This window comes from Dryas octopetala, chromosome 3, assembly GCF_963921425.1.
Source record: "Dryas octopetala chromosome 3, drDryOcto1.1, whole genome shotgun sequence".
In the NCBI taxonomy this organism is placed as follows: Eukaryota; Viridiplantae; Streptophyta; class Magnoliopsida; order Rosales; family Rosaceae; genus Dryas; species Dryas octopetala.
This window is the reverse complement of record NC_141368.1, coordinates 22,862,973-22,935,061: the sequence shown is the minus strand read 5'-3', so window position 1 is coordinate 22,935,061 and position 72,089 is coordinate 22,862,973. Positions and strand designations below refer to the sequence as shown.

General features: G+C 38.6%; 3 protein-coding genes and 1 long non-coding RNA gene across 4 annotated transcripts in view; 1 reads left to right on the top strand and 3 right to left on the bottom strand.

Annotated features, from left to right (window-relative positions):
• LOC147291854 (NADPH:quinone oxidoreductase-like) overlaps nucleotides 1–186 on the bottom strand; it is a 4,039-nt gene extending 3,853 nt beyond the window's left edge. The window contains exon 1 of the mRNA XM_086237440.1: nucleotides 124–186. The gene's annotated coding sequence lies outside the window, so the exon portion shown is untranslated. The remainder of the gene's footprint in view (nucleotides 1–123) is intronic.
• A 28,893-nt stretch (nucleotides 187–29,079) lies between these two features.
• LOC147291853 (NADPH:quinone oxidoreductase-like) lies at nucleotides 29,080–30,651 on the bottom strand. The gene is made up of 3 exons (XM_086236711.1): nucleotides 30,466–30,651; nucleotides 30,166–30,360; nucleotides 29,080–29,577 (listed from the first exon to the last, which is right to left on the bottom strand). Exons 1-3 carry the CDS (start codon nucleotides 30,575–30,577, stop codon nucleotides 29,276–29,278), a joined length of 609 nt encoding a protein of 202 aa, XP_086092837.1. The 5' UTR covers nucleotides 30,578–30,651; the 3' UTR covers nucleotides 29,080–29,275.
• An 18,406-nt stretch (nucleotides 30,652–49,057) lies between these two features.
• On the bottom strand, nucleotides 49,058–51,563 carry LOC147291852 (isoflavone reductase homolog). Its single transcript, XM_086235585.1, has 4 exons — nucleotides 51,163–51,563; nucleotides 49,880–50,120; nucleotides 49,545–49,748; nucleotides 49,058–49,345 (listed from the first exon to the last, which is right to left on the bottom strand). The coding sequence occupies exons 1-4, from the start codon at nucleotides 51,490–51,492 to the stop codon at nucleotides 49,182–49,184; spliced, it is 939 nt and encodes a 312-aa protein (XP_086091711.1). The 5' UTR covers nucleotides 51,493–51,563; the 3' UTR covers nucleotides 49,058–49,181.
• A 6,067-nt stretch (nucleotides 51,564–57,630) lies between these two features.
• Nucleotides 57,631–58,329, top strand: LOC147291851 (uncharacterized). The gene is made up of 2 exons (XR_015121008.1): nucleotides 57,631–57,843; nucleotides 58,073–58,329. It is a non-coding gene; the product is annotated as an uncharacterized LOC147291851 (long non-coding RNA).
• The last annotated feature ends 13,760 nt before the right edge of the window (nucleotides 58,330–72,089 follow it).

Here is a 72,089-nt window from a genome sequence, read left to right as displayed (position 1 = left end):
GTTAATGGGCTTTGGGTTTTGGAAGTGGGAAACTTTTTTTTAATGAAATAGATTCTTCCGCGGAGCGCGCATTAGTGGCCCACTCAAGCAATCAACAATGTACAATACATTGCACCTTCAAACCTTGGATTAATTAAAGTTTTCTTCTTTATTTTCCCTATGTCAAAAGGTTTTCTATTTAATTATATTATTATCAAGTGGACATTCCCAACTTCGGGCCGGCTCTAAATATAGGTGTGGCCATTCAATCAAACAAAAACAAAAAATACAGGTGTGGCCAACAAATGTGTCCCCACATTAAAAGGCCAATGCCTTACAGTTTTTCCTGTTGGCGTGAGTTGTCAATCACCCATAATTAGAGATAGCCTACCATACTTAGAATTAGAATATTGTATCATAATTAGAGAGGAGAAGATCTCGGCTATATCAATGTATTACTTAGAATAGATTGTTAGACTCCTATATATACTCTTGTAAACCACAGAGAAAGTAATCAATGAAAACTATTCTATTCCTCCCATATATTTCACATGGTATCAGAGCAGGGATCTTAGGGTTTATGCTCCGCTTGACACACCTCTAATACTTCCCAGCCAACCATGGAAGCTCAACTAGATCAGAACCCCCCAAAGCAGAATACCTTGAGTATCAACCAGAATCAATCAAACCTCGATGACCTAACCATGAGAATGGCAGAATTGTTATCCAAGGCCATGACCCAGACCCAGACCCAGACCCAAACACAGACTCAGAACCTGATTGTACCAATCGGCATCAAACTAGACAGCACAAATTATGCCGTTTGGTCTCAGGTTTTGGAGATGTTTATCTCCAGAAAAGACAAATTGGGCTATATCAACGGCGATCTCCCACGACCACCACAAACCGACCCGACATGGCAGAAGTGGCGAACAGAGAACTCGATTGTTAAGGGGTGGTTAATCACCTCAATGGAACCGAGTATGATCGGCAATTTCATCAGATTCCCAACGGCGAAAGCCGTATGGGATGCTGTGGCTACGACTTTCTTTGATGGCACTGATGCTTCACAAGTCTATGATCTTAAGAGATGGGTGACACAGATGCGACAAGGCTATGGTCAGATTGAGACGTATTACAACGGTCTTCAAGCTCTCTGGCGAGAAATCGATTTCCACAGACCTAATCCCATGGTTTGTGACTCTGACATTAACAAATTTAATTCGATTATACAGGAGGATAGGGTGTATACCTTTCTTGATGGACTGGATGACCGGCTGGACAACATTCGGAGCGATGTACTTCAGATGCAGCTGTTCCCCACCGTTGAACAAGCATATGCACATGTCCGATGAGAGGATTCACGGCAAGCCGTAATGCTGACCGGTGATGGCTCGCTCGGTGGATCGATTGGCGTAGCCATGGCTTCTCGAGGAGGAGGAGGAAAAATGAGGATGCCGACTGGAGGAGGAGCAAATTCGATGGGTGGGGGCGGATCTCACAGCACAGCCACCGCTGCACATCACAAATTGAATGGAGGAGAAGCAAACTCGGGTGGTTCTGCTTCTTTATCGATAGTATCACCTGGATATTTATCCTCAGGAACAAATCGGGTGGGTCATGGTTCTAACAGACCTGGGCCGCCCATGTCCAGTAATAATGTTCGGCCCAAACAAACAGCCCATTCAGGTACTGGAGGGTGTACTCACTGTGGGAAATTAAAACATACTCGTGAAGGGTGTTACAAGCTGATTGGGTATCCAGAATGGTGGGATGAGTTCAAAGCTCGCAAGCAACGCAAAGCTGATAACAGTAGTACTTCGGGACGAGCCGCTTTTGCACATGCTGAGCCAGAGTTATCCCTTATCTCGACGTCTTCTTTCATTAATGACTCTGCACCTTTCAATGGTTCAGGTAATTTTGGCTATGCTTTATTTAATTCGACCCAGGGTGTCTCGAATGGATGGATACTGGATTCAGGTGCCACCGATCACATGACGAACGACCCCAATGACCTCATTAGTACTACTCATCCAAAGCGAGTAAACATTTCCAATGCTAATGGGGTAACATATCCGGTTACAGGAGCTGGCACTGTCCCACTCTCTGAATCCCTCTCGCTATCAAATCCTTTACTTGTTCCGTCTCTTTCAAGTAAATTGTTATTTGTGGGACAGGCTACTGAGGATTTGAATTGCTGTGCACTAATATATCCCAAGTTTTGTCTCTTGCAGAATATTCTCACCAAGGAGATCATTGGTCGTGGTATTGAGAAGGGGGGGCTGTATTATATGGATGACTTCAGTGAAGGACGAGCTCATCATGTGCAACAAGTATCCGATAAGAAACATCAACAAATTTGGCAATGGCATTGTCGTCTGGCCATCCATCATTCAGTTACATGAAGTATTTGCTACTAGACTTATTCTCTAATGTTAATGAGTCAGATTTGAAATGTGAGACATGCATTTTGGCTAAGAGTCACCGGGTACCTTTTCCCTTGAGTTTGAATAAAACTGATGTTTCCTTTATTTTAGTACATTATGATGTATGGGGACCTTCCCCAGTTCCAACTTCTTTGGGTGTTTGCTGGTTTGTGAAATTTGTGGACGACTGTACCCGCATGACATGGGTGTATTTAATCAAACATAAGAGTGATGTGCCTAACCTCTTCCAGTATTTCCATACAATGATTCAAACTCAGTTCTCGGCCAAGCTTCGGATTCTCCGTTCTGATAATGGTGGAGAGTATGTTAACAGTGCACTGAAGAGCTATTTTTATGCTCATGGTCTCTTTCATGAGACGAGCTGTCCCAATACTCCTCAACAGAATGGTGTGGCAGAACGAAAGAATTGGCATATCTTGGAAACTGCTCGAGCCCTCCTGATTGGTGCTCATGCTCCCCGTCATTATTAGGCAGATGCGATAAGTACTGCGGTTTATCTGTTGAATCGCATGCCATCGAAAGTCTTGGACTTTCAAACTCCTCTCCAGGCTCTCTCTAAACGTGCTACTTTATCGTCTATTCTGATGCTTCCACCTCATACATTTGGATGTGTTGCCTTTGTACATCTCCCGAAGACTCAACGAACTAAGCTTGATCCTTGTGCGTTATGTTGTGTTTTTCTGGGGTATGCCACACACCAGAAAGGATATCGGTGTTATCATCCGCCCACCCGACGTATGTATGTTACTTGGATGTCACCTTCTTGGAATCCGAGCTCTTTTTTTCTACCCCTTCAACCAACTCTCCTCTTCAGGGGGAGACACGGAATGAAGAACAGAATTGGAATGAAGAACAGATTTGGGCTGACTTTGACTTCCTAACAAATGAACCGGAGACTACAGAGCCAACATCAGCAGCTACAATCTCTCCAACATGATCTGAAGTAGAAAGAGACATTGAAGTAGAGAGAACAATTCCCACGATAGCTTCTCTTGATGTATCAGGTGTGAATGAACTTGAAGAAGGACATGGGAAAGATTTTGAAGAAGAAGGCCCCTCTCATCAGCCCCTAGTACCCGATACCAATGAAACTCCTGAGAATATTCATGAGGTAATTACTCATACTCCTGATAATACTTGTGATAATCATGTTGGCTATCAATTACCTTTCAGGCACAACCGTGGGAAACCAGCAGAACGTTACTCTCCAGAACATGTGAGCAAGAAGTCCAGATATCCTATTGCTAATCATGTCTCATCTCAGAACTTATCAGACCCACTCAAGAAGTTTGTGCACAAGTTGTCTACAAATCGTGTTCCCGACCGAGTACAAACTGGACTCATGATATAAAAGAAGAAATGGATGCACTTCAGAAAAATCAGACATGGACACTTGTTTTACTACCAAAAGGGAAAAAGACGGTTGGATGCAGATGGGTGTTCTCTATTAAACACAAGGCTGATGGATCTATTGAAAGATACAAAGCGAGACTTGTTGCGAAGGGATACACACAAACTTATGGCATAGATTATGAGGAGACGTTCTCTCCAGTTGCGAAGCTGAACACAATTAGGGTTTTGTTGTCTCTTGCAGCTAACCTTGATTGGCCATTGCATCAGTTTGATCTAAAAAATGCTTTTCTCCATGGTGATCTCAAGGAGGAGGTGTACATGGATGTCCTACCAGGGTTTGCATCATCTCAAAAGGGAGTAGTTTGTAAACTTAAGAAAGCATTGTATGGCTTGAAGCAACTCCCCGTGCATGGTTTGGGAGGTTCTGAATGGCGATGAGACAGTATGCCTTCGAGCAGAGCAATTCAGATCATACATTGTTTTTGAAACACTGGAAGGGAAAGGTAACGGCTTTGATTATCTATGTTGATGATATGATTATTACAGGAAATGACGTCGAAGGAATTTCTAAACTAGAACAATATTTAGCAACTAAATTTGAGATGAAGAACCTGGGTGGATTGAAATACTTCTTGGGAATTGAGGTGGCCCAATCAAACAAAGGCATCTTCCTGTCTCAAAGGAAGTATGTGTTGGATTTACTTGCAGAGACTGGGATGCTTGATTGCAAGGGTGCTGATACTCCAATTGTTCAAAATCACCATCTAGGGGAATATCCAGATCAGATACCGGCTAATAAAGAAAGATATCAAAGGATAGTTGGGAGATTAATCTATTTGGCGCATACTCGACTAGATATCGCATATGCTGTGAGCGTTGTAAGTCAATTTATGCATAGCCCTAGTAGGGATCACATGGATGCAGCCATTCGAATCCTTCGATATTTGAAGACGGCTCCAGGGAGAGGACTTATGACATCAAAGAATAATCACCTGGACATTGGTGGTTATACAGATGCAGATTGGGCAGGAGATAACACTGATAGAAAATCTACGTCAGGATATTTCACCTTTGTGGGAGGTAACCTAGTCACTTGGAGAAGTAAGAAGCAAAATGTAGTAGCGCTCTCTAGTGCTGAAGCTGAATTCTGAGGAATGAATAAAGGACTTTGTGAACTTCTTTAGTTAAGGAAGTTACTCACAGAAATTGGTTTCCCACCCGTCTCATCAATGGAGTTGTTCTGTGATAACAAAGTGGCTATTAGTATCGCTCACAACCCAATCCAACATGATCGTACAAAACATGTGGAAGTGGATCGACACTTTATCAAGGAAAAACTTGAAGCTGGGATAGTCCGATTTCCATTTGTAAAATCAGAGGAACAATTGGCAGACATGTTGACCAAAGGCATATCAAGCAAAGCATTCTACAACTCACTTGACCAGTTGGGCATCGGCGACATCTTTGCACCAACTTGAGGAGGAGTGTTGGCGTGAGTTGTCAATCATGCATAATTAGAGACAGCCTACCATACTTAGAATTAGAATATTGTATCATAATTAGAGAGGAGAAGATCTCGGCTATATCAATGTATTACTTAGAATAGATTGTTAGACTCCTATATATACTCTTGTAAACCACAGAGAAAGTAATCAATGAAAACTATTCTATTCCTCCCATATATTTCACATTTCCTTACTGAAAATCATAGGTTCTTTTTTAGAACAGAAGAAATTACAAAACGAAATTCATTGGATATCGGTCACGCTCTAAAATTTTAGTACATAACAGCGCTACCTACCTTAAGGATCTCGAGAATATAATACATGTACTCCCCTCTCCTCTCCTTTTCTTTTTCTCTTCTCTCTTTCTTTCTTCCTCTCTCCCTTTCTTTGTCCCTGTGTGACGCGATTTTCGTCGCTTTTCCTCTCTCCCTCTCTTTCTTTCTCCTTGTGCGACGCCATTTTCACCACCTTCAACCCTTCTCGCATTGCCTCCCGAGGGTTATATAGTCTATGTGTTTTAGTTATATACCGAGCTCACGTACTCGCCGGCGACAGTAAGATGACGATGGTGAGCAAGTGGTGGGAGGTTTGGTTTGGTGTTTAATCTAGAACTGCAGTGAAGAGAGAGAGAGAGAGAGAGAGAGAGAGAGAGAGAGAGAGAGAGAGAGAGAGAGAAGGAGATAGAAGGAAAAGAGAAAAGAGGGGAGTTGAAGATAGTAATCAGAGGGGAGGGCTAGGTGGTGGTGAGGTGCAGTCAGGTGGGGGGAGGGGCTACTGGGTAGTTTTTTCTTTTTTAATTTTTTATTTGGTTAAACAATAAAATAATATTTTTATTAAAAAAAAATTAGTGGGGAAAAATAAAGTTTTCTAATTTCATATAAGGGCAAAATAGGGAGTTCAGAGAAAAAATTGTCTAATTTAACAGAAAATGTGACATAGGTGCCACATTGCTACACGGCCCAAATTCTAGATTGCATTTAGTAAAAAAATTTTGTTTGGGTGGTACTTGCATACACCCCTTATAGTCTGGATGGTAAATGTGCAAATTTCTCTTAAATCACACTTACACTAGTTTAGTGCTTAGTTAATCGCTCTAATTAACTTAATTACCTAGGGTCTCAAAATTTTATTGTTGGCTAATAATCCATGGAGTCCGACTTTGTTCAAGCGTGCTTAATGGTTAATAATCTGGTAGACCCCGAAGTCTATTGTTGGCTCTAGCCATTCTCTCATGTTTTTGTTATTTGTCAAGAGAGCGTAATAGATTGCTAGTCTTATGTTGAAAACGTGGTATGTTTTTTGGTTAGAGAATGATCTTGTATGGCTTATTGATTGTATTTAATCTATGTATCATGTTACCGATCTTGATGTCTAATAAAAGTTAAGTCTTTTTTTAATTTTTAAACTAGTACTATATGTAGAAAAGAGTGATATTTCCTCATTTTTTAATATGTAGTTTGGCTATTTAGACACTCATTTTTAGTATCATGATTAAAAATGAGTGCGGCTATTTGAGCACTCATTTTCCTCTCACTACACACCCCTCTCTCATCTCACAGCTCTTTTTGGAAAATTTTAGCAAAATGACTCCAATTATGCTGCTATTTTCTGTTGAGGATCCCGTTTTCACTTTGATTCAAACATGGACTATTATTAACGATTTGTTTCAATCAAGTAATTCCGTCAATTTTGTTATAATTTCTGTTAAAAATTGGTTATGTGTCAAACACAAGACCAATTTTTAGGAATAAAAAGGTCTATTCACTTAAAAATAATTAAAAAAATATAACTAAAATAATTAAACAAATATAACTAAAAATAATTATAAAAAATTAAAACTAAAATTTTAAAATGAAAAAAAAAACAGAGGGTGAAACCCCCCACCATTGACCCTCACTCTCTTTCCCTTGTTTGGCCACCAGCCGGCGCTCACTTCCTCGGTGGCGGCGGCGGCCATCCTCTCCCCATAATTGTCCCATCTTTATTTCTCTCTTTCTTTCTTTGTCTCATGTCTCCTTGTCAAAACCTTCTGTATTTTGCTAATATCTCTTTCTATTCCATTACCAACCAGTGCGACTCGATCTTTAGTTGTGACCCATTTTCAACCTTTTAATTTTTTAAGGGTAAATTACAATTATATACTTTAATTATACACCACTTTTCATCTTGGTACCTCAAGTTCAAAAAGTTGCATTAAGGTACCCTAACTACGAAACTGTGTCAATTAGGTACCTCTGTTAGTGTGGCCGTCAAAAAGACCGTTATCTGATGACGTGACACACCACTAAAAGACTTCATTTCAATTTAGTACCTCAACTTTACTATGTTTTTCACGTTCATACCTCAAATTAAAAAACTTACAAATAAATAAATGTTTTCCAGTTTTTTATCTCAACTTCACCTCAACTTTTGACCCATCAAATCTTCACAAAAATCAACAATCTTATATTCATTTTGAAGCTATGAATCTCCTCTTTATAACCATATAGACATAATTCAAAAAGGAGCTATGAAACGCAAGACAAGTAGTCACAAATTAAGCTACCTGAAATTGCCAATTTGTTTGAAAAATTTGGCAGTTTCGGGTAGCCTACTTTGTGACCAATTATCTCAGGTTTCATAACTTTTTTTTTGCATGATTTTTATATGGTTGTAAAAAAGAGATTCATAGCTTTAAATGAGTATAAAATTAATAATTTTGGTGGATATTTGATGGGTCAAAAGCTGGGGTGAAGTTGAGATAAAATTGAAAAAACATTTATTTATTTTCAAGTTTTTGAACTTGAGGTATGAACTTGAAAAACATGATAAAGTTGAAGTACTAAATTAAAATGAAGCTTTTTAGTGGTGTGTCACGTCATCAGATAATGGCTTTTTTGACGGCCAGACTAACGGAGGTACTGAACTGATACGGTTTCGTAGTTGGAGTACCTTAATGCAACTTTTTGAACTTGAGGTACCAAGTTGAAAAGTGGTGTATAGTTGAGGTAACTAATTGTAATTAACCATTTTTTTAATTTGCAGGCTTTCTTGGGTAAAAGAATTGCAGCATAATTCACATCATCACGAACATCACCAGCTCCCAACACAACAGTTTTTCTTGTTACTCTGCCATTTTGATCCACGAATTATCTGACGTTTGCCAATATGGTCCATTTCGTCAAAATATCATAAACAATCGTTAAATAGAGAGGCAAAATAGTAATTTCATGTCCTAATTTGATCCAACACTGCAAATCACCTTCAAAGACGATATAAATCTGAACCACATTCTCACAGCCTGCAAGCGCTTGTAATATCCTGAGCTCTTGCTTAACATCCTCAACAGCAAAAGGTAGAACCATCTGCAACCAAACCAAAGAGCATTCAAGTATTACTGAAACATTTTCCAAAGAGGAAAAGGGAAATAAATTCTGTTGCCATTGAATAAATTAATTTTTAACGTTCATACACATTATTTGTAGTTGTAACGACCCGACCCAAAGTTGACTTTTAAAACTAAGAGACTTTCGTCTTTGACCTTGGGTCCGTTTGATAGATCTCGAGCCTACGAGTTCGTAGACACGCGGCACGCGTCAATCGGAGCTACAGTTTGAAAGATACGAGCATTTGAAGGGAAGGGCAATTTTGTAATTTGGTAGGAGTGGGTTTTAAATACCCAAAATCCAGAAATTTCTGGACATTCTCTCTCCTCTCTCCCCGATCCTCTCCCTCTCCCGCATGTCTCTCCCTCTCTCACTCTCGCCGATCTGCCACCGGCGCGTGGCGGCGCGTCCGGCGGCGGATGGGCTGGGTTTTCGGCCTACCAGCATCGCCGCCCTCTCCTCTCTCTACCACTGGCCTCCGTTCAACCCAGAAAAGCCCCGAAAACCCGAAACCCAGCCTAGACCCGATTTGAGCCTCGCCGTCGATCTGACTGTTCCGGCGAGATTTGGGTGGCCGGACCCACTGGGTCTTGTTCGCCTCACCACGGCGAGTTCAGCCGTGGTGTCCTCCTGCTCCGATGATGCTCCACAACGGAGCAATGAGCTCGGGAAGCCAAGTCGGCCGCCAGCTTCCGCCGCCGTTTTCGGCCATTTCCGGTGAGATTTGGCCGTCGGTCAAGTTGTCAAAAATGATCCTCGAGGTATGGGCCTTCTTTCCCCCTTGTTATTGCATGTCAATTTTGAGAATCTAAAGATTTGAAATTTTAGGGTTTGTACCCATTTCGGGTTTGCCTTGAATTGAGCCTACTTGAATGATTTCTGAGTTGTTTTTCATCCAATTGAAGTGCCTAGGTTGAATTTGGGTTGATTTTTAGTTGAAAAATCAGTTTCTTAGATTGTGCCGCCGCAGCCACCGCTACCTCCGCCACTTGTGGCGGCGGGTCAGCGGCCGTATGTCTCTTTTTGCCCACATTGAACTTCTAGGAGATCCTTGGAGGTTGTTTGGTGAGTTCTGTGAAATTTCTGTGTTGTATAAGCCGGGCAGCCACCGTGTGTGGTGGCGGCCGCCCGTTTTGGACGATTAAACGACCAATTGTGCATTATGTATATATTTAAGTTGGTTGTCTGGTCTTAACAGGTACACGGGCTCGGGAAATCTCATTCCCGATGCCGTTATGCTGCCGGATTTGGTATCCGAGCAATGATACTGTGAATGGTATATCAGTTGTAAAGATAATTTCAGTTTAGATTGGTTATTTCTCCGCTTGGAAGTTTCATTGCTTTTTCAGTATATCGAGGTTCATTTGAGATGATTTTCGGAATGGATTTGTGAAAAGGTTTTTAAGCTGGGAGATTCCAAAGAGTGAGATTATGGGGATTTCAAAGAGCGACGTGAGTGAAATTAGGGGGATTTCAAAGAGCGACGTGAGTGAAACTTATCTGTTTATATTGTTGAGTACCGTGGTTTAATTGTCTGATTTATGGATTTGCTGCTTTACGTTAGAGAAGACTAGGTGTAGGATTTGATTTAGAAGAATGAATTGACGAGGATTTGAGGATAAGGACTTAATTGGGGAATTATAGAGTTGCTTTAAGAAGAGTCACCGAATTAGAGAAGGATTGTTTATTGTCGAGGTTAATGATTGATGATTAGGCAGTTATCATATACAAAACGATCAAATTAATTATTGAGGAAGTGTCGGTATGTTTCAAGTGACAGACAAGTGATGGTTTATGAGCGGGAATCAATTTCGGAAGGATTCGGCATAGTACAAAGTAAATTGTGGGTGGAATGTTGTGAGTTGGAAATGTGAGTACTGATCGGTCGAGCCTGCTTGTGTTAAATGCACGGGATTGTGGCCAGGATACGAGCCTGCTCGTGCGGAGCGACCCTCCGTACGAGATTGTGGCCAGGATACGAGCCTGCTCGTGCGGAGCGACCCTCCGTATGAGATTGTGGCCAGGATGTGAGCCTGCTTGGCGGAGCAACCCTCCGTACGAGATTGTGGCCAGGATACGAGCCTGCTCGTTCGGAGAGACCCCTCCGTACGAGATTGTGGCCAGGATACGAGCCTGCTCGTTCGGAGAGACCCCTCCGTACGAGATTGTGGCCAGGATACGAGTCTGCTCTTACAGAATGACCTCTATGTGCGAGATTATGGCTAGGATTTGAGCCTGCCCGAGTGCGGGATTGTGGACAGGACATTTTCTACAGTACAGGTACGAGAATGATGTGAGTTTTAAGAATAAGTGTTTTGAGATATCAGATTTCAAGGATAAATTCAGTTCAAAGTTTGATTTACGGTTGAGGGGATGTAAAAATGGTTTTGAAAGAAGAGATTTTTGAAAGTAGTTATAAAGCTGGAGGATTTCCATGAAACGAAGTGTGTGAAATTAGATAGATGGTTGTTTGGTTGCTTGTATTGTATTTGTTTGCTAGGACTTAGTGTCTAGGCTTGAATCGTGAGGACGGAAATGATAGTGTTTATGCGTTGAGGATATTAATTAGAATGTGAATGATTGAGGTTGAGGTTAATGGTTGATGATTAGGCAATTGATTGGTTGGAATGATTATTAATATTATTGGTGGGATTTTGATGTGAATTTGAGGAATTTGGTTCATCTTGTTGCTTGGATGATTGGTGATGGAAGTATTATGCAATTGAATAATTATGGATTTTATTGTGGATTATTTATTGAGTATGGAATTGAAGAAATTATTGAGGATAATTATTATTATGTAATTTCACTCATACGAGCTTTAGTGAGCTTACCGGGTTTGTTGTATAACTCGGTACACCATGGATGCGGTGTAGGATTTGTGTTTTACAGGTTAAGCAGGTTGAGGAAGCAGTGGGGAGAAGACGAGACAGTGGGACCCAGAGAGATTTATTTAATTGTTCTTACTCAGTGGTTTGTTAAAATGTTTTTGACAGAATTATATTTACTTATGTTGTTGTGTATGGCTCAAAAGTAAGAGAAAGCAGATTTAACAGATCGATGTTCAGTATTTTCATGGGCTCGAGGTTGTGGGGCATTTCAAGTGGTATCAGAGCAAGACCCGGCCGGAAGTGTGTGGATTGCAAGACCCAGGGACCAAGACCTTGAGTGGGCGGCTGCGCGAAGCAGTGGCGAGCCACCAGGTGAGGAGAAGTGAGTGATCCCACACTGCCCGGGTGAGGATTGGTAATGTTACAGAAGGTTTGAGAAGCCACTTTGAGAAATAAAATGATTTTCGAGTGATTTCAGAAATGTATTTTATTTGAGCCACGAAAATATTTGAGAAAGTTTTGAGAAATAGCCCCTGCACTGTCATTGTCTCTCTGCTCCTCAGCAAGTTCAGGAAAGTTGGAAGTTTGAGACTTAGTATGAGGTTTGAAGATAGAAAAGTTGGAAGGTTTAGTAAGTTTATTAATAAGAGGTCAGAGGGTCAATCAGAGTGGCGCAGCGGAAGCATGGTGAGACTTAAACAAATCACGTTGGCACGTGGTCAATAGAGGGATCAGCGAGGTTGATAGGAGGTACGAGTTTGGGCATCACTTGTCTGTTACGATATATGCTAAATTTCGAGGACGAAATTTTTGTAAGGGGGGAAGGTTGTAACGACCCGACCCAAAGTTGACTTTTAAAACTAAGAGACTTTCGTCTTTGACCTTGGGTCCGTTTGATAGATCTCGAGCCTACGAGTTCGTAGACACGCGGCACGCGTCAATCGTAGCTACAGTTTGAAAGATACGAGCATTTGAAGGGAAGGGCAATTTTGTAATTTGGTAGGAGTGGGTTTTAAATACCCAAAATCCAGAAATTTCTGGACATTCTCTCTCCTCTCTCCCCGATCCTCTCCCTCTCCCGCATGTCTCTCCTTCTCTCACTCTCGCCGATCTGCCACCGGCGCGTGGCGGCGCGTCCGGCGGCGGATGGGCTGGGTTTTCGGCCCACCAGCATCGCTGCCCTCTCCTCTCTCTACCACTGGCCTCCGTTCAACCCAGAAAAGCCCCGAAAACCCGAAACCCAGCCTAGACCCGATTTGAGCCTCGCCGTCGATCTGACTGTTCCGGCGAGATTTGGGTGGCCGGACCCACTGGGTCTTGTTCGCCTCACCACGGCGAGTTCAGCCGTGGTGTCCTCCTGCTCCGATGATGCTCCACAACGGAGCAATGAGCTCGGGAAGCCAAGTCGGCCGCCAGCTTCCGCCGCCGTTTTCGGCCATTTCCGGTGAGATTTGGCCGTCGGTCAAGTTGTCAAAAATGATCCTCGAGGTATGGGCCTTCTTTCCCCCTTGTTATTGCATGTCAATTTTGAGAATCTAAAGATTTGAAATTTTAGGGTTTGTACCCATTTCGGGTTTGCCTTGAATACTTGAATGATTTCTGAGTTGTTTTTCATCCAATTGAAGTGCCTAGGTTGAATTTGGGTTGATTTTTAGTTGAAAAATCAGTTTCTTAGATTGTGCCGCCGCAGCCACCGCTACCTCCGCCACTTGTGGCGGCGGGTCAGCGGCCGTATGTCTCTTTTTGCCCACATTGAACTTCTAGGAGATCCTTGGAGGTTGTTTGGTGAGTTCTGTGAAATTTCTGTGTTGTATAAGCCGGGCAGCCACCGTGTGTGGTGGCGGCCGCCCGTTTTGGACGATTAAACGACCAATTGTGCATTATGTATATATTTAAGTTGGTTGTCTGGTCTTAACAGGTACACGGGCTCGGGAAATCTCATTCCCGATGCCGTTATGCTGCCGGATTTGGTATCCGAGCAATGATACTGTGAATGGTATATCAGTTGTAAAGATAATTTCAGTTTAGATTGGTTATTTCTCCGCTTGGAAGTTTCATTGCTTTTTCAGTATATCGAGGTTCATTTGAGATGATTTTCGGAATGGATTTGTGAAAAGGTTTTTAAGCTGGGAGATTCCAAAGAGTGAGATTATGGGGATTTCAAAGAGCGACGTGAGTGAAATTAGGGGGATTTCAAAGAGCGACGTGAGTGAAACTTATCTGTTTATATTGTTGAGTACCGTGGTTTAATTGTCTGATTTATGGATTTGCTGCTTTACGTTAGAGAAGACTAGGTGTAGGATTTGAATTAGAAGAATGAATTGACGAGGATTTGAGGATAAGGACTTAATTGGGGAATTATAGAGTTGCTTTAAGAAGAGTCACCGAATTAGAGAAGGATTGTTTATTGTCGAGGTTAATGATTGATGATTAGGCAGTTATCATATACAAAACGATCAAATTAATTATTGAGGAAGTGTCGGTATGTTTCAAGTGACAGACAAGTGATGGTTTATGAGCGGGAATCAATTTCGGAAGGATTCGGCATAGTACAAAGTAAATTGTGGGTGGAATGTTGTGAGTTGGAAATGTGAGTACTGATCGGTCGAGCCTGCTTGTGTTAAATGCACGGGATTGTGGCCAGGATACGAGCCTGCTCGTGCGGAGCGACCCTCCGTACGAGATTGTGGCCAGGATACGAGCCTGCTCGTGCGGAGCGACCCTCCGTATGAGATTGTGGCCAGGATGTGAGCCTGCTTGGCGGAGCAACCCTCCGTACGAGATTGTGGCCAGGATACGAGCCTGCTCGTTCGGAGAGACCCCTCCGTACGAGATTGTGGCCAGGATACGAGCCTGCTCGTTCGGAGAGACCCCTCCGTACGAGATTGTGGCCAGGATACGAGCCTGCTTGTTCAGAGAGACCCCTCCGTACGAGATTGTGGCCAGGATACGAGTCTGCTCTTACAGAATGACCTCTATGTGCGAGATTATGGCTAGGATTTGAGCCTGCCCGAGTGCGGGATTGTGGCCAGGACATTTTCTACAGTACAGGTACGAGAATGATGTGAGTTTTAAGAATAAGTGTTTTGAGATATCAGATTTCAAGGATAAATTCAGTTCAAAGTTTGATTTACGGTTGAGGGGATGTAAAAATGGTTTTGAAAGAAGAGATTTTTGAAAGTAGTTATAAAGCTGGAGGATTTCCATGAAACGAAGTGTGTGAAATTAGATAGATGGTTGTTTGGTTGCTTGTATTGCATTTGTTTGCTAGGACTTAGTAAAGTCTAGGCTTGAATCGTGAGGACGGAAATGATAGTGTCTATGCGTTGAGGATATTAATTAGAATGTGAATGATTGAGGTTGAGGTTAATGGTTGATGATTAGGCAATTGATTGGTTGGAATGATTATTAATATTATTGGTGGGATTTTGATGTGAATTTGAGGAATTTGGTTCATCTTGTTGCTTGGATGATTGGTGATGGAAGTATTATGCAATTGAATAATTATGGATTTTATTGTGGATTATTTATTGAGTATGGAATTGAAGAAATTATTGAGGATAATTATTATTATGTAATTTCACTCATACAAGCTTTAGTGAGCTTACCGGGTTTGTTGTATAACTCGGTACACCATGGATGCGGTGTAGGATTTGTGTTTTACAGGTTAAGCAGGTTGAGGAAGCAGTGGGGAGAAGACGAGACAGTGGGACCCAGAGAGATTTATTTAATTGTTCTTACTCAGTGGTTTGTTAAAATGTTTTTGACAGAATTATATTTACTTATGTTGTTGTGTATGGCTCAAAAGTAAGAGAAAGCAGATTTAACAGATCGATGTTCAGTATTTTCATGGGCTCGAGGTTGTGGGGCGTTTCAGTAGTACTTATAGAACAACATGTTTCAACTGACAAGTAATTAAAGAGTGGTTAAAAGGAAACAAATCAACTGAATAACAGATTTTAAATACTTGCAGATAGGGATGAAATGCAATGGAGTACAATACTGCTCAATGCTCAAGAGGATTCAATTTTCAGAGGATCGGCAATGCTTGCCTAAGACCATGGTCTGAGGAAGTCCTCAGTCCCTATCTAGGTGGCACAATCACAGCCACTTATCTCCTATTTTTTTAAGCTAAATAAATTTTAACCCACTTTTTAATTGCTTGGTTAACTTTTATTATAGTTCAAGACAAAAGGAATTTCAGACAAAAAAAAAAAGTGGGTTGAAATTTCTATACGTGTTACTTTTTTTTTTTTTTTTTTTTTTTTTTTCATGTTGTTCTCTTCCTCCCTCTTCCCTTTCACGCCAAGACACTAGTTAAGACAAAGGCTTTTTGTGTTATTTTTTTTTTCTTCATGTTCTATTTCTCTTCCACTCCTCTCTCACAAACTTGCATAACAGTCAAGCTCCCCCACTATTGCTTGGAAACCCACTGTTCAATGCAACCACAACCTCTAAAATTTAATTTGTGAGATTTGAACCAATTAGATTAGGGCTTTCATCAATTAGCCTTAATTGACCCTAAACTAGTTGAAATCTAACCACAACCTCTAAAATTAGTTCTATCAATTTCAATTTCTCTCCTAAGCAAATAGAACAAATTACCCAAATAGTCATCAAACTCACCTGCTTTGTACCAACCATCCAATGCTAAATCAATGAAGCTCGCCGCTAGTCACACTGAAGCCGTCGTGTTGGAAACTGGTGTCTGGGCATGAAAATGGAAGAGAGAGGAAGAGAACAACGTGAAAAAGAAAGGAACACGACATAAATTTCAACCCACTTTTTTTTTTTTTTTTCAAAATTCCTTTTATCTTAACTATAGTAAAAGTTAACCCAACAATTAAAAAGTGGGTTAAAGATTATTTGGCTTAAAAAGAAAAGGAGATAAGTGGCTGTGATTGTGCCACCTATGTTAGATATATACCACAAGCATCAAGAAACCAATCTACAGTCAAGAAAAGACTAAACCAATACAGAAGGAAAAACACATACAGGAAGCCATCGATAAGCACAACTAGTCTTCTCCTCTCTAAAGTCTTCCTTAATTGCAGGTCAATATGAGATTGAGTTCTTGTGCAGAAGCGTGACTGTGAGAGCAGGGACTAGTTCCTTTTATATGTGATGGTTAGATAAGAGTCCTCCCATAAAGGTGCAACTCATGCCTCTTATCTAAACATACACAGCTGTCAAAGACCTTAACCATGTCCAATAAGGATTCAATTACCTTACTAATCAGGCCCTTTATGCTTATTTAGAATAAAAAACCAATAAGAATATCCGGATTGACTTAGTATTGTTCTTTCTTGGACTGTAAGTTATGGAGCCTTGTAGAATCCTAATCCATTAATGATAAGTTCATTAGGAAATCTTACATTCTCCCACTTGAACTTATCACCAATGTCTTACAATAACACCATAAAACACAGTCCAAAAATCCTTTGTGGTCACTTAAACAATACAAGTCAAAAACCTGCAATGTGATTTGATCAACTACTGATTTACAAGGAACCATAGAAAAGTCTTGCAGTACAGAAAAGGCAAGTATCCTATGACCACCAAGGAAAATTGAGTAATGTCACTAACCACCTGTATGAACATGAAACAATGTGTTGATCCTTAGTGATTCAATACTTGAAAACACATCAGTCCACTTTAACGATTCAGAAGAATCTTCTTGAAATGCTTCAATAAAGCCTGTTAGTCTCAAAAGAAACTATATTCCATAACCATTACTCAATAATAATAAGTTGTATTAAAACCACAATGTGAAAAACAGAGACAACAAGAATATTTGAAAAATAATCGAAACCAAAACAGTAAGTTGATTAATGATGTTGTATCTGTAAATGCACTTAACATCACTTCTATAAATTCCAACTAACCAATGATTTTATAAACCAAAGCTCGAAAATTATCAAAACAATGTTTGAAAATGACAAACTCCCACTAGTCTACAGCATCAAAAGATTCTAAGACTCTCATTCTAGAAACATGTTCTTTAAAAACTCCTATAGGCAAGGCTTTAGTAAACGAATCTACCAACATGTTGTGAGTGTCAATATTTTCCACATGAATCTCTCCATCTCTGACCTTATCTCTTAGCCAAAAAAACTTAGGATCAATATGTCTTGACTTAGTTGACCTTCTGTTATTCTTGGCAAAGAAAATTGCAGCTTCATTATCACAATAAAGTGTCATTGGGTTTGCTGCAGAATCCATCACTTGAGCTGCTTGGATAAAATTTCTTGGATAAAATTTCTCAACCAGATTGCTTGAATCCCAGCTTCATATAGTGCTACAAACTCTGCCTGCATAGTTGAGGTTGTTGTTAGAGTTTGTTTTCCACTCCTCCATGTTATAGCACCACTTGCTAACATAAACAAGTACCCAGAAGTTGATTTCCCCTCTTCTTTACTTCTAGCAAAATCAGAATCCGAGTAGCCAATCACTTCTAGCTGACTTGTTCTCTTATAAACTAGCATATAGTCTTTGGTTTTCTGCAGGTATCTCAGCACTTTCTTGCCTGCAATCCAATGTACTAAACCAGGATTTGTTTGATATTTGCCTAAGATTCCCACTGCATAACTAAGGTCTGGTCTAGTACAGACCATCGCATACATCAGACTGCCTACTAAGGAAGCATAAGGCTTATCTTTCATTTTGTCCTTCTCCAAATTGTTTCTAGGACATTGACCTTTATGAAACATGTCACCTTTCTGCATTGGTACTTCTCCGGGTGAGCAATCTGCCATAGAAAATCTTTTCAACACCCTGTCAATATAATTTCTTTGTGACAAGCCTAAAAGACCTTTTTCTCTATCTCTTCTAATTTCAATACCAAGTAGAAAACCAGCCTCTCCCAAATCTTTCATTTCAAATTCCTTAGACAGAAAACCTTTGGTTTCTATAAGTAAGTTCAAGTCACTGCTAGCCAACAAGATATCATCCACATATAAGACCAAGAAGATAAATCTGCTCCTACTTACCTTAAGATAGATACATTCATCATGTTTATTCTCTGTAAATCCAAAAGATGTAATAACAGCATCGAATTTGAGATACCATTGCCTAGAAGCCTGCTTCAGTCCATAAATGGACTTTTGGAATTTAAAAACTTGATTCTCATAGCCTAGAGTTATAAAACCCTCAGGTTGTGTCATGTAAATGTCTTCTTTCAGGTTTCCATTAAGGAAAGCAGTCATTACGTCCATTTGATGCAACTCAAGATTGAAATAGGCTACCAAAGCCATGATAACTCTAAAGGAGTCCTTAGTAGAGACTGGTGAGAATGTCTTGTTATAGTCAGTGCCATATTTTTGTGTGAACCCTTTTGCTACTAACCTAGCCTTATGTCTTTCGATTTTCCCATCTGCACCCCTTTTGGTTTTAAACACCCATTTGCAGCCTATAGGTTTCGAGCCTTCAGGTAGATCAACCAACTCCCAGACTGAATTGTTACTCATTGACTGAAGTTCTAACTGCATAGCTTCTCGCCAACTGCTTGCATTAACACTATTTACAGCTTCCTTGTAGGTTAGAGGGTCATTCTTATCTTCCCCAATGTTATAATCTGTTTCCTGCAAGTAAACAACATAGTCTTCAGAAATTGTAGGCTTCTTTTGTCTTTGAGATTGTCTCCTAGGTATAACATCTGCAGCTTGATCAATATGAGCATTGGCAAGTTGAGGTCCTTGGTCACCTTGGTTCTGAATGTTAGTTATTTCAAGAGTTTCAAGATTTTCAGCTTGAGCTTGAAATAGAAAGGATTGATCTGAGATAGTCAAGGGGTCAAATGCTGAACTAGTGACAATGTTTGGCTCTTTTACAGCTTCTTCTACCATTTCTTCAAGAAAAGAGTCCAGATTTTCCTCACTTTGCCGTGGCTCACCCTCCTCAATAAATTTAGCTTTGTTGGTTTCCAAAATTCTGATATGGTGATGAGGGCCGTAGAACTTATAACCTTTTGATTTGTCTGGAAAACCAATAAAATAACCACTGACAGTCTTAGGATCTAGCTTACCAAGTTGAGGATTATAAACCTTTGCCTCTGCTTGACAGCCCCAAAAGAGCAAATGCATTAAACTAGGTCTCTTGGTAGTCCAAAGTTCATATGGTGTCTTAGGGATAGATTTGCTAGGCACTCGATTGCATATATAGTTTGCAGTCTTCAATGCTTCCCCCCATAAAACTTTAGGCAAAGTGCAGCCACTCATCATGCTTCTCACCATGTTAAGTAAGGTTCGATTCTTCCTTTCAGCAACACCATTCTGCTGTGGGGTTCGAGAGGTGGTGTATGGGGCTATAATTCCACAAGATTCAAGATAAAGTGCAAATGGACCTTTGTTTTGACCCTTTTCATCATATCTGCCATAGAACTCCCCCCCCACGATCTGACCTCACTACCTTAATTGTCTTTTCTAGTTGGTGTTCTACCTCAGTTTTAAAATTTTAAAAAAATTCAAGTGCTTGTGATTTTTCTGAAATTAGGTAGATAAAGCAGTATCTTGAGTAATCATCAATGAAAGTGATGAAATACTTGTTTCCACAAATTGTTTGAATAGGGAAGGGGCCACAAATGTCAGTGTGAATGATTTCTAAGGTTTGTGCACTTCTAGTTGAGTCTTTCTTACTGGTGTTAGTCATTTTGCCTTTAATACACTCTACATAGGTTTAGAAATCGTTGAAGTCAAGGGTTGGCAGTAGGTTGTCTTGGACTAGTTTTTGCAATCTCACTTGTGAAATGTGGCCTAAACGTTTATGCCAGAGCATGGATGAATTAATATTGAACTTATTTCTCTTAGTTCCTACATTGTTTTTAACCAAGAAAGTTTCATTCAAGTAAGAACATTGCAATTTCCAATAATCATCCTCAAGCACAGCACAACCAATATAAATAGAATTTTTAAACAAGGAAAATTTATTAATATCAATACTTGAAGTCAAACGACACTTAATCAATTTCGAAAGTGAAACTAAATTCCTCCTTATAGAAGGCACAACTAAGACATTTTTTAATTCCAAAATGAAACCTACTTCCAACCTAAGCCTAATAGTTCCTATAGCTTGTACTTCTACTGGTGCTCCATTGCCAACGCAGAGCCTTGATTCGTCTTTACTTGGGATTCTCCTTCTTTCCAGCCCCTGCAAAGAATTGGCAATGTGCACAGGTGAGGCAGTGTCTATCCACCAAGAAAAAACAGGTATGTTAACTAAATTGGATTCTAGGATAGTGTAAATATCTATACCTTTCTTAGCTTTCCACTTCTTGTACTTGTTACAGTTCCTCTTCATGTGACCCTCTTGATTATAAAAATAGCATTTAAAAACTGTGGTTTTGTTGACTCTAAGGTTCTGTGGAGTAGGATTGTTAAAGTTGGAGACTTTGGCAGTATGATTGGTGTTTTGATCTTGCTTAGGTCCAAGTTTTGCACTTTTGTCTGAATTCCTTTTGGAATTTGGGTTCACCATTACATTAACAGTGTGCTCATTCTCCTTTTTCAGCCTTTCTTCCTCCATAACACAATAACCAATCAGCTCATTCACTGTCCACTTATCCCTTTGAGTATTATAAGTATGTTGGATCTGACCATACTTAGGAGGTAAGGCATTTAGTGCAGTCCACACCAAATAGCCATCAGAAATCGGCATGTCTAAACTTGTCAATCTAGCAGCCACATCAACCATCTTCATAATGAATTCCCTAACTCTTCCAGCACCATCAAACTTCATGTTAGTGAACATGTGCAAAAGGTTCCCAGTCTCTGCCTTGTCAGATTCCATAAACTTTTCAGTAATGGATTGCATAAAATCTTTAGCAATCTCAGATTTTGAAATACCTCCTCTAATAGTTTCACTCATGGTCCTTTTCATTATAAGTAAAGATATTCTATTCGATCTCTGCCATTTCTCAAATTTGACTTTCAGCTCTGGAGCACTATCTTCAGCTATCAAGGGGCAGTCTTCCCTTAAGGCTAAATCCATCTCAGAGAGGCCTAGGTAGATCTCAAGATCTTGTTTCCATTTCTTAAACTTTGTACCATTGACTGGTTCTATATTAGCAAAGTTAAAAACAGATGCTGCAGAAAAGTGAAAACCAAGTTTAATAACCTTGAAATCGAAAACCAATCAAAAATCCCATATTTTCCTTAAAACTGTCATTGAGTCTCACCTTTGGGCAGAGAACACAAAGAAAAGAAAGAAACCATATAACCAATCTCGACACAACATGTCTGTCATCATAAAACTTTCAACACCTTTAGGCAGTAGCAAAGATTTATAAAGTAAATACATGTTTTGCCTTAACTGCAATATGCTAATTATATTCTTTAATCAAGTAAATGTTTAAACCTCCTTTGAGAGAACCATTTATTTAATCAAGAATAAATTACAATCTGATCTTTATTCTTTAATCTAGAAATTTTAATAAAATTATTACTTTGGTAAAACAAATTATTAGATTTCTAGATTTGTTCTAAGATCACATTTATTTAATCCCATATTTTCCTTAAAACTGTCATTGAGTCTCACCTTTGGGCAGAGAACACAAAGAAAAGAAAGAAACCATATAACCAATCTCGACACAACATGTCTGTCATCATAAAACTTTCAACACCTTTAGGCAGTAGCAAAGATTTATAAAGTAAATACATGTTTTGCCTTAACTGCAATATGCTAATTATATTCTTTAATCAAGTAAATGTTTAAACCTCCTTTGAGAGAACCATTTATTTAATCAAGAATAAATTACAATCTGATCTTTATTCTTTAATCTAGAAATTTTAATAAAATTATTACTTTGGTAAAACAAATTATTAGATTTCTAGATTTGTTCTAAGATCACATAATTTGCCTTGAGTTACAAAAACTTTGTTTTGAACACCTAAAAACGTGTCTGATAGATTGCTGAAACTTAAAGACATTAATAAGCATATGAAAACTAGTCAACAATCAAAATATATTAGAGATTGTAAAGCAAGAATCACATATATTAATATTGCACATATAGAACTAAGGCAGCAAGATTCCCAGAATCGAAAAGTAATATCACAGTTCCAATATTATGCATATCAATTCCATATAATCAAAAGTTCTAGCAATTCAAGACTAATATAATATTAAGTTCAAATATTTCCTTTACACAGCAGTAAGACATTTTTCAAGTATATGCATGTTAGATTAATCATAAGGAATAACTAGATGATTTCAGAATGTTTGTGTGTTGCTCTAATACCAAATGTTAGATATATACCACAAGCATCAAGAAACCAATCTACAGTCAAGAAAAGACTAAACCAATACAGAAGGAAAAACACATACAGGAAGCCATCGATAAGCACAGCTAGTCTTCTCCTCTCTGAAGTCTTCCTTAATTGCAGCTCAATAGGGGACTGAGTTCTTGTGCAGAAGCGTGACTATGAGAGCAGGGACTAGTTCCTTTTATATGTGATGGTTAGATAAGAGTCCTCCCATAAAGGTGCAACTCATGCTTCTTATCTAAACATACACAGCTGTCAAAGACCTTAACCATGTCCAATAAGGATTCAATTACCTTACTAATCAAGCCCTTTATGCTCATTGAATTAGAATAAAAAACCAATAAGGATATCTGGATTGACTTAGTATTGTTCTTTCTTGGACTGTAAGTTATGGAGCCTTGTAGAATCCTAATCCATTAATGATAAGTTCATTAGGAAATCTTACACCCTAGACAGGGACTAAGGACTTTGGTCTGAGGCAAGCATTGTCCATTTTCAGAAACCTCAATAGAACCCCAAAAGGGAAACTTAATTAACTCTCCAATCCTCAAAAGCACTCACAAGACTGTTCAGTGCTCAACCACAACAACATGATTCTATATCTTAATATTCAAGCAAACAGAGGCTAATTCAGAAAGTAAAAACTCAACTGGGTAAAGTCGAAATCTACAAGAAAAAAAAAGTAGTCTTTACATAAATGTTGGAAAAGCACAAAACCAGAAATGCCAAACCATAACTAGAATCTTCAACAGCCAATCAGAAAAAGTTTTAAAATGACCCCAAAAACTCCAACTCACAAATTCCTCCATATCACATTAATAATCGAACACCGCAAATAAAATCCATATGAACCCAAATTGACTTACAATCAAATGAAATCACAAAGGGCAAGCATTTCAACAAATTGATCCAAACAACACAACACCCAATTCACAAATTGAGAGACCGATCAATACCTTATTCTTATCAATCTTCTTAACTGCAACTCGATCCCCATTAGCCTTGTTAGTGTCAACATAGGTGTACGCAAATTGACCATGACCAACAATTTCCCGATTGTGTAGCATCGGTCGAATTCTTGTCACAGGGGATAACGCCGGTCTGCCTCCTTGAACTAAGCTTCCCTTTGGGCTTGTTCGGAGATAGAAAAATGGGAAAAGAGAGAGAGAATGGGGGGGACAATGGAGAGGAATGGTTGAAGCATATAGGAGGAAGAAGAGAAGAAAGAGATGAAGAAGAAGAAGGGAGCGGTCAAAAGTGACTTCCTTTGACTAAGAGAAAAATGAAAACAAAAACAAACAAAAAATCTAAAACCAAATTAGGATATGAAATCACCATTTCGCCCCTCTATTCAATGGATGCTTATGATTTTTTGACCAAATGGACTATATTGATAAGCTTCAGATAGTTCGTGGATCAAAATGACAAAAAAAAATGGTAATTTCCTCTATACCCATTTGATGGATAAATTATAGGGTTCATTAAAAGGTGGTGTGGAGTCCAAAACCATGATAATTTCTCCAATTGATTTAGTTAAAAATTTTATTTATTTATCCAGTATTTATTATTTGCACTCTTAGTTTAATTTCCGTCCAAAAGAATCCAATTTCTCAATTAGGTTAATATTAGATTGATTTTGATTTTTTAACTTATTTTGTAAAAGAAAAATTTTTAGCAAAATGACTATTACTATACCCCTATTTTCAGTTGAGGATTCTGTTTTCACTTTACTTCAATCAAGTACTATTATTTTTCAAGTGTTCCAATCAAAGATTTCTGTCAATTCTGTTACAATTTCCGTCAAAAATTGGTCATGTGCAAAGCATGTGACCAATTTTTAGGGCTAAAATCATCATTTTAGCTAAAAATTAATTACAAAAAATAAAATTAAAATATTATAAAAAAAACTAAAATAATTATAAAAAATAAAACTAAAACTAAAATAATTATAAAAAAAATGTTATTACTATTAAAAAATAGTTATAAACAATTAAAAATAATAAAAGTGGAAGGGAGGATGCAGAACCCTCCCTACCACCGACCATCCCCACCCCACCTCCCTGCCCTCTCCAACCACCACTGGCGGCACCCTTCTCTCCCCTCTCCCCTTACCCCTCCCCTCCCCTTCCCCTTCCCAGCCTCGCCCTTCCCCCACCACCTAGCTTGGCCCCGTCCAGATCGGAGAGAGAGAAAGCGAGAGAGACAAAGAAAATTAAAGAGAGTGAGTGAGATATAGAGGCGTCAGAGGGATGGGGCGGGGTCGGGGCTGGGTGGGGGGCGTGACGGGGATAGGTTGGGGGAAAGGGAAAGGGTCGGGAGAGAGAGAGAGAGAGAGAGAGAGAGAGAGAGTGTGTGTGTGTGTGAGAGAGAGAGAGAGAGGGGGTTTAGGTGGTGGGAGATGGAAGGAGATGTTTTTTATTCTCAGGTTGCAGGAGGTCGGCAAGTTGCAGGTGGTGGGAGATGGAGGCAAAGAGAAAAGAGAGAGAAAGTGAGTCTGAGAGAGAGGAAAAGGGTGGGGCTGGGTTGATGGGGAAGAGGGATGGCCAATGGAGGGGGGAGTCACCGATGGAGGGGGAGTCATTAGTGGTGGAGGGGGAGTCGACGGTGGTGGCTGAGGAGTGAGGGTGGGTCAGTGGTGGCTAGGGGGGTGACGTCGGTGTGGCTAGGTTTCAAATTTCAATTTCCACCTTTTTTTCTTATTTTATAATTATTTTAGTTTTTGTTTTTTATAATTATTTTTTAAATGCACAAAAAAAGACATAAATGCCCCTGCAAACTAGTCACATGCAAGTCACGTAATCAATTTTTAACGGAAAATTTGACGGAGTTGACGAAATATCCTTGATTGAAACACTTGAAAAATAATAGTTCTTAATTGAAGCACAGTAAAAACGAAATCTTCAACTAAAAATAGGGGTATAGTAATAGTCTTTTTGCTAAAAATTTTCCTTTCATAAAAAATATAGACTTGTTCGCTTGTGAGTTTATTTAAAAAAACAACATTTTGTTTATTCAATGTTAGCACTAAAACATTGTTATTCAATAATACCCTTATTTTTTATGCTTAAAAATTATAAAACTAATATTTACAATTTATAGTGAGATAATTTGTTAATAATAATGGACGTGTGACCTAAAAGGATGGGTCATAACGAGATTGTGTTGAACTTAACTTTTTATTAAGTTTTCGTATTGTCGAACACTAGAAACGCTAGTTACCAAAGAATTTCTTTGTGACATGACAATAGCGATGGATTCAAGACTGATGAGCATACATAGGCTATGTAAAAAAATACATGAAGAGCATTGGATTTCAGATAGGGGGATTTATATATCCTACATTCCTGACTATGGACTTTGTGTGTGTTTGTGTTTTTAAATTATTATAACTTGCTATGTTTGTATGATGGGTTTCAGAGTTAAGGTAGTCTCGTCGGTAACCTTGGGTTCAAGTCCCTAAACCTTCTAGAATAATTGATTAGTACATTATAGGGAGTTTAGCCAAGCTAACACGTGGCTACGTGTGCTTGTACAAGACGGGGACCCATGATTGATCAGGTAGTAGTAAATACAGTATCTCAATTGCGAGTTCTTATTTCTGTTTACCATGGCACTCTCACTATGGATGCTATTTCTTTTAATAGCTGGCTATCATTGTACCTAACGTGTATCGATCATCAGGTACGAATGATTTATTGTGAATTTGCATGTTTATAATCATCTTGTTGTACATGCAAGTCATAAATGTTTTGAAATGATTTCAAAGGACATGTTTTGAAAAACTTGTTTTTGGATGACTTAAGAATCCAAAGGAAAAAGATTTACACTATATTTTTCACTATGAAAGGTTTTGTGGTTTTCAAACTAGTCATGGTCCCTTGAGAGGAAGCTATTATCGTATGAGATGCTTGCCCCTACATTGTTTTTGTATTCCTTGTTTATTAGATGTTTTTATAGGTATGAAGCATGGTAAAGAGACGAACTTGGACCAAGGTTGAGCAGAGCAGCATCTTGAGATTTATCAACTTCCTGGATTCAATTGGTGTTGTTATTTAATTGATATCTCGTGTCGAGTATGTTTTGTTGATTTTTCCTCCATAGATTGGAGATGTTTTTGAGTTATTTATTTTGAATATACGTTTGTGTAGTTTTGAAACCTTTATTTTATGCTTGTCATGCATGTATTTCGAATTTATTTAATTCTTTAAGATTGCAATGAACTACCGTAACCTTGGGAGTTGGTTTTATAAAGAAGTTTTGTTTTTACTTCACATGTTTTCGTTATTTATTATTTCTGATCCAACCCGTACTAAATTAATCTTGGGGGTTGGTACTAAACGCAAAAGGCTTAACCCACCTCGAGTATCTTGGGGGATAAATACTTGATTTAGTGATATTAATTAATCTCATGGGGCATTCAAAGTAGATACCTCTGTTGCATACCTAGGGTTCGGGGTGTGACAGAGGTAATATACAAGAAATCAGTCTCACCCACTCTGATGAATATAATACATTAATGACACCTTGGTATACAAGAAAACACACGTATGGTATGTTTTGGGAGAGGAAATCACGGCTAACTTATGGGTACAACAACCACTGACTCTGTAACATGGACCTGGGCCTTATGTTTATCACTTCCCATAGAGGATAACCCCGGTCTACCTCCTTGAACTGAGCTTCCCTTTGGGCTTGTTCAGAGATAGAAAAATGGGAAAAAAGAAAGAGAATGGGGGGGGGGGGGGACAATGGAGAGGAAAGGTTGGAGCAGATAGGAGGAAGGAGAGAAGAAAGAGATGATGAAGAAGAATGGAGTAGGGGTGGACATAACCCAATGCAACCCGACCAACCCAACCAAAATGGGTTGGGTTGGTTCGGTTTCTAACACCCAATTTAGAGAGCTCGGTTCATAACCCGACAACCCGACCTCAAATGGGTTGGTTAGCGGGTTGAGGTTCCAAATAACCGATCAAACCTGACCCAACCCAACCTAAAAAAAAGAAAATTAAATTAAATATTTACATTTCTGGTTTCTCATCTCACCTTGTTTAGAATGGTCAAAGGCTCAAAACAATGGGAACTCATCTCACCTTCCCTAGCTAGTTTCATGGTTCTTTAATATCATAATAAGTTAATATTAATCTTTCACATGGCTTTATTCTTTAATATATTAATATTAATGTTTCACATATATGGCTTTCTTGTTTTACATGTGATTGTAATTGTTCCACTGTAAAAGCAGACATGCACTGAATTGGGTTCATGTGTAGAAAATAGAGACATTAATTTTATAACTTAAAGAGAGTTTCATTCATTTCTAATTTGGGCCTAAATTTTAATTATATTTTGAGACATGCCCAAACCGATCAAACCGACCAACCCAACCCGACTTTAATTGGTTTGGTTTGGTTCGGTTGTTTCACTTTCATTGGGTTGGTTTGGTTTGGTTTGAAAAATCACCAACCTGAAGGCATTGGTTTGGTCTACGGTTTAGGGGCTAAACCGACCCGTGTCCACCCCTAGAATGGAGTGATCAAAAGTGACTTCCTTTGACGAAGAGAAAAATGAAAACAAAAAATCTAAAACCAAAATAGGACATGAAATCACCATTTTGCCCCTTTATTTAACGGTTGTTTATGATATTTTGACGGAATGAACTATATTGGCAAACGTCAGATAGTTCGTGGGTCAAAATGGTGGAAAAAAAATCGTAGACCAAATTGAGATAAAATGAACAATTAATTAATAAGTACGTGGAGCTAATTGGTAATTTCCTCTAAACCCATTTGATGGATAAATTATAGGGTTCATTAAATGGTGGTATGGAGTCCAAACCCTTGATAATTTCTCTTATGGATTTAGTTGAAAGTTTTATTTATTTATCCAGTATTTATTATTTGCACTATTAGTTTAATTTCCGTCCAAAAGAATCCAATAGACAATCCTGGTGGGATTGACCTTGCTTTTTCAAGTCTATTCTACAATAGACAATAGATCAACTTGTTCACTTGTGAGTTTATTTAAAACAACAACATTTTGTTTATTCAATTTTACCAATAAAACATTGTTATTCAATAATACCCTTAGTTTTTATGCTTAAAAATTATAAAACTAATATTTTCAATTTATAGTGAGATAATTTGTTAATAAGAATCTATATAAATTATTTTCTAAATGATGAGATTGCAAAATCAAGGTAGCCCAAGGGTTTCAAATTCCCCCTTTATCTGTATTTCATATCTATGTAACGGTAACACATTGAATGAAATTTCATACTTATTATCAAACCTCAAATTTGTAAAACCAAACAAAAGATGATATCCACAGTTAAAGTGTAAATTATCTTAAAAATTTGAAGACATCACTCTTTTTATTTTTTTTATTTAATAAATTTACCATTTACACTGTCCTTTCCATTTCCCATGGGAAAAGTAAATTACCATATCACATAAATGAAGAAAATGGCAGAGCCTAAATAATGGGACATTCTTCTAGCTAGCATGAGAATCACACACATAACATTAACATGAGCTATTTCTATCTTCCTTTGAGTCTCAAAGTAAAAGCCTGTAAGGACAGAAGAACTCGCTTCAAACTCTCCTTCGTCTGAGCATCAATCAAATTGCCATTTCGATCGAACTTTGCAGGATGATGGAAAGCATCGAAGAAAAACTCAGGCTTGTTAATGAAATGAAGGTCCAGAAAAACTCCGATTTGGCGAAGATGGTATTGGGATCTTGAACCCCCAGAACCTCCTGAGGCACTTATGATGGCAGCAGCTTTGTCACCCCACACATTTGGTGGTCTGGATGCCCAGTCAAGTGCATTCTTTAGAGGTGCTGCAGGGTAGGTCAAATATAGTTAACAAACAATTAATAATATTTGAAACACCAACAACTATTATTCTGTACGTATATAACTTTATTTGTTTTTCACTTTAATCGTCATTTAAACAACTAATAAAAAGTAGTCTCATATTTGAATAAATAAAATATCGTCAAAATGATTAAAATTTATATTGCCAAAAAAAAAAACAGTAATGTTACACTTATCATATTTTTATACTACAATTTCATACCATCTTATATGACATTCATACATTGGACACTACAAATTAAAAAATAAAACTTAAAAAAGAAAAAAGAAATACCCTTCCAGTAAAGTAATGACACATCAGGTGAGATACAAATGTGAGAAAAAAATGTGAGACAACTAGCATTATTGAAAAAAAAAAAAATGTAAATGTGATTAGCACCAACCAACCAACCCTTTTGCATAGTTTTTATTTTTTTATACCCTGTTGCATACATCCTAAACGGCTAAACTTACTATTATTACTTTTTAAATTTAATTTTTAATAAAATACCACGTACAACTAAAATGAAACTACAAAAAGAAAAAAAATAAAAAATAAAGAAGATTAATACCAGAGACGGAGTAGTTGTACTCAGGGGAGGCAAAGAGGATGCTATCAGCCTCTCGAATCTTCTGACGAAATGCTTCAACGACAGGCGGAAAACTCCCCCCACTCTCCAGATCTGTGTTCAGCATTGGCAGCCCCGATATGTCTACGTCTTCTATTTCTATGTCGTTTATCGACCCCTCCTTGCTTATCTCAATCGCTGCAAAACGACATCGCATTAGCACCCAATCACAAATTCACAATCCAAAAAAACAGTTAAAAGTGTTACAGATGGTAATAACTAAGTTACTAACTAACTACTTACCAGAGCGAATGAGAGCGCGGTTATAGGAACCTTCACGGAGGGACCCACAAATAGCCGCTACTTTTATCAACGGTTTAGGACCTTGAGGTTTCGCTGCAACTGCCGCCTCCATTTCTCTGTATTTTTAATTTTTTCTAATCTCTCTCTCTCTCTCTCTCTTTCTCTCTCCACGAGAAAAGACCAGGAGAAGTTCAGAACCAGAACCATGAGTATTTATAGCGTTAGAGAAGCTTAAGACGACTGTACGAGGATGTAGGAAATGGTGGGATCGAGATCCGACGGTGTGGATTTAATTTTGAGTTGATATGATATAAGGTTTTGAGATGGGGTATTTGGGTATCTGGGTCTGCTGGCCGTTAGATGGGTGGACATTGCGTAGACGTTTTGAAGGTTGACTAAGACCGAGAGAAATGTGTGGATGACGTGTGCACTGAGGTGTGATTGTTTTTTTTTTTTTTTTTTGGTCGAATAGGTGTGATTGTTAATATGTATCTACGTGCGCAGTGAGGTAGCTCGCTAAAGCCTAAAACCAAACAAATAAGGCGACGTTCAAGATTCTTGACCTCCAAATACATTAGTAACATACTAACATGTCTATATTCATCAACGACTCCTTTTTTTTTTTTGGTTGATATTCGGTATTCCTCAGATCTTTGCAACCCATGTGGATCATTAACTGAGTAGAACATTTGTATATTATATTAAATACAATTTTATGGAGAATCAAAAAATTGCAGAGCCTTTAATTAAAGTTAATCATTTAAAAGTTGAACTTCCATTTTTACCCTTCCTTGAAACCACCAGATAAAAGACTACTCACAAGTCACAACTGCCTCATGAGTCATGCCCTCAGCTATTCTCCTACGATATTAAAGACGAGGATACATTTCATGCACTAGTCACTATGGCATTAATATTTTATTATTTTCTTGTAAAATATTTTATAGCAAGACTGTTGATAAGGTGTTGATGAGGGTCTCCTTTTTTGCTCTCTTTCAATTTTTTTTTTTTTTTTTCTCTTGTATGTTGACTTGGCCAGTTAACCTTAGTTGTAGTTGTTTCTTTTTGATAAATTTGATCTATGAAAAAAGGCATACTATGTAGACACAATCACATATTGTCTAATCATCCCAATTGTATATAAAAATTTAGAAATTAAGTGGCTAAAAGAAATTGGAGAAGTTTTTTTTATGGTCAGTGTTGGAATGTTTAAACCAATCTTGCCCTGTTTGACTAGTTGGCTAACTAGCCGTTATGTCTGTACTTGGCTGTACAGTTATAGCCGTTGTGGTTGTTTTCTATTTTTGGCTAGTGATGGTTTTTATTGTTATCTCAGCCTATATATGTAAAGTTGGGGGGTTTTTTCCCTTTACGATCTAAATGAGAAGTTGAATTGTTTGAATGGATGTAGGCTTGAACAATTATCAAGCTGAACCACTATAATTCTTTGTCTCTCTCTTTCTCTTCCAATTTCTACATGGTATCAGAGCACTAAGATCCTTAGTGACTCTTTGCTGCCATCTCTGTTTTAATTCAAATGGAAGACCCTCTCGAGGAACAACCCAGACAACAACAAATTGCCTAAATTTCATCCACTTCAATGGCTCCTGAACCTGAGCCTAATCCTAATTTACGTTTGAGCTCTGTTCTGTTAAATGGACTTAACTACATTCCATGGTCAAGAGCTATAACTTTAGCTCTTGGAGGAAGATCCAAGCTTGGCTTCATCAATGGAAAGGTAACAACCAGAAATTGAGGATTCAAAATTTGAGGAATGGCTATGCAAAGACCAGCTTGTTATGTCATGGATCCTCAACTCTATGGAACCACAGATTGCAGAAATTTTTAGTTACTCTGATTCTGCTCATGATTTGTGGAAATCAGTGAAGGAGATGTATGGCCATCAAAACAATGCAGCTCGAATCTTCCAACTTCAAAGAGAAATTGCTTGTCTATCTTAAGATGGAAAGTCCTTCATCGATCATCTTGGAAGAATGAAGAGCATGTGGAATGAGCTCGCTATTTATCGACCACACACTACAGACACCAACATTCTTCAGAAACAAACTGAAGAAGACAAGAACTTCCAGCTCCTGGCCAGTCTGAATCCTGAATATGAAGATCTTCAGAGACACATCCACATGAGTGTTGAGCTTCCTTCTCTTTCAAGTGTCTGCACCACCATTCAGCGTGAAGAAGTTAGAAAAAAGGCTATGTGTTCTCAGGGAAAGTTGATATCTGAGGCAGTTGAATCCAAAGCCTTTACAACTGAGAAAGCCAAAGCCTTTGCAACTGAAAATTGCAGACCAAAGAACAAGAATTTTAAAGGTAAAAGAAGTCAAGTGTCTTGTGATCATTGTGGTCAGGCTAGGCACACTAAAGACAAGTGTTGGATTTTGCATCCACACTTAAAGCCAAAGTTTGTGAAAGATAAACCTTTTCCTAACTCAATGGCTAATCAAACGACTGAAGACATCATCCCAGTGAAGGAGACCACTGATAACTCCTCAGCTTTACTCAACCAGCTTGCACAATTGCTTCAATAGTTTGGAAAGACTGATCATGGTACCTCCAATTTCTCAACCACATCTCTAGGATCAAGTATTTTTCATGCCCTTTCTTCTCTCTCACATAATGTGAAATCTGATATTTGGATTGTGGATTCTGGAGCTACAGACCATATGACCAACAATAGAGGCTGTTTAAAAAATTTTCATACTAGAGATCAAACTGTTTCTGTAGCTAATGGTCACTCAGTTCCTGTCCTTGGTCAAGGGAACATCAATCTTCTTGGATCAAATACAATTGTCAAAGCTCTCTATGTTCCATCATTTCCCTTTCAATTATTATCAGTTGGAAAACTAACAAATGAGTTGAACTGTGATGCATTTTTTACCTCACAATCGGTGACCTTTCAGGATCGAGTCACCAAGAAGAAGATTGGTGAAGGTATCTATGCTAATGGCTTGTACCTACTGAATCAGTCATCAAGGAATTCAAGTGTTTTTCAAACTCATTGTCAACATAATGATAACCTCTGGCACCAACGATTGGGGCATCCTGCTGCTAATGTGCTAAAGATACTATTTCCTCTACAATAAAGTAGTACAATCAATTGTGAGGTTTGCCATTACTCCAAGCAGACACGTCTCCCCTTTGTATCATCTTCATATACTTCAAAGAAACCTTTTGATTTAATTCATGCTGATGTATGGGGACCAGCCCCAGTTAATTCTATCAATGGACTCAGATATTTTGTGACCTTTGTAGATGACTTCTCTTGTGCAACATGGCTCTACTTATTAAAATCAAAGAGTGAAACTTTCTCTTGTTTCAAAGACTTTCATCGAATGAGCATTACTCAATTTGACTCTCACATCAAAGTATTCAGGTCTGATAATGGTACTGAGTTTTTATCCAATTTTTTCTCTGAGTATCTGGCTGAACATGGTATGATGAGAGAAACTAGTTGTGTTGGCTCACCCTAACAAAATGGGGTGGCAGAAAGAAAGAACAGGGATCTCCTTGAGAAAACTATATCAATTATGATTCAAATGAATGTTCCTAAACAGTTTTGGTCATATGGTGTACTCACAGCAACTTACCTCATTAATAGACTTCCAACTCGCATTCTGGGATTCAAATCTCCCCTTGAGATCTTAAAGAAACACAAGTTGAATTTATCTCATCTGAGAATCTTTGGCTATCAATATTTTGTTCATATTCAAGCTAACCAGAGAGATAAGCTTGAACCTCAATCTACAAAGTGTGTCGTCCTTGGTTATTCAGCCACTCAAAAGGGATATAAGTGCTATGATTTAGCCAATGAGAAATTGATTATCTCTCGAGATGTGATCTTTGAGGAAGATAAACCCTTTTTTGAAAAATCTAAGGAGACTGAATCTCAGGGGGAGCAATTCCTTGGTCAAATTTCTTTACCAATTATTGATCAAATTTTGCTTACCTATTCAACATTCAGAGGAAAAAGGGCTTATGACCTCTAATTCTGATAACTTGGAACAGGAAGATGGTTCTTCTAGTATTATGTCCAATGATGCTCCTACTAATAGTGGAACTAGAAGATCAGACAGAATTCGACAACCATCAACAAGACTTAAAGATTTTGTTGCATATCATGTTACTAGGTATCCTATCACTAAGTATATTTCATTGGACAAGTTTTCAGCCTCTCATGCTGCCTTTGTTAGATGCATTGACAACTCTGCAGAACCATCAAACTTCCATGAAGCTAGTTCACAACCAATTTGGCAGAAAGCAATGAATGAAGAATTACAAGCTCTTAATGACAATCATACTTGGACGGTGGTTAAACTTCCAGAAGGAAAAAGGCCAGTGGGGTGTCATTGGATCTATAAGACTAAGTTTAACAGTGATGGCACTATTGAGAGACATAAGGCCAGACTTGTTGCTAAGGGATTCACTCAGACCTATGGAGTTGATTATAAGGAGACTTTTGCTCCAGTTGCCAAAATGAACTCAGTTCGTGTGTTGCTATCCATTGTTGCCAATCTCAGTTGGACATTACATCAAATGGATGTTAAAAATGCCTTTTTACATGGAGAGCTAAAAGAAGAGCTTTACATGTCAATTCTTCCTGGTCATCCTCAAGAGAATCACAAGGGAATGGTTTGCAAACTGCACAAGGCCCTGTATGGCCTCAAGCAGTCCCCAAGAGCCTGGTATGCTAAGCTTAGTTTTGTCCTTCAAAGTGCAGGGTATCATCGAAGCAATGCTAACTCCTCTTTGTTTGTTAAAAAGGGGAGGTTAAGAATTGTTGTTGTTCTGATCTATGTGGATGATATCATCATCATTGGACATAACAGTGTTGAAATAAATAGACTAAAATCCTTCCTTTCTACAAAACTTTCCATCAAAGATTTGGGTCCCTTAAAATCTTCTTGGGAATTGAAGTTGCTGCCTCTAGCAAAGGATTATTCCTCAACCAAAGAAAATATGTTTTAGACCTCCTCAAAGAGACATATATGCTTGATACTAAACCTATTAGCAATCCTGTCTCCAGCAAGGAAAAACTTGACTTATCTGGAGATGTGTTTACAGATGTGGGGAACTATCAGCGCATTGTGGGAAGGCTCATCTATCTAACCATCACTCGTCCAGATATATCATTTGCAGTGAGCCAAGTGAGTCAGTTTATGCATGCCCCTCATGTTTCTCACTGGATTGCTGTTAAGAGAATTCTTCGATATTTAAAAGGCACTCCAGACCAAGGTATTTTAATGAAGAAACATGGTCACTCCATAATTGCAGGGTACTGTGATGCTGATTGGGTTGGAAATTTAATCGATCGCAAGTCTACAACTGGCTTCTGTATGTTTGTTGGTGGAAACTTAGTTACATGGAAGAGTAAGAAACAAACAGTTGTTGCTAGATCCAGTGCAGAAGCTGAATATAGAGATATGGCTGCTGCTACAAGTGAACTAATTTGGCTACAATATCTCCTCACTTATTTGGGAATTAGAAATTCTCTTCCTATGAGATTGTTCTGTGACAATCAAGCTGCAATTCATATTGCCTCAAACCCTGTTTTTCACGAACGCACTAAACATATAGAAGTCGATTGCCACTTTGTTCGTGATCATGTTCAATCCAATACCATCCAGCCTTCATTTGTCAAAACTGGTGATCAGTTAGCTGACATTCTCACAAAATGAGTGTCTTCCTTGCAGCTCCAATGTCTTTTGTTCAAGCTTGGTTGTGTCAATTCCCTCGCCCAAGCTTGAGGGGGAGTGTTGGAATGTTTAAACCAATCTTGCCCTGTTTGACTAGTTGGCTAACTAGCCATTGTGGTTGTTTTCTATTTTTGGCTAGTAATGGTTTTTATTGTTATCTCAACCTATATATGTAACATTGGGGGGTTTTTTCCCTTTACGATCTAAATGAGAAGTTGAGTTGTTTGAAGTGGATGTAAGCTTGAACAATTATCAAGTTGAACCACTATAATTCTTTGTCTCTCTCTTTCTCTTCCAATTTCTACAGTCAGAGAAATTTGAAGAAGTTCAACTGCTTGCATTTTAAATATAAAAAAAAGTGAAATGACCATACAATAGTTATTATATAGCTCTATCAAAATATCATCTCTAAACTAAAAATTCAGTTTAGAGATTTGTATAGTATTCTAATTTATAGTCTCTCAATCACTAATAACAATTTCAAATTGTTAACAAAAAAAGCATTACATGACTAGAAATAATTCTTGTTCATCGACTAAGCATCTTTCTTTTGCTCCTTATTCCACACCTGAAAAATGACAACAAAAATCATCAAAAGACATACTAATTGATTATAAAATCGATTTAAATATAACATTAGTAGGTAAAATATTATTAATATATTAATTTTTTACCATAAAAGGTTTTCCAAAATTAGAAACTATGCCCTTTTTCCATTAACGTGGAACACTTTGTTCTCAACAAATATACTTACAAAAATAAACTTTATACACTTTTTGAACTCGTTGAGGAGTAGGTGAGAAGATGGAAGTGCAACAGGAGACACTTTTCAAAAACAGTTACATGGCTCCTTAATTTAAATTTTGAACACACTTTGAAAAATATTTCATTTTTAACTATAAAATCATGCTATGATACCATTTGTCACGCCCTGGATCCCGGGCACGTGCAGCACGTACTTTAAGGATTTCAAGAGTACAACACCTGACTATTCGGCATTGTATTCTCAAATTCCTTAAAATACATAAACCTTTTTAAATTTTAAAACAAAAATTTATTAAAAATATATTTTACTTGCGGAAGCTAATATTTAAAGAAATAAAATTTAATGAGCCAAAATAAATACAATTAATATTTATTCTTCAACTGGGTCCCACTGCCTTGTCCTCTCCACGCTGACTCCTCAACTTAGTTAATCTGCAAAACAACCCCTGCACCGTGAAATGGTGCACCGGGTTACATGAAAAACTTGGTAAGCCGTGAAACTTGTATGAGTGCAACCCAAATCAAACATAATCTCAATACACATTCAATTAAGAATATAACCATATTTCTCAACTTCCCAGTATTAGAATAATAATATGACAACCATCATATCAACTGAAAGTCAATTCATCAGTAATCAAAATCATCATAATCTCCATCAGTCACCAACAACCAGACCATTAACATTCCTTAATAATCCAATTATTCAATTAATAACAAAACATCACCAATTCACTTCTCAAAATTCAGTTATGGAAATATCAAAACGCGCTTGTAAAACCCTTCTCTACTAAACGCATGGTTCTCTAAAAATCACATAAATAATCTCAAATTTAAAACATGCCTCTTGAAATCAAACTATTTCCATTAATGTAAAATCATCAAGGCAATCTTATGGAAAATGATTCTTAGATCTTAAATCCAAAAATCCAAAACTACACTTAATTATAAAACCAATATGCTAGCTCATGGATAAAATCAAAACTTTCATATGAGTTACCCTAAAACCAATTTAAAATATTTATCCTCCACAAACTAAAATTTCCAAATTAACTAAGTCAAACTCATTACGGAAATCTCATTTAAAAATTTTCAAAGCTAGATAAAGTCTCAAGTTTGGTTTTCAAATGATTAAATAGGCAAATTAATAACCATCTAAAACCCATAAATCAATTAAAATCAAGGTTAAACTCACAAATCATCCTCTTTTAGATAAGACTCATTTTAGTAAGCAAGACTTAAATCTCGAAATTTATAAAAGATATTTCCAAAGACAAAAGTTCACTCATTGATTTATCGAGCTATGCCCAAACCTTCCGGAACAAGTTTCCATCTCACAATCCCTCATTTGTTCACCGCTAGAAATAGCCAAGAAGCGGAGTTTCATCGACCTAACACAAAAATACCGCTCACTTTAATACTCGAGAATTAATTACGTGTATTTCCAAAACAATAAGGTAAAATGACCATAATGCCTCCTTAGGTTACTCTGGAATCTAGGGTTTACAATGTCGAAAATCAATTTAATCGAAAAAAATGTGACTACCGAGTCACCTAGTGCAAACCAACTTGGAATTCAATTCGGAAATGACTTATACCTCGCTTAAAGCTATTCGGTTTCAGTTTGATTCGAGGTTCAACATTCGATAGTTTTCGGGGCGATAAATTCCGAGCTATTGTAACCTACCACAACAACAATGCATCTAATATTTCTAGAGTTCACAAGCATAATAAAATGGCCGAAAAATGAGTCGACCTCCAATCAAAGTGGCTGCCCAATTACAGATTTCACAACAACTCACTCATCGACCTTGGAAACGACCTCTGGGAGTTCACCAAACCGAACAGAGGGAAAACCACCTTCAATTCGCTGCCACAAGTGGCGAAGCTCGTGGTGGTAGCGGCGGCAGAGTACCTGGGCAGAGAAAATCCAATCCAAACAAAGCCTAAATTCAGTCCAACAACTCACAAGCAAGGAGTAAAATTTCGGTTTCGAGGAAATTTTCGATGGAAATTTCGACGGAAATTTTCGTGGAAATTTCGATTAAAATTTCGATTTCGACAAAATTAGATAAAAACGACGGAAATTGCTATCAAAATACGGAAATTTTGAATGAAACTTGACCATATGCTTATTTAACATATTATCTACTATATTGATAAAAAACATTGAAGAAACCAAATTATATAGTAGGTTTAATGTAATATAAGATGAATATAATGCACGCTGGTGGTAAATACTGTTAAAAAAATGGATCACTAATTAATAATTATATAAATAACACCTCAAATTTATTTATATTACAATTTTTATTTAACTTAAAAAAATAATTATATGTATACATACTTGCTTCTAATCTTTTTTGTTAGCTGTATATTTTGTTGACACTGTGTTCATAGTTAAATGTCATACATCTATTTTGTTTATATCAAACCGAAAATTTATTATAGTTAAACACTTAAACTTAAAATTATGGAAACAGTAAGGCCACGTTTGGTATGTTAGACTGTGTTAGATTGAACTATTCTTATGGATTATGCTGGATAGTGTTGGACTAGAGTAAGCTAGATTAAGTGTTATCTTGTGTTTGATGCTATATCGGATTAGAAAGCTGGATAAACTAAATAATACTGTTCTGTGTTTGATGCATGACCAGACTATGCTATAATTCCTTTTAATTTTTAAATTAATAAAAAATTTTAATTATCTTTTTATTTTTTCTTTCTTTTCTTTCTTTTGTTCTCATTTACATTTTTTTATATATTTTTTTATTACATTGTGCACTCATCATTTTTTTTCTTTTTACTTTTCCTTTTTTATTTGTTTGGCCGTGCGCACAGATAATACAATATACTACGAAGTACAAAGTCAATGTAAAAAACCTGTCCACTAAATCCAATTAGAAAATTTTAAAATTTTAAAGTTCCTGATGAACAATAATTATGATAATAAAATGTATGTAGATGGATGACATTTTTTTTTTGGTCAAACAAAAAAGATGGATGACATTTTTTATAATTTATTTTGAGTGAATTAAATAAAAAAAATTAAAGTCCTCTTGGTGTGCAAGTGGGAAAATAATTAAAGAAATTTAATGCCAATTGGAGAAAGTTAGATAAGAGGTTTTGCTTTCTGACTGACGTGGCTGCTTCCCATCCTTTTGTACCTCATATACTTTACTCAGATATTTCCCTGTATTTACACTTTTACCTTCTCTTTTCTGAACGTGATCTTAAAAGTTGCACAGCCCACAAGGCTGCTTTCCCATAATCCCATCTTCTTCTTATTATTTTTTTTTCTATTCTTTCTTCTTCTCTCTTTCGGTCCTTCCTTCTTCTCTTTTCTTCCTCTCTGTTTTTTTTTTTCTTTCTTCTTTGTTTTCACCTGGGTTCCTCCCCCTCCCTCAGATTTTTTTTTTTTGTTCTTTTCTCCTTCCTTCCTTTCTTTCCTTCTGTTTCCTGCACACACTCCCCCTCCCTCAGCTTTAGGAGGTCGATCGGCATGCGGGTCGATCGGAGCAGCAGCCCACCCATCTTCAGACCTGGCTCCGAACCACATCGCGGCGATCTGAAGGATGTTTCAATCTTTTTTGCCAAACGGGTCTAATGGGTTACTTGTTTGTATTTGGGATTTTGGTTTGTTTTGTATTTTCTGATTGATTTATGTGAAATCGGATTGCTTGTTTGTATCTGAGATTTTGGTTTGTATTTCACAGCGAAATTTCGTCGAAATTTCGCTCAAATTTCGACGAAATTTTACAGAAATGCACTTGAAGGAGGATCGAAATTTCGGCCGAAATTTTGGCGAAATTTCGCCGAAATTTTCGAAATTTCGCCGAAAAATTACCGAAAATTAAGGGTTATGTGATAAAATTTCGGGATCCCAAAAAAACGAAAATTTCGCCGAAATTTTCGAAATTTCACTCCTTGCTCACAAGTACCAAAGAAAATCAAAATGGGTCATAAAATGGATGATGGAAGTTCAAACCAGCCACCACACACAGAAGAGTCGCGGTGGCCGTGAGCTTCAAAAACTGGGTTTTTCAATTTATCAACTTTTTTATTAATCCAAGGTAACCAATATCAAGAGGAGGTTGAGGGGATTAATTTCAATACCTGGGTCGACGGAAACCACCGCCGGAGTCACTAGAACAGCCACCAGAGCAGTTGCGGATCTTCCAGCTTCGCACTGCTGTTTTGGGTGATCATCAGCATGAAAAAATTGTACGGGGAGGCTCAGAACGTCAAAGAGAGTCGATCTGTGATGGTCGGACCTTGCAATTTGGCCGGATAATTGAAATCACTGGCAAGGGTTTAGTTTGGATTTTGTATTTTCGTCTACAGTGGTCGGCCGGCGAAGGGCCGTCACTGGTCGTGGGGTGGCCAGACGACGAAACTACCAAGAGAGAGAAGAGAGAGAGAGTGAGGGAGTCGGGAAGAGAGGAAAGAGAAATCAGGAAACTTTCTGATCTTTTTGGGTTTTAAAGCCTTCGGGTGCGAAATGACAAATATGCCCCTTGAACTTCATTCATCTGTATCTCCTAAACCATAACTCCAAATCACATTTTGTTTTCGTCTACGCGCTCGTGACATCAAGGCCTTCCCACAAATACCAAAATTGAAGTTGAAAACCAACAAAATAATTTAGTCAACTTTTGGGTTAACACTATTTTTTTTAATTAACATTTTAAACCGATAAACTTTAAATAACAAAACGTAGAATAAATTCTTAAAAAAAACTTGCAAAGTAATTTAGTAAAAATTTCTGAGGTTGTATAACTAAACTTCCTTTAAAGCCTCTTAAAACCAACGTTAAATAAAAATTCAAAATTTTTAGTGAAATCTGGGTCGGGTCGTTACAATCTAAGTAGCTACTTTAATTGTATCTTGATTATCTAAATTTAAGTGGATTTACAGATGAGACAATTCTTTCATTTTCTCTATATATAAAAAAAAAATGGAGAAGGTGGTATCATGCTCTTTGCATTTTGTTAGGTAATTCTTCTTTCTCAATGTTGTGGCTTTACCTTTTTTTGTTAAGTCAATGAATCTATGAAGATCTATGAAAAAAATCTAAACCTTGAGAGTGCTTTTAAGAAGTATAAAATAAGTTAATTATTAAAATTTCTTTCGTTTCTATTATCATAAAGAAGACTACTTGATGATTGCTGTAGAGGCTTTGAATGAAATAGCAGTATGTATTCTCAATGAATGAGTCTATTGGTCAGGAGATATATTCTTCTCTCTCCTATTAGCCTTTTTTTTTTTTTTTTTTAAGGGGTGAAATTTGTAAATTACATTTAAAAAACAGAGATTTCTGAATACATCTAATTAAATTTGTTAACTGCTCATTAATGGATGATATTTCTATAATGGAGATATATGTTCCATACACATTTTTTCTTTTGAGCAGCACATATTTGCCAAGATCATTTGAAATTGTGTATTTGTGTTACATTGTATGATATTTGAGAATGTTTTTAGTACAATACTTGTATGTATTATTGAACCATTTCATTTTGTATTTGAGATTATCAAACCATTTTTACTTCAGTTGTACATCACCCTTGGAAATTCAATCAACTATTGAGATGTTTGTGCTTAAGTGTAGTAGTTTTTTTTTTTTTTTTGCTTTTTGAATTTTATTATTATGGATAAGTTGACATTTGGATATTTTGAGAGAGATGTACAAGGTCTTTTTATGTTGATGGATAAACTATGTAATCTAGAAATTTGCAATGCATGGAATGTGTTACATTTCTATGAGCACTACAAGAAAAACATATTTGGGCGACGAAACTTTGGGCGACGAACATATATTCGTCGCCCAAAGTAATTTGGGGCGACGAACATGAACATTTGTCGCTCAATGTCATACAGGTTTGGGCGACGAACATGTCCGTCGCCCAAAGGACGTTTGGGCGACGAATAACACATTCCTCGCCTAAAGTTACTTTGGGCGACGAACTGATCTCGTCGCCTCAACTCACGCGACAAAAAATTAATTGAGAAATACATTGGGCGAGGAATACACATGTTCGTCGCCCAAAGTGCCTTTGGGCGAGGAAAACGTAAATTTGTCGCCCAAACATACTTTGGGTGACAAAATATTTCGTCGCCCAAACTCATTTTGGGCGAGGAATGCGTTCGTCGCCCAAAGGGTCATTCCCTTTTTTTTTGTTGGGTACAATTATATGTATGTTAATCATACAATGCGATCGTGTTTCCAACGATCCGGACCGTTCAATTTTTAAATTCTCATTGAAAGATCAGCATTGCAAAAAATTAGGATTATTGGAGATGTAAAAGTTATGTAACGGTGCTCGAATGTATGAACGATCAATAAATTGCTAATACTAATCAATGGAGTAGATGAATTCCGATTTGGGCGATTTTTTGCAGGAATGATGTTTGAGTATAAACGAATAAAATGAACGGCTCCGATCGTTGAAATTACAGTATAGTCTTCACAATTCTTGAATCGACAAAGTTTCAACGAAAAAACTCTAGAATTATACTCTTCAAGTGTATTTGTATATAGAAGATCACTTTTGTATTGTGTTTTTAACGATCCGAACCGATCATTCCTTAGTGCCCCACTCAAAGATCATCCATGCAAAAAATTATCTCAATTGGAGATGTAGAAGTTAGGTTTGGCATTTAGGATGTATGAACGATCTTGATTCTTATAATAATAATCGAACGGGTAGATGAACTCCAATTGAGCCGATTTTTTCCAGGGTTGATCTTTGAGTATGAACATATATGATGAATGGCTCTGATCGTGATAATCACGTTGTGGTCTTCACAATTATTGCAGCTACAAGGTTTTAACGAAATAGTTAATAGAATTTTATTCTTCAAGTGTAAAAACCGTTCATGTATATGTACGACCTCATATGTCGATCGTGTTTTCAATGATCCGAACCATTCATTTATTAGTTTCTCACTCAAATATTAATCTTGCAGAAAATTAGGTCAATTTGAGATGTAAACATTTGGTATCGGAGCTCAAATGTAGGAATGATCGTTTTGTAATAATGGTTTGGGCGAGGAACTTCACCTTTCGTCGCCCAAAGATGTTTTGGGCGACGAATTTATAATTTCCTCGCCCAAGATCACTTTGGGAGACGAAATTTGTAGTTCCTCTCCCAAGATCACTTTGGGCGACGAAATTTGTAATTCCTCGCCCAAAGTAAGAATACTTTTTTGTTTACAATTTTATATATGTAATAGCATACGATACGATTGTATTTCTAAAGATCATAACCTTTCATTTTTTAATTCCCCACTCAAGGATCATCCATGCAAAAAATTAGCTCAATCGGAGATGTAGAAGTTAGGTAACGGTGGTTGAACTTATGAACGATTGTGAATTTTCTAATACGAATCGAAGTATGAGATGAATTCCGATTTAGCCTATTTTTTGTAGGGATGATCTTCCAGTATAAACGAATAGAATGAACGGTTCCGATCGTTGAAATCACATTGTAGTCTTCACAAACTGTTGAATCGCCAAAATTTCTACGAAAAAGTTAATAGAATTATACTCTTCAAGTGTATTTATATGTAGAAGCTTAAATTTCTATTATGTTTTTAACGATCCGAACCGACCATTGGCTAGTCCCCCACTCAAAGATCATCCATACAAAAAATTATCTCAATCGGAGAAGTATAAGTTAGGTTTAACATTTAGTGTGTATGAAAGATCATGGTTTTTATAATCATAATCGAACGGCTAGATGAACTCAGATTGAGCCAATTTTTTGCAGGGATGATCTTTGCGTATGAACACAGATTATGAACGACTGTGATTGTTGTAATGACGTTATTGTCTTCACAATTATTGAATCGACAAGGTTTGAACGAAATAGTTAATAGAATTTTATTATTTAAGTGTAAAATTCACTGATTTATATGTAGAACCTTATATGTCGATTGTGTTTTTAACGATCCGAACCGTTCATTTATTAGTTTCCCACTCAAAGATCATTCCTCTAAAAAATTAGGTCAATTGGAGACCTAGAAGTTTGGTATTAGAGCTCGAACGTATGAACGATCATGGTTCATACCAAAAAATCAACTTTGGGCGATGAAATATATCTTTGGGCGACGAACTATTCGTCGCCCAAAGTCTGAAATTATGGCGGGATAAAACGGTGTCCTAAAGTCAACGACTTTTGGGCGACGAACAAGATTTCGTCGCTCAAAGGTCATTTGGGCGACGAAAGAATCAATTCCTCGCCTAAAGGCGCTTTGGGCGACGAAATAATGTTCGTCGCCCAAAGTCCTTCAATTTGCTTAACCCATTTCTGGTTCACTTCAGACTGAACACTCTCTCTCACTCCCTCCTCCTTCCCCCGAAGTCTCTTTCCCTCGCAGCTCGATCTCGCTCCTCCCTCTCAGCGCCGGCTCTGTCCTCCTCCCCTCCTCCTCCCTCCTCCTTCCCCCGAAACCCAAAACCACCCCCCCGAAACCCACCCCCCCCATCGGCAACCCACCCCCTCCACCCGAAAACCCACCCCCCCACCGAAACCCACCCCCCCATCGGAAACCCACCCCCCCGAAACCCACCCTCCCCCGAAAACCCACCCCCACATCGAAACCCACCCTCCCCCGAAAACCCACCCCCCCGAAACCCACCCTCCCCCGAAAACCCACCCCCACTGAAACCCACCCTCCCCGGAAAACCCACCTCCACTGAAACCCACTCTCCTCGGAAAACCCACCCGAAACCAACTCGAAACCCCCCCCCCCCACACACCCGAAACCAGCTCACCGAAACCCCATAGAGGTATTTTTTTTTTTCAATTTCTGTTATTTTAATTAAATTTTGTTATTTTCTGTTTTTTATGTTTTGTTATATTGTGGATTTTGCACTTGTTGTGGATTTTGCATAAATTGATTGTGAAATTTCTGATTTTAGTGGTAATTAGTTAATGTTGTGGGTTTATATTTTATGGCCGACCCGGTTGCAGCAAACCCACCCGATTGTGGGTTTTTGGTGGGTTTTTTTTTTATTTGGGTGTTTTTTGTTTTTTTGTTTTCTGTGTTTTCTGCTCATTAGCTTTAGTTTTTTTTTCAGAGGGATCAAGTGCAAGTGGCCAGGGGAATAGTAATACCCAGGGAAATTTTTCTGGTCAAACTTAAGACTCAATCGCTCCTTTAATGTTATTTGGCTGGTGTTTTTAATTTTTTGTTCTTAAATTTGTTTATTAGTGTTAAATAAATTAGTTTAATTCTGATCATTGTTCTTAGTTTGCTGATATTTTTTTATGTTAGATAACAAATTAGTTTTCATATAAAATTAGTTAGTTTTATATGTTTTTTAATTATAAAATTTATTAGGTAGTTTGTATGTAGATTAGTTAGTTTGTTAGTTTTTAAATATAAAATTTAGTTTAATTACAAAATGTAGATTAATTAGTTTGAGAAATATAATTTAGTTATAAGGTGAAAGGCGATGGAGCCAGCTCCCAATGATGTAGTTCAGCCATCCTCGAGTACTGGGAGCCCCTCTATGCCACGGAGGGCCCGTCGATCTCATCGCTTTAGTCAGGTCACCGCTTCCGCTTCCGCTTCATCTACTGCGACGTCATCCATTGCGATGAGGGGACCATGTAGTGGGTTAAAGTCCTCTCGGATCGTGCGCAGTACTGGGGCACAGATTCCAGTCATGTGTGTGCAAAACGGCCGACGACCGTTAGATCCTAACGTTGACAGTTTGTTCTCGCACGATGTGGGCGCTATTATCCGTGCCGAGTGCGCCATGGTTGCAACCACTTGGAAAAAATTGCCAGCAGAGATTCAACACAAAGTGATCCGCTCCATCTCAGTGAGTATATAGCTCCATAATTAATTCAAAATGATAAATTTGATCATTCATAACATCTAATATTTTTTTCAGGTTAACTTTGACATTCAGATGGATGATCCCCTCACCGTCACGTACATGACAGATTTACTCATCAAGTCCTACAGGCAGTGGAAGCACGAACTACACGTGCATTTCAAGGGATTTTCGTCGGCAGTTGAGGCATTGGCGAACCCCCCTATGGAGTTGGTAGAGCGGTCTGACCAGTGGCATTTTTTGTGCGATCATTTCACGAGTCCGTCGTTTTTGGTACGTTTTATCATCTTAAGACTTTAAAAAATCGATTATTGTTTTGTTATTCTATTATTGTATACATATACTAACACATTTATAATTTGCTTAATATTTAACAGAAGAAGTCGATCGCCAACGCCAGAAACCGGAAAGGGAAGCCGTTTAACCATCATAGTGGTCCGACGCCCATCTCATATCGAGTGGAGTCGTGACGTCGGGTACATCATTATTTAATGTAATACATATATATTCTTTAATATTGGTTGGGTTTTTGACAAAATTATTTTCTTTTTCAGCGTGGGTCGCAATTCCCGGAGATAGACACTTTCGGAGATATCTATGTTCATCCCGGTTGTGATGCGGCTAAGGCAAAACATGTTAGTTTTTTATATTTTAATTTTTTTCACAATTTTTTATATTTATTTTTCTAATTGGTTATATATAACATTTTGAAGGATGAGATGGTGGCCAACTCGAGAATATATTTGGAGAGCTTGGCCGAGCAGCACCCTCCGGGTACTCCGTTGCAGTCGATTCCAGTACCCGATCCCGATGTCGGACTTCGTATTATGATAGACTCATTGGGTGTTAGGCCCGGTAAGGAAATACGCGGCATGGGATATGGGCGGATTCGTGATGTTCGATCCTCGTCTTCGTCTTCATCTTCTTCTCAGCCATCTGCAGTTGTCACAGGGTTGTCCGCTCAAGTGAAGAAGTTGCAGGAAGACTTACGAGCTGAGAGAGCGGAGAAGGAGGCGTTGTATGCTGCATTGACCAAGGCGATACCTGGGTTTGTCCCGCCACCATCTTCTCATCAACCTCCGTCAGATATGAATGATGATGATGCTACTAGTTTAGAATAGATTGACTATTAGGGTTATTATTACTTTGTATGGATATTTTGATATATAAATTTATTAATTTTGTTTTATATAGTTTTTGAATAAAGAATTTTTTTTAAATATTAAATTCAAATATATAATCTAAATTAAAAAAACAATTTTTTTTTTAAAAAAATATATTTAGGCGACGAAATTTTTCGTCGCCCAAACATTCTTTGGGCGAGGAAAGTTATGTTCGTCGCCCAAAGATTGTTTGGGCGACGAAAAATTCCGTCGCCCAAATCATGTTCTGGCGAGGAAATTAATTATTCCTCGCCCGAAGCATGTTTAGCCGACGACATTTTTCGTCGCCCAAACATTCTTTGGGCGAGGAATACCTGTATTCGTCGCCCAAAGCATGTTTGAGCGACGATAAATTTCGTCGCCTAAACATGCTTTGGGCGAGGAATAATATGCTTTAGGAGACGAAAAAAATCCGTTGCGCAAGGTGTCTTTGGGCGTCACAGATTGGGCGGCCAAACTTTCCACGAACTGAGTTCGTCGCCCAAACACTTGGGCGACAAAATTAGACTTTGGGAGAGGAACTAGGTTCGTCGCCCAAACCTTTTTTTCTTGTAGTGGAGTAATAAAATGTTATCAGAAATTGTATGAAGTAGGCTTTAGTGACCAGAGTTCCAATGCTCTAACATGTGTATGTGACCAATGGCTTTAGTGATGAACTAAAGGGTTTTAGTAACCAAGATTTAGGGCTTTTAGCTAGGGATGAAAAAATTGGTCACTAAAACTACTATTTTTAGTGATGGATGGTTTTGGTCACTAAATGATAGGGTTTAGTGATGAGATTTTCCTAGTTGGTCACTAAAGCTTATGCATTTAATTAGTACGTGACCAAAATCTTCATCACTCAACCTTCATAGTTTTAGTGATGAACATGGTTTAGTGATGAAATTTTACTCGTTGGTCACTAAAGGGATTTTGTCACCGGGTTCTAGTGACAGCCCAGTGACGAACATTTTTTCGTCACTAAATGGCTTTAGTGATGAATAAAGGACTTTTACCTAGTGACCAAATTGCTACATCACTAGAGCCCAAATTTGTTGTAGTGATTAATAATGTTTAGCATGCATGAATTATTATTACTGTCTTACAGACACAACATAGGTGCATGCATGAAGCATAAGCAATTGTCCATTAAAGTATGGTTTATAAGACCATGATCACCATGCATGTTCATCTGGAAATTAAAAAGCTTGCTGTATTGTTTGCACGATATTGAACATATATATGTCGTCACACATAAATTTTCATGTATTCATCCATACGGGTGTATTTCACTTCTGGATAAAGCTTTGAAGCTTCTTCTCCTTCTTCCCCTATTTCATAGTTTGTGAGAGCACCCTCATAGAAAATGTGGTAGAAATGTCCGACTCCTACTTGACCTGCATAATCCATACCTAAAAAAAATAATATGTACAAATAGATCCATCAGAAGCTTAATTAGTATATACATATGTAAAAAAAATTAGTTTAACTATATATATAATCTTGATCCAAATGTGTGGGTATATGCGTATATATTTAATCTTGAAATGTAAAGCCAATGAAGCCACTAGTTAAGCAGTAATTAATTAATTAATTAGGTTGTTAACTAACCTTTCATAGAGGCAAGGAAATCTTGTTCAGAGATAGAAATCTTTTGTAGTGTTTTTCCGGTAAGGTTTTCCCACATCTCCATCAACTGTGTCTGAGTAACTAGGTTTTCTGGTGGACGAAGGAACAATGTTTTGTTCAATGTTTGTGGATCATCTATTGTTTTCATTGTGTATGTTGCAACATCATCTTCATCCATAATATTTACTACATGAGCAAGTAATTGAGTATTAAATCAAGCAGTTAATAATTTATTATAATTATTAAACCAAGTACTCTAAATAATTAATTACAATAAAGATCTTGGGAGTTTAACCAATTAATTAATTTATAGGTACCTTTAGTGTTGCCATCTCCATAAAGAAGTACTTTTCCCTTTGGAGGCATGAGTGTTCCCATTTGTGTTAAATTGCCAATATAGTAACCCGCCAAGCAAATACCACATACATAGGTGAATGGGATTTTAGCATCTTCTATTGCCTTTCTCACTATCATTTTTTGGTCAAATGTAACTCTTCCAGGTTCAAGGGCATGTCCCATACGCGATGGGTCAAAACCGAACTCTGATGGTAAGAAACGCTACAAAAATATGAAATGGGAGTCAAAAACAGAAAAATACAAATTAAATTGAAATGAAATGTATACAATATTTTAGTATTCAACTTGTTTTCGATCTTATGAACTTGATGGACTCCACACATCTTGTCTTATTTTCCCATCCATATTTTAATAAAAAAATAATGACAAATTTATCTTTTTGTAAATTAACCTCTAAGGACTTGACTAGAAATAAAGAAAATAAATCTACTCTATAGTAATTCGAGTTTGACAATCGAGTTTGATAAGTCTCCACGTCAACTGCTTCTTTTGACTTTCTTCATTTTATCATTCATAAGTCTCCATGTCAACTGCTTCTTTTGACTATTTTCATCTCATTCTTTGACTATTTTAATTTTATATAATTCAAACCAAAAACATCATTCACAGCTCCCATTCATTTTTTGTTGTTGTATAAATTCTCTTTCACTTTGATTCAGCAAGCGGATTAAGTGGCACATATATATATATATATATATGAGTTTTCTATGTGCATAATGTCTGTTATTTACTTAAAGAACAAACATGGAGTTTTTTTTTTTTAATCTATTTCTTTCACTTTTTGATCATATATATTGTTGACATAGTAATATTTGAGGGCATAAAAGAACCGTTCGAAGTTATATTTTTATGTTAAAAATTAAAATCTAACTGAAGAATGAGAGTCTAAAAATCGTTAGTTAAAACTTAAATTAAACCAAGAAATTAATGAGTCTTGATAAATACTTCTATACTCGAACGTATTAAACCATTTCTAAAATGTGATCAAATAGTAAAAAAATAAAAAATAAAAAGCAATAAAAACTCGGTATTATTTAATTAAAAAATATATATCTCAATGTATCAGAGATAGACATAAAGCTTACATTCCACCTTAGGGTGAGAAAAAAAACTATAAAATTTATGTAATCCAAAAGTAATACAATTTCAAAACTCATTCCTAATTGCTTTTAAGCTTCTTAATGAATAGAGATAAAAAAAATGAATGAGTTAAACTGTTAAAGCTAGGTTGATGTATGCGTACCTTAACATTTCCTGCTTGTTTGATGGCTTCAACAAGCTGGAGCTGCAACAGAATGTTGTGACTTCGAAAGGGCACCCCAGACATGGTGCAAATGACAACATCAACTAGTTTGACAGCATTCACAAGGCTTTGGAGGTCAGAAAATGAACCCTCCAGAAGGTGAGCCCCTTGCTTCTTGAAGGACAAGAGCATCTGCAGCTTATCAATGTCAAGCCCAATCTCTGGCCTTTGAAGGACATAGGTTGGGTGCCCTTGGGCTAGGCTTGCCCTAACAATCCTTCGCCCCACATACCCAGTGCCACCTACCACAAGAACCTTGCTCTTTCCCATATCATCGATCAAATTTGTTTTAGATAGCTGGAGACGTCTAATAGGGTAAGATAGATTCAACCTTCGATCAGGTAAACCATTTCTCTCTTGCCACATGCATGGACAGTATTGTCCTTAAAATATAGAGGAGTTTGGTAAACGAACTATACATCCAACACTGATCTCTTGCCACCGAGGCACATGGACCTAATCATGGCCCAACTCTGGTTTTGTGGCTAATGTCGTTTGCTTATAATGTAAGGTCGTTTTGAGAACACGACATGACACAGTTTGGGAGTCACTAAGGGACCCGGAGGGACACCTCACAATTTTATTTATTTATTTTATTTTATTTTTTTTATGATAATTACTTGAAATAAGACATTAATTAACAAAAATAAAATTTACCTTTTTCCAACTCAAAGGGTAAAAGAGGAAATCACAAAATAAATTTTCTACAAAAAATAGATAATTCTATGTGACAAATTAAAAAATATATGTATATCTAATTTCTAAAAAATATAGAATAATATCAAATTGAGTCTTTCAAAATAGATGTATTTCTAATTAGCTCTAATAAAATAAAATTGACTAATGTACCCAACCCCCATCACTATATATGATCATATAGGAGATTGAAGTCATGGTACTAGTGGGATAGAACTTGATGTACTAGTGGGCCCCCAAAATCTTTGCAAAAATTAAATTAGGGGCCCCGAAATTATATATATATATTTTTTTACCGCATATCAATGCCTCAACAAACATTATAATTAAATTTTATCGTACATTAATAAAGAAATATGCCATCATGCCAACACCCACTGACAGACAAAGCCAAAGTAAGAGCACAAAGAAATATGCCATCATTGGCACACCCACTGACACACAAAGCAACGTGCCAAGATTCCATGAAAAGCTTAAGTGCTTAATTAATACTATGTGTCTAGCTAATCTCTATATTGCTCAGTTTCTTGCTTAAATTCAAAAACAATAGATCAAAATAAATGTGGGAAAAGATTTTAGGGCACATAATTTAATTTGTGCTCTAGTCTAATATGGCAAAATTATTTGCCACATCAAAATAACATTATTATTATTAAAAAACTATCGTACTTAATCTAAATCTAATGGCTGAATTATTAAGAGATCTATATTTTTATCTTTTCTATGATTTAAAAATCATCTTCACATCTTTATTTATAAATTATATATACAGATAAATGCTTAATCATCTTCATATAAATGTAAGGAATATGACTAAACTTGGGATGTTCTCATGGTCTTCCGACTGCGAAAGAAGAATGTCAATTCCATACCCAGATAGCTTACAAAAAGGATTAAGAAAAAAAAAAAAAAAGAACTCCCATCATTATTCAAGATGTGAATTTTTCGAGTTCATAAAAATTCATAGAAACCTGTTATGGTATAAAATGTCTCTGCCACAACACGCCTCGCTATGAGTGGTGGCGAGGCTTCTGCCTTCGGGTGTGTGCGGGCGTGCCACTACTTGGCTTGGAATATTTTAATTACCCATTAGAAAAAAAAGATAATATTTTGAATGAAAAAGAAATTAAATGCACAAAATTTGGAATTTGACTTCTAACAGCGATCATGCGATAAAGAATGAATGAGAAAAATCTATCTTGGTATATTTCTTGCCTAGATTGACTTTAAGAATGAACAACCAAAATGTAAATAAAATGACAATATAATTTTAACAAAGAGCTTGACTGAGAATAACATTAAAATAAAATTCAGAGACCAAGAGGTGTTCTTGAATAAACTAAAATACAAGGAAATTGCATAAACACAAACAAATACAATTAAAAGGGCCATGAAAGGCTTTGCGAAAAATAAAAGAGATATGAGAAAATAAGAGGCACTGGGCTGAATTTGAGAGCAAAAGTTGCTAGGAGATTCACATTGTTTGTGAGTTTTTTGGGTTATTTTTGGGTGTTGGAGAGAGGACTGTCAATTGTCTGTAGCTTCCTTTTTATATATAATTAGCTTTTTACTTTAACCCCAAGTTCCTTGTAGCTACGTGTGTGGTTGAGAATAAGTTACTTTTTGAGAGTAAATAGAGTCTAAAAGATAAGAATGAAATGTGAATGAGTTGGATTGATAAGTATCGCAGTAGTACACTCTGGTTAGCCGAAAGATTCAAAATAACTGGGCAAGAGGCTTTGGCTACTAGGCGAAACATTATGGGTGAGAGGTAGCAGGAGAGAGCTATGCAATGAAATAGCTGGCGAAAGCTTTTTGCTGGGCGAAAAGCTTCTTCTGTTAGGGCCAAAAGCATCCACATATATAATAGGCTTATTTACATCATTGCCCCCTGTAAGATACACTTTTTTTCACTTTGCCCCCTGAAACTTAAATCCTTTCAGTTTGCTACCTGAACTTCACAAAGTTATTGCAAAAGACCCTATGCCGTTAACTCTGTCAATTTTTCCGTTAAAATAGCTGACGTGACACCTATATGGCATGAGTGAGACCCTTTTTTAGTTATGTAAAATCCATGTGGACAAAAAAAATAATTTTTAAACTAAAAATAATAAGATCCATGTCAATCTTTTATAATTTTGCTTGTCTACATGGATCTTACATAACTAAAAAAGGGTCTCACTCATGCCATATAGGTGCCATGTCAGCTATTTTAACGGAAAAATTGACAGAGTTAACAGCATAGGGTCTTTTGCAACAACTTTGTGAAGTTCAGGTGGCAAACTGAGAGGATTTAAGTTTCAGAGGGCAAAGTGAAAAAAAATGTATCTTACAGGGGGCAATGGTGTGAATAAGCCTATATAATATGACCACTTTCATATATATATATATATATATATATTCCCTCCACTAACATTCATAATATATAATCACCTTTCTATCACCCTCCAAAGCCACGTGACAAGCATTCTTGCACCCACCAAGGAGAACAACTGGCCTGCACCCCCGTTGACACCAGCTGGCATCCCCATCCCACCCTCTCTCTCTCTCTCTCTCTCTCTCTCTCTCTCTCTCTCTCTCTCTCTCTCTTTCGTTCTCTCTTGTGACACCACCTGTTCCCTAACACGGGGCAGGTAAGTTATTTTCCCCACCAAGTTTTAAATATTTGCTAATTAAGACCATTCGCCAAGACACCTTTGTACCAAATCATTCGCCCAACCATTTTTGTTCAATTGTTGTTTGAGAAAATTACAAATTTTGTCCACTTATTTTATACCTATTTCAATTTTGGTTAACGATTTTTTTTAAATTCAAATTTGGTCCACTTATTTTATATCTAGTTCAATTTTGATCCACGATCTTTTTTAAGTTATGAATTTAAATCATTTTGGTTAGGAGTGGGCACGGGACCGGGGGGGGGGGGGACGTGATTGACCTCATCCCGTTCTCATCTCCTGCTTTGGGTTCGAGATCGGTACGAGACAGGGTGAACGTTTTGAGGCTATAGTACCGTCTCGTCCTGGACCAAAACAGTTTGGTACCAACCCGATCCCAGACCAAATCACAATTAAGGGCCTCGATTGTTGCAGTTGGTGGTCGCCCGACAAGGGAGAGGGACAATAAGTGATGGCCGGCGGGAGGGAGTCACTCCAGTGGCCTTGGGTAGCTGAGAAAGTGGCCAGGCGAGGTGACTGGGTGGCTGGGTATCGGGGAGAGAGAAAGAAAGTGAAAACGACAAGGTGGCTGGGTGTCGGGGAGAGAGAAGGGAAAAAGAAAGAAAAAAAAAGTGTGGGGATGTCAGTTGTCACGAGAAGGGGGAAGAAAGAAGGAAAGAGATAAAAAAAAAATGAAAGGAAGTGTAGAAAGTGGGGGATTGTCAGATTGTCACGGAAATAGAGAAGGAAGTAAATAAAAAAAGTGACTTTGGATGGGGAGAAAATAAGTTTTTAAAATTAAAAATAATAAATGAAATATATTACGGGACGAGATGGGACGAGTCGGTTTTCAAACATTAGAACCGTTCCCATCCCATCTAGGAACGGGACGGGACGGGATGAGGGGAAAAATTTTTGGGACGGGACTGACCGAGACGGAATGGGACAGAATGAGACGGTTTCGGTATTTTCGGTCTTAATGCCCACTCTTAATTTTGGTTGTTTTTTATTCAATTATAATTGAAGTATAAGTTATATTTTATCATTTCTTAGTCATAGAAACCAATTTGGAGTATTAGAATAAAAGAGAATTGAAGTTTTGTAAAGTTTGAAAAATCTGAAATTTTTTTAGGAAAACTTGGTAGTTTCGAGTACCTTACTTTGGAGCCAATTATTTTGAGTTTTATAACTTCGATTTAAATGATCTTTATATAGTTGTAAAGAGGAAATGCATAGCTTTAAAACAAGTATATGTTTGCTGAATTTGGCTAAGATTTGATAGGGTAAAAGGCGCGACAAATTTAAGATAACAAATCTGGACCTTCATTGAACAAGTGGAACAATTAGTGGACTAAAGCAAAACTAAAAGAAGATCGTGGACCAAAATTTAATTAGGTATAAAATAAGTGGATCAAATTTGTAATTATCTCTTGTTGTTTTCATATCTCCAAATTAATTTTGGGAGGCTAAAGACAAGTATAAACAAAACCTAATTAATTAATTGTCATGCCCCATCAAAATCAAAGGAGCCAAGCCTCCTGAATGAAACAAACCCAAGAAAATTCTAGTAATAATCAATGTCTTCCTAATTGAGATTTCTCGTAATTATCATTACTACAATATAATATATATATCAATGGCATACACCTTCTACATATGCCATTTATTGATCCTCTAGCAACGTAAAAAGGTTTTCTATATAGGCTTTTTTATCATAAATAGTCCCTCAATTTTCACAAAAACATCAATTTGGTCCCTAAAGTGCATTTTCACTCAAGTCATCCCTCATCTTTGCCACCGAACTTCAATTTGGTCCCTAGACACACTTTGAAAATTCGTCAAATATAGTTCAGGATATGAAAAAATTCTCCGAAAATTTCTATGGACTTGTCTTGACTACTACTATTTTTATATGGGATCAAATTATCAAATTGACGTTTACTATTTTCTAAAAAATTTGGGGAATTATTTTAGGAATTCTAAATTTTCTAGAAAATCAATTTGATAATTTGACCCCATATAAAATAGTAGTAGTCAATACGAGTCCGTAAGAATTTTTAGGGAATTTTTTTTGTATCCTGAGCTATTTTTGGCAAATTTTCAAAGTGTGTCTAGGGACCAAATTGATGTTTGATAGCAAAGATGAGAGATGAAATTAATTGAAAATGCACTTTAGGGACCAATTTGATGTTTGAATGAAACTAGAGGAACTATTGGTGTTAGAAAGCGTTCTCTCTATATATATATATATATATATATATATATAAGCATCATGTTTGGTTAAATTATTGAATTTTAGCTATGAATTTTGATCAATATTTATTGAAGGAAAACATACCCAAGTTACAAAATTAAGAAAAAGTTATGTGGGGTCACAACTAGCACCACCATCTAGTATATATATGAGAATTTCCATTCAATCACTACAACAAATACCCCTTATAGTCACCTTGAATTGAAACTAAATTGAAGTTAGTGACAAATGACAATTTTTGGAGTCACCAATTAATATTTTAGTTGTTTTAAAAAATTTTAGTGGAATTAATAGTTGCTTTACGATCCACTAATTTATATAATAGTTGACTAATAAGTAGTTACACAAAAATGGTAACCAAACTGGAAAATTAGTGGGAGATTTATTCCTTTCCCACAACAATTCCAACTGAAAGAGGCAAATGTGGGATTCAAAAGTTGTCTTAATTATCATTTGCCACTTAAGGTTTAAACTAATTTTAGAATGGTGACATTGTTGTAGTTTATTGTCTGCAAACAATAGATATACTCACACTGACACACCAAAATGTTCTCATTGCAGATTATGGGGAAGTGTGGAGCAGCACTGGAACACACACTTGCGTGTGAAATGGGACTTAAAGGTATATGTGTTAATAAATAACTCATCCTTGGACCATTTGATATTTCCAAATGGTGGGGCCGCTTCAAAATTGTGAAGGAGTAGATGTCTGAACACCCTTTAGGTCTCCCTTTTATCAGATCTCTTGATCTCTTGTTCTTAGTAAAGAAAAAAAGAGAGCTTTTGATCCTTTCATAGTTTCATCCCATCTGCTTCAGATCTCTCTCTCCCTTTCTTGCTCTTTCTCCCCCACATGCTTCCGATCTGTCTGTCTTTATTTTTTATTTTTTTACTTCAGATCTCTTGATTTTTCATGCACCACACCTGCTTCACATCTCTCTCTACACCATCCCAACACCAAATAAATCGGGAAAATCTAAACAATAACAGGACCATACTAGAATCGATCGGCATCAGGTCTGTGTGTTCAACTATTTTTTGTTTTTTGTTTTTTCTATTTTCTTTATGATTTTAGGGGTCTTTATTTTGGGTTTTGATTTCTCATTTCTAGCATGGATATTTGATTTCTCATGTTTGTTGCCATCTGCTGAATTACTATTTGAATTATATATTTTTGTTAAGATTTGGGTGCTTCATTTTTATTATGGACCATTGGACCAAGTATTTATTGGAATTTTTTTTCCAGAACACAGAAGAACCATCAACACCAATGGTGAAGAACAATCACACTTCAACATCAGCAGCAACAGCCACAACCACTTTACATATACGTTCCTTTTTTTTTTTTCTTTTAAAGTTAGGGAATTTTTCGAATGACAAGAGAGATTAAAGCATTAAGATCTACAAATGTATTTTCTTTCATTGTTTTCTTTTATATCATTATACACTGTATTTCAATTGATTTCAATGTATAAAGGGTTTATAATAATTAAGTAATTATTTGCTTTGATTTTCAAATACTGATGTACTATCATAAAATTGTAATACTATTATAATATCAGATTGCACACAGACAATTACTAAAGTCGATGGAGGCATTCTTTTAATTCAAGTTGCTCTTCATGAATACAGCAACTATCTTCAAAACAATGGTGAGCCTCTATTTGCAACTACTGCAACATTGGTGGAGGGAGAAATTGTCAGCAGCGTTGGACAGTTTTTGTCTCCAAACTCCACCATTCCAAAAATTTGGTTTGGGTAGCCACCTTGCCACCCCTTTCTCTACAACCATCAGCCTAAAAGTGACTGCATGGTAGCTATTGATCCTTTAAACCAATCTTTAGTTTCTAATGCATCAATAGATAACATAAACCAATAGTGGATTTAAGAGGAAAATGGTGTAGTGAATTCTAAGAAAGACATGAAATCCACACAAAAATGGTCAAACCAGCTTATATCACCACCAACATAGTTTAGTTTGCCATCAATCTCTACTATTTGACCTCGATGATACAACTTAATTCAGTGTAACTTTTTCTGGACCAACTATAAAACACATAAAAAGGCAAATCATCATAAGCATGTTACTAAAAGCATGCCACTGCAGTAAGACAGTACTAATGAAAAAATTATTCTATTGTTTTATCTCCAAGTACAAGTCATGTACAATTGGCTTTATTCAATAAATGACATTTTAATGCATAAAGAGGTTCAGTTATTTTTCTCCTTGCTTATGATAGCAGCTAGGGATGTATGCTTATTAGTGAGTGGCCTTATAAATTTGCTTGAAATATCTGATATCTATTCATGTCCTGTCACTAAGTGTACGTCACAAGTGTTGATACAGGTGTGCCGAGTTCCAATATGCTTGTGGAGGCTTGAGTTGTAGAGCAAAATACCATGCATCCTGTTAAAGGGTTGATCTCTACTGCAAGATTTCCTATATATCTTGACAATCACCATATACGACACTATTCCAAAAAAAAAAAATGAAAATTAAGTGAGCGATATTAATAATAATGATGACAAATGTAAATGTTGATTATGATGACAAAAGAGATCATAAGTGAAGTTTGTAGCATACTAGGTACTATATTTATGATATTTAACATTCATAATTTTACGGACACAATATATATAGCTGCATGCATATGTAATCGTCCATGATTGATGTGCATGTTCCTATGTGGAAACTACACATTTTTATTAATATATTACACGATATGATATTGAACATATATATATATATATATATATATATATACAGAAAGCTTCAAGTGTAAGATCCCATATTTAGTATTAAATTTGGGATGGGGCGAATAGGCCCACTCTATGTAGTTTTTCAATAATTTGAACCATCTAATTTTTAGGTCTCTATTCATAGATCATCCTTGCAAAAAATTAGTTAAATCGGAAATCATTTGTCTATCAAGCTTTGATCAAACAAATAGACGGTTTTGTCAAAATTATTTGGTTCGTGTATTTGTTTGATCAAAATTAGATAGACAAATAATTTTTTATTTGGCTAATTTTTTACAAGGATGATCTTTGAATAGGGAACTAAAGAATAGACGGTTCGGATTATTGATATACTATATGGAGTGAGCCCTCTGAGGGATCCCACAAATAAAATTATTTATGGGATCCCACAATGGAAGGGGCCTATATATATATATATATATATATGAAAAAATTACTGATTGACTTAGTCTGTTGATTAGATCCCTTTTATTTGGAATTGGATATCTTATCCATTCTAAGACATTAATTATTAAGAGATTTATAATTTATGACTAATGTTGGTGTGCCTCTTTCTAATTCAGCGTTTTTTTGAACATAAAAAGCAGGACAAGACCAAGGAGATTTACTCTTCTTGATTATTCCTCTGTTTAGTAATTCAGTAATTTCATTTTTACAGAATTCCATGATTTCTTGACTCATTTGAATAGGTCGAGCTTTTATTGGGATATTTTTCTCATTAAGTTCTTTAATATAAGGAAGTTTTACTATATGTTTCTTTCTTTGCCAGAAGGCAGTAGGAAGATCAGAACAAACTTCTTTTTGGATTTCGTTTTCAAACTCATTAATCTTTTGTTGAAGAATTGGTTTATTTAATTGATCTTCAATTCGTCTAAATTTGATTTCCTCTTTTAGATAGTTTATGTGTTTAGTCTTTTGATTGATTAGACTGAAGGATTTGGAAATAGAATGCTTTTGAAAAGCTGATATTTTTTTTGACTTCAGGATGTGATAGAAATTTAAATTTTATTTTTTCACCCATAGGGTAGGTAGTGATTCCATCATTTTCTGTTGTAAAAGGATATAACAACACAATGAAAGAGAGACCTAAAATAACTTGATATGTTAAATTTTTTATTAAAACAAAAGATGTTTTAAAGCAAACATTGTTTTGACACACATGTGCTTTAGGGATTTCATAATTTAGTTCCATTTTACTACCATTTGCTGAACTTAAGGTTTCAGTTGTTTTACTAAAATATTTTATGGGTATCATACCCTCTTGGATGCAATTTAAATCAGCACCAGAATCAATGAGTGCAGTGGTGATTAACTCGAAATCTTTAATGACTATTTTAATTTGAGAATACCATTTTTTAAGTTTTATTTGGTTTATGATGCTTATAATATTTTGATGACTTTTACTTTCATCATCATGTTATGAGTTGTCAGAACCATATATGATGAAAACTATTATGACATTCATGTTCTGTTGTTCCATTAAACTGTTTTAAAGTCTTGTCTATTTTGAGGATATTAATATCTTGTCGGATTGCTAGGTTTTCTGTTTTTAAATCCATATTTTGAGTTTTTAATAATTGGATTTCTCTTTTAATGTTGTTTACTTCAAGTTGTAAATCTTGGAGTGTAATTTCTTTTTTAGTTTTATTAAATTTTTCTAAAGTAGTACTAAGGCAAATTTTTGGTTGTGAAAGTTTGGGTTTATTTTCATCAATTTGGGTTATAAATTTTCTAAATTGTTTTAAATATTTGGGATTTTAATTCCTGATTTTTAATTTTGCTTATTAAATCTATTAAAAGTTCTTCTTGTTCTTCTTATTTAGTAAGAACATTTATTGTTTTACAGCAAGTATCGGTGCAATCGAAATTAATGTCGGAAGAATCAGATTGAGTATTTTCAATTTCGGTGTGTGTAAATAGGGTATTACTAGAATGTTCTGTTTCACTGGAGTCAGTGTTTCTTAATTCAAGAATTTTGATTCGGTTATCTTTTTCTTTATTAGATATAGTTAGTTGGTTGATAGCTTTTTTGACTCTACATTCATTTGCAAAATGTCATTTTTTGTTGCACTTAAAACATTTAATTTTACTTTTGTCGATTAATTTTTTATTTTCATATAATTTCTTTTTTTGTGACTGATGTGGATATTTTGATTTGCTTTTTTTTTTTTTTTTTTGTAGAAATCATTCATTGTAAAATTTCTCCTAGTGTTTTTATAATATGTTTTACTAGGATATCTTTCTTTTCGCTTATATTTCTGTGATGGCACTAGAGAGGGCAACCCATATTGTTCACAGAAATTACCCATTTCATATTTGGCAGTTCGTCTGTCTTTACTAGATTGTTTACTTATTTTCATATCAATACACATTTTTAGACCTTATTTTTGGATAGTGGTTATGATATTTTCACAAGTAAGGTTATCATAGTTTATTATATTATTTTCATTACTTAAGATTTGTCTTATTTTATGGGTGAATAAATTTGGCAATCCATTAATAAATTTTTCTTTCCAAAATGGTTGGTTACTATATTCTCTTTACATAACTCTAGAAATAAAAATATCTTTGTACCACCTAAAATCACTTAAGGTAGCACATCGAAGGTTACTAAGTTGATCATGGATTCGAGATGTAACATTACTAGGTGTGCCAATAAAATGTTCAATGATTGTAAAAAATAATGTGTTTACTGCATCAGGAATACCCATACCAATTTCCTCATTGAATATTGGGATGCCATCCTCATCATGTTTTACTGAGTGTTTGATTTTTAGTATAGAGTCTTCTGTAAGATGTTTTTCCTACCAGGAATGTAACATTCCTGTAAAACCAGTTACCAAGAGGTCAACAATCTATGTTTGACTAAGATTATGGCTTGTAGTATAGCTATTAGCAACCAAAGACATGTGTTGGAGTTTATTTAGGATTTCTTGTTCAGATAGGCCATCTATATTCCATTCATAGAGTTTATTTGTAGAAATAGAGAATTGACTTTGGAAATTTCTTTCCTCAAATTGTAAATTTGGGGGAGTTGGCCTAGGGTACCAATTTTTTGTTAGACTAGTTGGGTTAAACTTATTTGTAACTCTTTTTAATCCAAAATAATTATAAAAGGCATGAGTAATTTCAGGGCTCGAATATGAGGTGTTATCTGACTCTATTTCAGTTTCTATTCTTGGATTTGGATTCATTTTTGACATTAGTTAATCCAAAGAGCATTTGTTCTATTTTGTGAAGTGTTGACTGTTTTTGGCTAGTACTGGAGCTAGGTTTGATTTCAGGGAATTTTACTAAAGGTTTTTCTTTTTTAATTTGTTCTGGGCTGGAGATTTTATCAATTTTATTTTCAATGTGATCTAGTTGTTTTCCTATAGTATCTAAGCATTGATTTGTATAATTATTTTGCTCAATAATCTTTTTTGTTTCTGGGTCTGTTCCTGGAAGCTTAAAAGGTGAGGCTATTACTTGTGTGTCTTTATGAGTGAGAATTATTGTTTCTAAGAGAGGATGACTAGAAGATGTGATACTATTGTCATTTTGTCCAATTTTCTTTTGTTAAGGTTTTTAATTCGTTATTCTCATGGTAATATTGTTCAACAAAATCAAAAAACAATATTTATGATTTAATATATTGCTTGCATCATTGTTTTCCATTGTTTAAATATAGAAGAACATTGGAAACATTTGCATTTGTTTCTACACATAGTCAAAACCAATGGACCGGTGGTCTCATCCTCAAAAATTGGCCGTCGATCCAGTTTCAAAAATTGATCCTCTAGCTATGGGCTCTCTTTCCCCTAAGGTATGGTTGGTCAACTTTGAAAAATTCGAAAGTTGAATATCTAGGGCTTGTACCCATTTAGGTTCCCTTAAAATTTTTGTTTTGAGAGGTGTTCTTGAACATATTGGGAATCGACTCCTAGGAACCTTTAATTGATTATTAGATTTAGAAATTTAAAGAAATTTGACGAATTGGTGACTTTTGGTCCAGACACGACCACCTTGGACAGCGACGGCGGTGGTTCCGATTACCTAGCCGTCAAATTCTTTAAATAATATGAAATTGAAGTTTATTTTTAGTTGGTTATTGAGTTTAGATGAGTTGAAGTAGCTGAAAGTGATAAAATCCCAAATTGGGCCGTAATTTGGACATTCTAGAGATTTCACTTAAATGTTTGCTTGGGTATTGTGTACCTTACTTCACATAATTAGAATTCAAATTAGAATTCTAATTTAACTTAATTTGACTTAGAATTCATAATTCATAATTAGAATTCATAGTTGTGTACCTTATATGTGAACTAATGAAGATGAAGTGTTTGGACCACTAGCTTAAGAACAAAGGGGCCCTGTAAGGGTTTGCCTTGGGTTTCGATCCCTTAAACTACCGGTAGGTCCTAGTGGGCAGTTAGCCCCCTAGATTACGGTCATACTGCCATTTTGGTGACCTTGCGGTTACTCTGTATGAGTATTGTTTGTGGGAAAATCCACATCGATCCGAATAGCCAATCACGGCTCGACACGTGGCTGGTCAACACCCATCTCAGAGTTGACTTTCTATAGTCAAACTTTGACCTCCACATCATCACTGGTCAGCATTTCCTCTGCCAGCTCGGACCGAATTCCCACGCCGGGCCCACCATGTTCGGTCCGAGCCGAACCGATGATCTTTCAATAGATCGAGTGTCCATCTCACCACGGTCATTCCGGTTCGGCTCGGCTCGGCACAGGGCACGGTCTCTTTTCGAGTTCTGGCGTCGACCAGTAAGGGCTCGGAAGGACCCCAGTCTACTGGATCGGCTCGGTCTTGAATCCCGTGCCCGATCCGATCATACATGGACTTTATGTCTACGCATAAAGACACGTGCTTGTATCGGCTCGGCTCGGCTCTCCGCCGCCATTCCCGGGAAGATCACGCTGGGACGAACCGCCGCACTTAAATGCACCTGACACAAATCTTCTGACAGAAGGGATATCAGGCTTGCATTCATGACTACTGGAGCAGTCTGCCTGAACCTTCCAGCCTTGCATTTAATGGAGCATTCAATGCAGCATTGAATGCTGAAGAAGCAGGCAGCTGAGCATGCAACTAGGTCTGACCAGGTGCGTGGGTCTCTAGCAACCATTCATTCACATGCAGGTTTCTTACTCATTAAGGTTCCCTTTGCTTATATATATCAAGTCATATGTGCAAAAACTAGGACTACGCATCTACACACAAAACACTTACACAAAATTTCCACTCTCCCAAGAATATACCCAACTTGTTGAGAATAACCCAGAACATTTGCCTTGTTCTTCCCATTCTCCCAAGTTCTTCCTTTGTTCTTCCTCATCCACCATCAAATACCATCACTGACTTCATCATCGGAGCGTGTTTGGCTGGTACCACACCGGTCCATCTCCCTTGACCTTGTTTCTCTTGCATGAAGATCTCAACCAGCATCCATTTCATCATCCAGCAAAGCACCTGATCAGCCAGATCAGCTTATCTAAGTTGTTGCATCTACCTTACGAGAATTTGCATCAACAGATTGGCGCCGTCTGTGGGAAGCCGACTTCAGCCGTTGTGTTCATCACTGCAAGTGCTAAGCCCCTCCTTCACATAAGTCATCATGGCTACCATCTTTCGGGACACCAGCTCTTCCTCAGGAGCATCTCAGAATGATGAACAACATCAGCCTGAGACACCTGAAAAGACAAGGGGAGCACAACCCCCCAGGACATCCAAGTCCAAAGGTCCCTCCAAAATCCGAGCTGCTCACAAACTCCTTAAGGAGAGCCAACGGCACCTGGCCGCTGAGAATGCACTTCTCAAGCAGAATAATGAGCTGCTTGCGAAGCAGGCCGAGCTGGCCGGCGAACTTGCACGCCATCGTGCTCGGCTCGAGAATAGTGGGGGTTCGGGTTTCCAATCGCGCCGAACCCGAACCGAGCAGGAGGTCCTTTCACCATCTCCTTCTCGGCAAAGCACTCCTGCCGAGCCGAACGACCAGACCGATCGGCAGGACTCGGATCACGTCTTCCCGGGCTTCGAGGACATGCCCCCGGCCGAACAGGCCGAGTGCCTGAACGCCCACCGTCTTCTTCAGCGAAAACTGGCGGCTTTCGGGAAACGTGTCCCCAGGAATTCGAGCGGAGACCGTGCCGACCTGAATACAAACCGACGACTCCCGGCCCAATCAAGGTTGGGGGCCAACAGTCCAGCCGGTTCGGCTGAAACCAGGGTCCCGATTGGGGATAGGCTCGGCCCCATCATCAGCCAGGATCCTTCCCCATCAGGAGCTCACTCAGGGAGACGATCGGTGAGCGACCGACTGGGATCGACTATGATCATGTCGGATCGACGACCGGCGAGCGAGAGGATCACTCGCCAGCCGGTGAGTGAGAGACTCGGTAACCAGGCCGAATGCTCGGGGGAAAATGCGGCCGAGCCGACCCCGCCTGACGTGGAAAATCTTGTCCGGACTCTGGTCCAGGACCAAATCCGGAGCGTCCACGATCGGCTCGGCCACGTCGAGGTCTCCAGGGGGTACACCGGTAGGGCCGACCACGGAGAGGAACTCCCCCTCCCGTACACCAGCAGAATCCTGGACGCTGAGGTCTCCCGCGACACCAAACCCCCCAAGATGGATCAGTACGATGGGACCAAGGATCCCTACGACCATCTTGACAGCTTCAGATACGCCATGGAGGCCCGCCAGGCATCTGAAGCCACGAAGTGCAGAATCTTCCCTTCGACCTTGAAGGGCTCGGCTCGGGGTTGGTTCCGAACCCTCCAACCGAACTCCATCGACTCCTTCTCCGACCTCCGGAGGGTCTTCCTGGCGAGATATCGGGTTGTATCCGAACGACTCTACAACTTGAACGATATGTCGCTCATTAAGCAGCAGGAAGGGGAGAGCCTCAAGGCCTATCTGATCCGCTTCAACATCGAGTATACGAAGTGTGACGATTGCGACGATAGGTCAGCTAAGAACGCCCTCATGCAAGGTCTGCACGCCGGGGGACTCCGCTCCCACCTAATGAGGAATCCTCCCTCCACTTACGATGAGCTCTCTGCCGAAGCCACTAAGTGGGCGAGGGCTGAGGAGTGGGATGCTCAGGTGGAGGCCCTGAACCCCAGGCCGACCTCGGCCAAGAGGAAGGAGGGAGAGGTCGCAACTCCCAAACCCCAGGTCCAATCCAAGAAGACCAGGACCGAGGAGCCACGCCAACTTCTGGGTAAGGGACCCAAGTTTGTCCAGTACACGGAGTACACTCCCCTCAATGCCGGTCTGGAGACAATCTACTCCAATGTCAAGGACCAACTCCCAGTTGCAAGGGAGATCAAGGGACCACCCCCAGACAAAATCAAGGAGGGCGTCTTCTGCAAGTACCACTCCAATCACGGCCACGTCACGGGTGATTGCTACGCCCTCCGCGACGGAATTGAGACTCTTGCCCGGGCGGGTAAGATCAATCAATTCCTGGCCGGTGGACCTAGGGTACCCAAGGCCGCGCCGAAGAAGCCCACCAACACCATCGAGGTCCAGGATGCTGCCATCGGATCAATCGGCGGGGGACCAACCTTCGTAGGGAGCTCGAACCGATCCCAGAAGGAGTATGTCAGACAGGCGGCTCAAGCTCACGAGTCCCTGTCGATCCAGGCAGGTCAGCCCAGCACTTCCAAAAGACAGCGGAAGAACTGGGCGCCGGTCACCTTTGAGCCGAACGAGGCAAACGAGATCATCTTCCCCCACTATGATCCGGTCGTCATAGTGGCTGAGGTGGCCGGGACAACCATCGCGCGCTCCTTCGTCGATGGAGGGAGCTCAGTCAACATCCTCTACCACTCTGCGTTCGCGCAGATGGGCATCTGCGAGGATAAGTTGGAGACCGATACACCTGCCTTAGTCGGGTTCGGGGGAGAAGTGGTTCAGCCCCTCGGACACATCTACCTTCCCCTTTCGCTCGGGAAGGGACCGATTAAGAAGACCTGCATGACGTACTTCATTGTCGTCAAGCGGCCGTCAGCCTACAACATCATTCTGGGCAGACCGGCTCTGGTCGACCTTGACTGCATCGTCCATTACGCCAACCTCCTCATCAAATGTCCGGTGGGCGACGACTGCATCGTCATTCAAGGAGATCAGTGCTCGGCTCGGTCATGCTACGCCGCTTCGATCAAACAGAAGGGTCAGCTGCCGAACTCGCAGGAAATTGACTCCATCGCCGATTCGGGCAGATGGCCGAGGGCGGAGACATTCGACTTCACTTCCGAGCCGAGCTCAGATTCTCGGCCCCTTCCCGCCGAGGCTTGGGAGGAAATGCCAATCTCGGACGAGACACCGGATCGGCTCGTCCGAGTGGGGACTCAGATCAGCCTCGAGCAGCGCTCCGCCATAATTGACTTCCTCCGTGCCAACGCGGAAGTGTTCGCCTGGTCTTACGATGACATGCCAGGCATATCGTCTGACGTGATCACCCACAGGCTGAACACTGACCCAGGATGCAAACCGGTCCGTCAGAAGAGGAGGTCATACGATCCGGTCCGATACGCCGCCATGGCTGAAGAGGTAACCAAGTTGCAAAACAACGGGTTCATCCGGGAGGTCAACTACCCCGACTGGCTTGCCAACGTGGTCATGGTAAAGAAGAACAATGGGAAGTGGAGGATGTGTGTGGACTTCACCGATCTGAACAGGGCTTGTCCCAAGGATAGCTTTCCCTTGCCCAGAATAGATCAGCTCGTCGATGCAACAGCAGGACATCAGCTCCTCAGCTTCATGGACGCCTACTCTGGATACAACCAGATCCTGATGCACAAGTCCGACCAGGAAGGCACATCTTTCATAACGGATCGCGGCATGTACTGTTACAAGGTCATGCCCTTCGGCCTCAAAAACGCCGGAGCCACCTACCAAAGGCTGGTCAACCACATGTTCAGATCCTCCATCGGCAAATCCGTAGAGGTTTACGTAGATGACATGCTGGTCAAAAGCATCAAGGCGGACGATCACGTCAGGGACCTCTCAGACATGTTCGGAGTCCTGAAGGAGTATCAGATGCGGCTGAACCCAGCCAAATGTGTCTTTGGAGTTCGGTCAGGAAAGTTCCTTGGCTACCTGGTCAGCCAACGGGGGATTGAGGCCAACCCGAAGAAGATCCAGGCCTTGATCAACATGAAGTCTCCAAGGACACGCAAGGAAATCCAGAGTCTGACTGGAAGAGTCGCCGCCCTGAACCGGTTCATCTCGAAGTCCACTGACCGGTGCCTCCCTTTCTTCAAAGCCTTAAGGGGAGCAGGGAAGAGCATAGAATGGACCCCCCAATGCGAGCGGGCTTTTCAAGATCTGAAAAGGCACATGGGGGAACCTCCCATCTTATCCAAACCAGAAGAAGGTGAAGAACTTTTTCTCTACCTCTCTGTCTCTGACTCGGCTCTCAGCTCAGTTCTAGTGAGAGAGGTCGGCGGTGTACAACACCCCGTCTTCTATACGAGCCGAGCCCTCGCCGATGCCGAGACCAGATATCCAAAGTTCGAGAAGATGGCTCTCGCCCTGGTCAGCTCGGCTCGGAAACTGAGACCCTACTTCCAGGCTCATTCAATCGTTGTCTTGACGGATCAGCCGCTCAGACAAATCCTGGCAAAACCCGAGACTTCGGGTCGGCTCATCAGGTGGTCAGTTGAGCTCGGCGAGTTTGACATCATCTACCGTCCCAGGACGGCCATCAAAGGTCAAGCCATGTCGGACTTCATCTGTGAGTCGACCACCTCGATGGAGGATCCGCCGCGCACCGACGCTATGCCAGCGGCGTCTGATCCGAACTCAAACGGCGATCACGGCCAGGTTGACCTCCTCACCTGGACCCTCTATGTGGACGGATCTTCCAACACCATGGGAAGTGGAGCCGGGCTTGTTCTGATCTCCCCAGAACAAGTTGTGATGGAGTATGCCCTTCGCTTCAGATTTCAAGCATCCAACAATGAAGCAGAGTATGAGGCTCTCATCGCCGGACTCAGACTGGCAAAGGAGCTCGGCGCAACCAAACTGAACATCTTCAGCGACTCCCAACTCATCGTCAATCAGATATTGGGAGAGTATGAGACTCGAGAACCTAGCATGACTGCCTATCTCGAGAAGACTCGTCTGCTACTTGGGAACTTCCATGAGTACAAAATATCCCAAATCCCGAGGGCAGAGAACTGCAGAGCAGACGCCTTGGCACGTTTGGCTTCGGCCACAGACACCGGATCCGCTAGACACGTTCCAGTTGAAATCCTGGACAGACCTAGCACCGCCGAAAACGAGGTCACTGTCATACAGACCGAGGCCGAGCCGAACTGGATGACGCCGATCATCACCTACTTGGTCTCCGGAATCCTCCCCCCGGAGAGGGACAAGGCACGCCTCATCAAAACAAGGTCGGCTCGGTTCAGCATGATCGGTGGTCAGCTCTACAAGAGGAGTTTCTCCCTGCCTTACTTGCGGTGTGTCACTCCCCAGGAAGGTCAGGATGTACTGAAAGAAATCCACGAAGGGATATGCGGAAACCACTCTGGAGGAAGAGCCCTCGCCTACAAGACGATCCGGCAGGGCTACTTCTGGCCGACGCTGAACAAAGACGCGGATCATCTCTCTCGCGCTTGTATCAAATGCCAGCAATTTGCCGCAGTCCCCCATCAACCTCCCCAGTTGCTGACCTCCATATCCAGTCCCTGGCCGTTCGCGCAGTGGGGACTCGATCTGATCGGCCCAATGCCGAAGGCGAAAGGGCAAGTCACCATGGCTGTGGTAGCAATCGACTACTTCACCAAGTGGGCCGAGGCCGAACCCCTGGCCACAACCACAGCCGAACGGATGGAAACCTTCGTCTGGAAGAACATCATTTGCCGGTTCGGCATGCCGCACACCATCATTGCGGACAATGGCAAACAGTTCGACTGCAAGAAGTTCAGGAGCTTTTGTTCACGTCTGAACATCAACTTGCGCTTCACCGCGCCTTACCATCCGCAGTCGAACGGACAGGTCGAGGCCATCAACAAGATCATCAAGAAGACCCTCAAGACTAAACTGGATAATGCTAAGGGGAATTGGCCTGAACTCTTGCCAGAGGTGCTTTGGTCTTACCGAACTTCCTATCGCAACTCGACGAAGGAAACACCCTATGCATTGGCATTCGGAACTGACGCCGTCGTCCCGGTCGAAATGGGGACTCCTTCATTCCGGACCGGCACGTACAAACCCGAGACCAATGACACCGGTCTTCGGCTCGGCCTGGACATAATCGAGGAGAGGCGAACCAACGCCAATCTCTGCCGAGCCGCTTACCAAAAGAGGGTAGCCAAATACTACAACCAGAGGGTCAGACCCAGGAGCTTCGGATTGGGCAGCCTCGTCATGAAAAAGAATCCCCTCGCTGTCAAGGAGAGCTCATTCGATCCGAACTGGACCGGACCATACAAAATCACAGGCATAGTCAAGCCTGGCACTTACAACTTGGCCACTCTAGCTGGTAAGCCTCTCAAGCATAGCTGGAACGCTGAACACTTGAAGACTTATTACCAGTAAAAATGTAGTTAGGATCGGGGACTGTCCGACCTAACACCCATTCCAATCAATGAAAAGATGAACACATTTCTACTCATTTTTCTTCTTATTTTTCGAAGCAAACACTGGGGACTCTACTCCTATACACTTCCAACAAAGAGGAAAGATCTAAGTGTTTCCTTCGAAAAAATAGTAAACACATGTGCCGAGCCGAAGTGCCATTCTCGGCCCGACGCTCGGTGCATTACAGACTCATCAGGTCTATAAACTCATGTGTCGAGCTGGCGCGCCATTTCCGGCCCGATGCTCGGCATATTACAGACTCATCAGGTCTATAAACTCATGTGTCGAGCTGGCGCGCCATTTCCGGCCCGATGCTCGGCATATTACAGACTCATCAGGTCTATAAACTCATGTGTCGAGCTGGCGCGCCATTTCCGGCCCGATGCTCGACATATTACAGACTTATCAGGTCTATAAAAATCCCTGTCCGAGCCGAAGTGACTTCCTACAGTCCTAACGTTCAACAGGATATTTTTAAAAGAAAAATATACACTCCAACCAAAACTTTCATCGTGCATGCCGAGCCGATCTGAAAGTAGGTTTGAATATTTTTCTCAAAAAAAACCGCATTCCTAAAAACCTCAATGGGTATGCCGAGCCCATTCGGAATCACTAGGGTTGTTAAATTTTTACTTATATTGGTTATGCTTATCAAGCTGATCCGAAGACAAGTTTTAATTTACCATTACCATTCATTTTCATTACGATCGGCATGCCGAGCCGATCTCAAAATGCCTTGGTTTTTATTATGTCTTTCACTTTTATCATTTTCTTGTCCATGTGTTATTAGTTTTGTCTTTTAGCTTAATTTCCGAGCCGAACTGACAGCAACTTGTATCATATAAAGAAAATACTGATAAATAAATAACATAAAACCAAATACAAATTGTTCCAAAAACAATT

Coding starts and splice junctions, on each gene's coding strand:
- LOC147291853 (XM_086236711.1), bottom strand. CDS start 30,577: ATGGAGGCGGCAGTTGCAGCGAAACCTCAAGGTCCTAAACCGTTGATA. Junction 30,361..30,465: donor CCGCGCTCTCATTCGCTCTG/GTAAGTAGTTAG, acceptor GTCGTTTTGCAG/CGATTGAGATAAGCAAGGAG. Junction 29,578..30,165: donor GTACAACTACTCCGTCTCTG/GTATTAATCTTC, acceptor CCTACCCTGCAG/CACCTCTAAAGAATGCACTT.
- LOC147291852 (XM_086235585.1), bottom strand. CDS start 51,492: ATGGGAAAGAGCAAGGTTCTTGTGGTAGGTGGCACTGGGTATGTGGGG. Junction 50,121..51,162: donor AACAAGCAGGAAATGTTAAG/GTACGCATACAT, acceptor ATATTTTTGTAG/CGTTTCTTACCATCAGAGTT. Junction 49,346..49,544: donor TTTCCTTGCCTCTATGAAAG/GTTAGTTAACAA, acceptor TATTTTTTTTAG/GTATGGATTATGCAGGTCAA.